This window comes from Cebidichthys violaceus, unplaced genomic scaffold (assembly GCF_023349555.1).
Source record: "Cebidichthys violaceus isolate CVI_PGR_0920_01 unplaced genomic scaffold, fCebVio1.0.p SCAF_9, whole genome shotgun sequence".
Classification (NCBI taxonomy): Eukaryota; Metazoa; Chordata; class Actinopteri; order Perciformes; family Stichaeidae; genus Cebidichthys; species Cebidichthys violaceus.
Genome location: NW_027176975.1, coordinates 14177930 through 14247820, shown reverse-complemented (window position 1 = coordinate 14247820; position 69891 = coordinate 14177930). Strand labels below are relative to the sequence as shown.

The 69891-nt window shown below is 41.1% G+C and overlaps 6 protein-coding genes across 9 annotated transcripts; 2 read left to right on the top strand and 4 right to left on the bottom strand.

Moving 5' to 3' along the window:
• Positions 1-21455: 21455 nt before the first annotated feature.
• Positions 21456-30988, bottom strand: LOC137867176 (TBC1 domain family member 10A-like). The gene is made up of 9 exons (XM_068703631.1): positions 30325-30988; positions 28825-28924; positions 27404-27511; positions 26942-27048; positions 26737-26851; positions 25762-25827; positions 25053-25242; positions 24796-24950; positions 21456-23989 (listed from the first exon to the last, which is right to left on the bottom strand). Exons 1-9 carry the CDS (start codon positions 30504-30506, stop codon positions 23429-23431), a joined length of 1584 nt encoding a protein of 527 aa, XP_068559732.1. The 5' UTR covers positions 30507-30988; the 3' UTR covers positions 21456-23428.
• Positions 30989-31258: 270 nt separating this feature from the next.
• On the bottom strand, positions 31259-36310 carry sf3a1 (splicing factor 3a, subunit 1). Its single transcript, XM_068703660.1, has 16 exons — positions 36210-36310; positions 36003-36085; positions 35285-35394; positions 34991-35195; positions 34646-34897; positions 34478-34552; positions 34236-34386; positions 33952-34148; positions 33663-33780; positions 33261-33568; positions 32919-33161; positions 32631-32835; positions 32338-32492; positions 31895-31996; positions 31728-31799; positions 31259-31630 (listed from the first exon to the last, which is right to left on the bottom strand). The coding sequence occupies exons 2-16, from the start codon at positions 36048-36050 to the stop codon at positions 31529-31531; spliced, it is 2343 nt and encodes a 780-aa protein (XP_068559761.1). The 5' UTR covers positions 36051-36085; positions 36210-36310; the 3' UTR covers positions 31259-31528.
• Positions 36311-36361: 51 nt separating this feature from the next.
• Positions 36362-39745, top strand: ccdc157 (coiled-coil domain containing 157). The gene is made up of 10 exons (XM_068703661.1): positions 36362-36631; positions 36727-36877; positions 36982-37672; positions 37759-37836; positions 37949-38118; positions 38226-38390; positions 38480-38642; positions 38889-39028; positions 39150-39220; positions 39345-39745. Exons 1-10 carry the CDS (start codon positions 36384-36386, stop codon positions 39595-39597), a joined length of 2130 nt encoding a protein of 709 aa, XP_068559762.1. The 5' UTR covers positions 36362-36383; the 3' UTR covers positions 39598-39745.
• A 1248-nt stretch (positions 39746-40993) lies between these two features.
• On the bottom strand, positions 40994-49503 carry slc7a4 (solute carrier family 7 member 4). Of its 2 annotated transcripts, none has more exons than XM_068702932.1 (5): positions 49404-49503; positions 47245-48303; positions 46386-47092; positions 46029-46137; positions 40994-43588 (listed from the first exon to the last, which is right to left on the bottom strand). In XM_068702932.1, the coding sequence occupies exons 2-5, from the start codon at positions 48224-48226 to the stop codon at positions 43380-43382; spliced, it is 2007 nt and encodes a 668-aa protein (XP_068559033.1). In that variant the 5' UTR covers positions 48227-48303; positions 49404-49503; the 3' UTR covers positions 40994-43379. The 2 variants fall into 2 exon arrangements, with proteins under 2 accessions (XP_068559033.1, XP_068559034.1); XM_068702933.1 differs by lacking the exon at positions 49404-49503 and adding an exon at positions 48930-49393.
• Positions 49504-50117: 614 nt separating this feature from the next.
• Positions 50118-52508, bottom strand: dgcr6 (DiGeorge syndrome critical region gene 6). The gene is made up of 5 exons (XM_068702934.1): positions 52168-52508; positions 51877-52037; positions 51556-51656; positions 51337-51477; positions 50118-51172 (listed from the first exon to the last, which is right to left on the bottom strand). Exons 1-5 carry the CDS (start codon positions 52269-52271, stop codon positions 51095-51097), a joined length of 585 nt encoding a protein of 194 aa, XP_068559035.1. The 5' UTR covers positions 52272-52508; the 3' UTR covers positions 50118-51094.
• On the top strand, positions 52065-67383 carry LOC137866791 (rasGAP-activating-like protein 1). Of its 3 annotated transcripts, XM_068702929.1 has the most exons (22): positions 52065-52152; positions 52789-53148; positions 53465-53521; positions 54739-54852; positions 55241-55302; positions 56629-56758; positions 57297-57378; positions 57545-57685; positions 57863-57954; positions 58778-58895; positions 59034-59187; positions 60402-60466; positions 60777-60889; positions 61478-61670; positions 61812-61949; positions 63045-63189; positions 63768-63940; positions 64900-65037; positions 65862-65997; positions 66618-66738; positions 66902-66978; positions 67113-67383. In XM_068702929.1, exons 2-22 carry the CDS (start codon positions 53045-53047, stop codon positions 67259-67261), a joined length of 2502 nt encoding a protein of 833 aa, XP_068559030.1. In that variant the 5' UTR covers positions 52065-52152; positions 52789-53044; the 3' UTR covers positions 67262-67383. The 3 variants fall into 3 exon arrangements, with proteins under 3 accessions (XP_068559030.1, XP_068559031.1, XP_068559032.1); XM_068702930.1 differs by lacking the exon at positions 52065-52152 and having other exon boundaries at positions 52639-53148; positions 66624-66738; XM_068702931.1 differs by lacking the exons at positions 52065-52152; positions 66618-66738; positions 66902-66978; positions 67113-67383 and having other exon boundaries at positions 52639-53148; positions 64900-65045; positions 65862-65950.
• The last annotated feature ends 2508 nt before the right edge of the window (positions 67384-69891 follow it).

Here is a 69891-nt window from a genome sequence, read left to right as displayed (position 1 = left end):
TTTTATTTTGCAGATATTCTTGCAATTCTGTTAAAATTTGCTTTACATTTGAATGGAAACTTGACTTATAATGAAATTCAAAGCAACTAAATTAAGATAATCTTGGGAAATGCAGACAAATGTAATGTGCCATTACCTTGTCATTAACAGTTGTTGCTGTTCAGCAATAGTAATATAGTCTCAAACGGAAAATTGTTTCTCGGAACGACAAGTACATATACATAACTTAAAATGAGGAAGGACAATTGTACCATCATAAAACAAATGTTACGCCTTGAAACTGCATTTGTGCTTGAGTAGATCCCACCACTCAACTTTGTGCCTTCACAGGGACGGGTCTTTTTTGAGGCTGTCTGTGCTCTCAACTGGTCTGCAGCTAGAAGCTACGGCTCCTTTAAAAACTGACAACTGCTTTAAGGAGTCACACAATAAAATCAACTTTAACACTCTGTCGACAACTTTGATGTGCAATCACAAGGCGAGAGGAGGGGAGGGGGGTCAGAGTGGGAGTAAAAACATCCTCCAACTTGCCCTTATTGTTTCAGCATCTGTTTTGCTGTTGCTATCACCCAGACAGGCTGAAAACACTACTGAAAACACACATTACAAGTTTCCACTCCGTCCATTTCCTTTAATCAAGCTGCCCTCAAAGTGACTGATTGCCAGACCAGACCTTAGTCTCGTCTTGCCCGTTTCTCCAGCTCTGCTTACTGTACAACTCATGTTAAACGCTACAAGGCTTTCCCCACAATAATATGTTTCTTTTTCCCTTCAGGAGCAGCTGATAATTACATTAACTCATTACAACTGATGATTATTATCATAGTATGTGACTGAGGGAAGAAAGGTAGGATTGGGCCATTAGGGATAGTTGGTATTTGAGTAAGAGTCCGTGGCCAAGGCGTGCTAATGAAACGAGACCAACTGGCTGTGGAACGTGGCCTTCCCATTATACATGTACTTCAGGTTTCTAAAAGAGGAAGCGGGACCCTGTTAAAACACAAAAGGTCCAGATGTGAGGCCCCTTGAAACACATCTCACTGTCTGCCCTGTGTTGAATGCTGACAAATTGGCCTTTAACGATCCCAAAACAGGCCTAAAGTCAACGTCAAAGACATGTGCCACTCTTCTGAGCCCAGAGTGGGAAGGCTAAGTGCCTCCAAAAAGAAGCCAGGACTCTAAGAAAATATTTGGACAAAGCCCTGGACTATTTAAGCTTTCAAAGTGGGTTGATCCCAATACTCGAAACTCAGCACATGTTGTTGCACTTCATCTTGCTCAAGGATTTAGGGGTTTGAAACACAGCTGAGGGATTTAGGACCTCTTGCATTTAAATTAATAAAGAAGACACTTCTAACTTTAAGAAGACCTTTTTCAACTCTAAAACTATCCATGCTCATAATACAGCATGCAGCCTGATCCTTTGAGCTACCAGGTTGTTCTATGAGCTGGGTGTCAGGGTGGCCATGATGCCAGCATATGTGGTGGCTTATGAAGCCAAATGTTTGCACCCTACACTCATCCAGCTTTGATTTAGCTGAAACAAACAGCTGCAGACCACATCCCTCCCGCCCCAACAGTGTCTCCTCTTTAATCTACTGCTAACCACCAAAAAAAACACTGCACAGCATTTAGTTAAACATCACTCAAATGTGACAACCTTCCATATATTGAGTAGTAGTCCATATACATTATCAAGATGTGATACTGAGCATTAATAAGAAGTGTATAGTACAGTGTAAGGAATAGCTGTGGCTAATGCTGACCTGGATATGAAATATGATTTGATCTCATGCCTCCTTACAAGTCTTTGCAGCTACTTCATCATATGCATGGCTTCCATATGGCAGTAATACTGTGGAGCAATCTGGAAGAATCATCTTGATATATGATCTCTTCTTTCCAACTGAGACAGCCAGGCACATTCACAAAACAGCGGAACAACATTGGCTGAGTTTCAATGTTTTTTCTGCAACTAATTGCATATATTAATGTGCCTCAATGTGGTTAGCACTTGAAGAGTCTAGAACCACGTTAGCAACTCTGACTCTTCCAAGTCTGGTATCCTGACCAGACTTTCCACATCATGCAGCAGTTGGATTAAGTGTGGAGGTGTGACAGTTAGCATCTGAAACGTCTCGCTTAAGTTCTATGAATTCTTTGAGGGAGGGTTATTTTTCAAACGTGTGCACCATTATGGCTAAAAACCAGGACCCTCCCTCTTGTGTTTATCCAGTGTCTTCCTTTATCTGCAACAAGTGTGTGACAATGGCCTACCACAACTGTGTATTCACACCTTTCCATTTCTGATGTCACAATAGCCACATCAGAGCCGTGATTCGAGAGTGTTTACATTGCCCTGTAGACCCCAAGTCTTTGCTCTCAGAGTGAGAATCCCCTGAGAGGGAATACTTAAACCGGAAAAACATACCCATCATACTGCACTGACTCTATACATACGATTGATGCTATGGGTGTAGGGTTCAACGGCTCAGCCCTTCCTCCCATTGTTGGTCTTTGTTTAGGGTGGTACGCTTTCATCAACGAGGGTTGCCCTTGTGGGTGACCCTTGCTCTGCAGGTTACTCCCGAAAGATCACACTTTATGTTGCACTTTAGTTGAAGTTTGAGGTATTTCATTTGTCAATGGAGCCGAACCTGGAGGAACTTATGTACCTGTTTTCATGAGTATCATGGAAACTGAGTGTTTTTTAAACAGATTGTTGAGGTGGGTACAACCCTGAGGGCCTGTAGGATTAGGACTGAGAGGGCAAGCCCAAACCTGCTTTCCTACCTTCCCTTCACTGACTTTACAACACATATATGCAAAAACTGTGGTGGAAATACAAGTGATGTGTGACTGAACAAACCACCTAATTACGAAATTCAGTTATGATGGAAAATGGAAACTTTGTAATTGCGGTCACACGGAAACCACCATGATTAAAGGTAGGGAGTTTCTCCCCCTCACACCTATGCAAGTGTGACTGTATGGGTCCATGCATAGGGCAGAAGGCTGCTTGACAGCAAGATCAAGGTCAGAGAGTTTGAGAAGAAGGAAGAGAGAGGAGGACACCCAGGCTCTTTTCAGGGATAATCTCTGCTACCACAATACGGAGTGACAGGCTTTCACGGGCCCAAAAGGCAAACAGCTCTCAGCATTCCAACATGGCAGACTGATCGGCCTATTCATACGTAAAGCGAATGGCGACTCATCGCCTTGCTCCTCCTGACATGCGGGGGGGGTGGGATTTTGTGGGGATTTGTCTTGCAGGAGAGAAGCCTCACCTGTCAGATGTAAGAAAGCCCTTTGGCCAGGACACAAAGCACATAAAAAAATCCGACAGGTCAGGTGCTTCTTGTAGACAATCATGAAGAGGACGGGCTTAGTGGAAAAGACAGACTTAACCCTTACTTAAAGTTACGTATTGCTCCGGTTATAATTTTGTGACAAGAGCAAGTCAACATGTTATGAATTGAGGCAGGGAACTTCTTGCTATGATATTTATGCACTATTGTACGTATAATAGAGAAACACGCTAAGCCTCTCAGTGATCCTTATCTTGGCTTCAACATCCTCCCTGCATAATGCATAAGCACCTCCTGCTTTGATTAAATGACATTGATAATGGACCTGTTTGGTGCATTACCTCTATCAGATTGAATTGAAAAGAGATTTTGGATAGGCTAGTAAGTATTTGCTTTCTTGCAGAGAGTTGAAGCTACAGCCAGCAGGTTAGCATAAAATGTGGAAACAGGGGAAACAGCTAGTTAGCTCTGTCCAGCGCTAACAAAATCAACCCTCTACCCCCTCTAAAACTCACTAATTGACAGGTTATTGCCGGGCTAACGTTAGCCTTTTACCCCTGTTTCCAGTATCTGTGCTAAGTTAATCTTCATAATTTTTTTACAGACATTACTTGAGTGGTATCAATCTTCTCATCTAATTCTTGGCAAGAAAGCAAATAAGCTCTACCAAAATGTTGAACTATTACATGAACAGTTTTTTCCTGTAACTCTACACAGAATGCAGTGGGAAATCAACAATTCACCTATCTCAAAATAAGTTTCTGGCAATTATTTCCAAGTTAATCAAGCTCTGTGCTGCTGTATTGTTCAAGGGTGCTATTTGGCAGCAGGCCTGTAAATAATATTCTGGTCAGTGAACAGTTGACAATCTGCTAATTTTCCTTAAAGAAAATGAGGGAGAATCCAATTGTTTTTCGGCTCCCTCCCCCTCTCCCTCAGTGGCTTTCAGCAGGTCTCTGGAGAAGTGTTGGTTTCCGTAAACGTGCTGGGGAGATGTTTCCTGTGGCAGGTCTGTCTGCTGCTGATTAGAGTCCATCCATCAGTCAGACCTCCTTGGAGCAGAGAGGAGGGCACTGGTCAAAGCTGTCTCCTAGACCAGACCAGCCTCCCCTAAACGAGACACAAGGTCTCGACAGGTCCACACCCTGCCTCTCCACCCTGGACATCACGGCCAGATACACCCATCAATTGGCACTCACTGATTCAAATTTGGAAGTGCACACAATAAACAATGTTGGAACTCAGCCGAGATGTAATTTGACAGCTCTCCAAGTGACTCTTATCTCAATTTCTTTCATAAAGATCTGCATTTCAACAATCTAATGGGTCAGTTTTGATCAAATAATCTAAATATACACTGAAACTCACCCATGCATGTGTGTTCTGAACATCCCACGTTATATTAACTGTCTTGCGGGAAATGTTTTACAGTGTAGAGCGGCTGCCTCCAGGCTCACAGAGGTCAGAGGGGCTTTCTTTCTCCTTTTGCAGACGTGATCCTTCATCAGCTCCGGTCTGCAGGCGCTGATTGCTCTGTGCAGCAGTGTGCTTGGTTTCTTCCTCTGTAGACCTCTGTAGCACCCTTGGGTAAAGCACCCACAATAGCAGGATGACTCAAGTCTAAAAACAGGCTGCCGCGCATAACCCCTGCTGTGTTGAGGCCTTCTTCTCCTCAGTCCCCATCACTTTCTTTGGCCTCCAGTGTAAAGTGTAAACAGGCAGAGGAAACCACACATGGTCTGGAGATTGAACTTTCTTGTGATCAGCTGGTCAACTGGAAGGCAGCTCTGTAAACTCCTGAGTTATAGCTTGTCTATTGTGTTGGACATTGTTTGTGGATTGATGTCAAAAACAGCCTGACCTTGCATGTGAATGAAACTTTGCTCCTGTGTTGGCATTCTAGAAGTGCCATTGATAAAAGAAAAGGGAGAAACCCTGATGGGAAACAGTTCAAGGCATGGGGACACAAACAGGAAAGATTTAATTTAACAAGTGAGCACCAGAGCAGTAAACATCTCAGCTGGTCGGACTATCACTGCTGCTGTCTCAGGACTGGAGGAACTTCCCTCCCAAAAAGAAATCCCAGAGGTAATAAATTGTGCTTGTGTACATAAGAAAGACCAATGTTTTAATTTTATGCTTATTCTTTCAACACTATCTAAATCAGCAAATATTACTGTTTATAATACAGACATGCTGTAGGTTACTCACAAATTCCTTTGTTGAACAACTCCAACGACTAATAATTGCCCACGTCAGGTGAAATAATTTAGTCAAATTTATGTCACACTTTGACTTAAGACTTTGCTTTTCAGGGCCCCTTCCAGGCATGCGCTTGTGCGGATGTAACATTCCTCAGAGAGCAGTAAGTGACAGAACACCACTGACCGTACTCACCTCAACTTGTCAGGCTATTGAACCTGAGGCTGACGTAGACAATGCCCAGGTCAACAGGTCTGCACTGCAATCACTACAGGCAACAGATTCCATTACTCAGGTTTGACTTCTGACCTTTGAGGGAGTGACAAAACAAGATCAATTAAAATGGTGGGGACAGCGCCAAAACATCAGTCAAAGGACAAATTAGAGAGTGGAAGATAGTCAATAAAAACAAACAAACTATAAACAAGCAATACAGCCATGCTAACAGCTGTGTGAGGCTCTACTTTGAGGCCTTGAGCTAAAGACCAGCGTCAGCATGCTAACACGCACACAATGATAATGCTGACATGCTGATGTTTAGCAGGTATTATGTTGACAATGTTCACCATTGTAGTTTAGCATGTTAGCATGTTTAGCAGTTGACATAAAGTAAAGCTGAGGCTGATGGGAATGTCTTGATTTTTCACAGAACAAGTGAAAACTTTGACTTGCTGGTTGTGCTATGGAAAAAGCAAGGTGATCACTCAAGTCATTAGGATTCTGCCTCTGTGGACCATACATGTCTGTACAAAATTGTATGGCAATCCACCAAATAGTTGTCAAGATATTGCAGTCTGGACCAAAGCGGTGAGCTTACCAACTGACATTGCCAGAGAAACCTCAGTAAAAGGTCCTCTGAGGATGGCAGGATACATTTTCTCAGGCTCCAGCCTTGGGTTAATTGCCTTCTGCATGAGCTAAAATCTCATCATCCTCTTTTACCTTATGGCAGGAATACAGGTGGAATATTGGTCAAAAGTGTGACCCAATATGTTGGAGGAACTTGGCTTCTTGGACTCAGAGTTACTGAGCTGCAGAGGAGGGACAGAGGCCACCATGGCCTTCAGAGGAAACAATTTGCTGGAAAAAGGAAAGAGGAACTTGGCTCTTCCAAGCTGCACTGCTAAAGGGGGAAATGAGAGGCAGGCTTGGAAAGATGTATAGTCTTCATAATAAATTTAGGAGGAAGGATTACCGCATTGCATTGTAAGTATAGTAGAGGAGGAGCAGGCAGCACTTGATCCAGGCGGGGACGGTTCTGTTAATAGCTTGGCCACCGCTGCTGTTATTGTTCAGGAGACGCTACGCCAGGCAGACTCCTCTTTAGATCAGATACAGCAGGTCTCAAAGGCAGACACTGAGATTTCCTTTCTGCCATTCAGCTGCTGTCTGTCATGACTGAGAGCCTCTGAAATTACAGACAGCTGCCCCAGCAGATCAACTCATGCTCACTACAGCCATGTGTACAATTGGATATGAAGCATTAAATTACACACAAATGCAAAAAAAAATGCAATATTTATCAAAGAAATTTCAATGATCCACGTACTGTTTGGAGGAAGTGTGCAAAAACAAATGGATCATAATCACAAATGATCAGAAAATACTGTAAATCAACCCTCAGATATGGTCTCATCTTGCACATTGACTCCTCTCCTTCTCCTTACATCTCCGCCTTGTGTGCATAACTCAAAGAGAGAGTTTCCACATATCTCTCATTCCACTTCAGCGTCTATCTGACCTGGATTGTTCGTGGACAGACCCTCCAAATTCCACAGCTAACAAACTCCATGGGGCAGAAAAGGAGGGAGGCCTGTTGACTTTTCACCAAGGAACATCTTATCAGACAAAATACCACTAGCATGCAATTATCTACCAAGCTAAGTCATTTAAACACAAACTGCTGTTTGTACAAAGTTAATTTTCTGTGATAAAACAACTCATGTTCCTTAGAAATGTTGTACAACTTTGCAGCAACTCCTTTGTCTGGTTCCAGACCTTTTAATCTGCCCACTCCACTGAGTTTGAGTTGACAGTTCTGTCTGATATCAGGCAAACAACTCCAAGATGCTAAATGTAATTTGTAATATTTGCAGTTAAATGGCTCAGAATCACAAAACAAAATATTGAGCTAAAAATATTCCAGATTAAATTAAAGGACCAGACTTATATGGTCCAACAGCACTGTACATGCAGAGAATGCCCTAAGCCTCAGTCTTCCTCTTTTCTTTTGTTGCTCAGGCGTGGGTTGTCAGATCGCATGTACGCTGGCTGTCGTACATTGTGTAAGAGGAGGGCATGCTCAGTAAAAGCTGCAGAAGCCAGCGGTGTGACCTGACGCTGGCCCCTGACCTACACCCAATGGGAGCGAAGCTCAGCAGAAGGATGCAACTGCCGACATGACAGCTCCTGCTGGGAGGGGAACGGGCGAGGCACAGCTCACCTCTAATCCCCACCAGATCGGGCTTCGCCAGGCTGGTTCCCTGCCTGCACATCCCAACAGTGCAGAAGCCCTTGCTAGACCAGAGGAAAGCACCTGTTCAGACTCATACAGGGAATTAATCTACAGTGTGCTAAATGATGTCTAACAAGTGAAAAATGTCCATGTGAGCATGCAGATATTTGCTCACACTTTACATGTGGTTGGTAATACGGTCATGTGTGCAAGGCCCACATGCGGCAGCATGTTTCATGTCACATCCACAAGGCTTGAGATGTTACCTTTGGGGCATAATGCCCAAAGCAAATACTGCAGATCTCTGAGGAGTTGAAGAAACAAGGATAAGGCATTTAGGGGCTCCCTGAAAGCAATTATCCTGGCATGCGTACACACACACACACACACACACACACAAAGGCTACGGTCAGTCATTGGTGAACGGCTTGACTCCTCAGGCTCTGGTTCTCCAAACACACCCTCTTCCTGTTTTCATAAGAAGAAAATGGGAGCAGCAATAGAGAGGAAGAGAGGCGAGACACAGCAGGGTGAAGGAGAAACTGTGGTATCATTACCCAACAGCCAGGACAGAAACCTGTGTTATGCATTACGTCTGTTTTAATTTGAGCAGACAAAATTATTAGATCGATCGAAAATGTATCCATCAGTATTTTATGATCAATTAATTTGTTTCTGTCATTCAGTCAAAAATTCAAAAAGTTATCTGGTTAAAGCTTCTATCATGGGAGGATAGTAAACAGTTTGTTTGTTTTTTTTGGGGGGGGGGGGTTGGACAAAACAAGGCAGAGAGTATAAAGGGGTCACTTTATAAATTTACAGTATAATGAGCCTTTTTCACTATTAATCTGCAGATTGACAAATATTTATTTGTTGTTGTCAACCATCTTTTGCCAATATATGAAAAACAACAAGGTTTCAACAAAGAAAAAGAAAATAAATACAGTGGGTGGTGATGGTTTTTAGATTACTCAAAAATACCTCAAGGATAAGAGGATGTGTAAACCACTATGTGAGTGTACATTTATAGGGTGATACCATTCATGAGCAAAACGCATAACATAATGCATGAGTAATGGTCCCAATACGCTGAAGCCAGAGGTCGGACGTTACAGGCACAAGCTTTTCCCACATGAAAGCAGAAAAAGAAGAAACCACTGGCTTTTATCCACAGGCACGAGGCGTGCAGACAGCGAGTATCAACCAAAACAACTATTTTATAAAGCTGGGGAATTACCGGGGGTTAATTGCGTCAGCATGTATGAGAGGGGATACAGTGTATGGCATCCCAGTGTGGGAGGTGAAAGCAGGGACACTTCAAAAGCTTTTCACGCGAGACGCTGGGTCTCTGTGTTGCCAATCTCTTTGGAAAAAACTCTCCCTCTTTGCCAAAGATTGTTAGCTCCTCTCCTGAAAAACGCCGGATTAGTCCCGGTCTGAATCAGAAGAGCCATAAAGTCTCTTCCAGGACCTTGAGAAAAGTCACTACTATAAACTGAAGCTCCAAACAGAGGAGTAATCAGTAGAACACTGTGAGCGGCTGGACAGGCTGCTCCTGTCGTCACACCGAGTGGATTCCCAGTTCCTATGACTTCCTGAGGGGCCCCAGGATCTGCAGAACAGGGCTGTATTGCATACAGCCAGTCATTATAACACTTTCAGCTGAGAGCACACCACCAGATGCACATAATCAGCTCCTGTATGATGCAATTCATGCAAAGACATAATCTACAGCTCTCTCAAGATATCCTGAGGGAATGTTACAGAATGATTCAGGGGAATGTAGAAACAAAAATATTACAGTTTCATAACCTTAATCATTTTACTTTTCATGAATACTGAATGAATGAATCTGGAAGCAGGGCTGAGAGAAGGAGTCTTTATGCATATCAATTTTTCTCCCCAACTCAATTATCTGCAAACTGTGACATATTCACTTCCACTCAGAACTGAGGAGGGCCTCCCGGTCTGACCACCACAGCCTCTCCCATGACATCAGAGTGATAACTGAAGCAGCAGGCAGGCTAGGGGAGGAGAGAGCTGGAGCTCCAGCTGGACCCCATCCACCTCAGCAGGTCCAGGCCTCATTACAAAGCACTAACACACGTGTGCTGCAGCCGCCGCTGGATTCACCCAACCAACACTGGATTATTCATACTTGAATGAGCTACTGTTTTTTATACATTCTGGCCCGTGTGTGGTAACTGATGAGATTTGGCTTGACAGGTCAGAGTTCATGTTGATGTAACTCTAAGTAGGATTTATAATAGTTAAAGGGCACTTAACTGTGACCAATTTAGTAAATCCCTTCAAGTATCAGATAACATAGCTTAATGTTATTGCTTATTTATCCCTGCAGTTAATCTTTTGCAAGAAGGAACTCAAGTTATTACTACCAACCACAGCTTATACATCTCTGAAAATTGATTGGTCAGCTGACCATTCAATAAACCCAAAACAGAGATTTTCCAATCATAGCTTGGCAACCATGACACTGTCAAGCTTTGGATTTCTCCACATGCAGAAGTTAGTCTGTAGCAAGATACAAAGAGTTTGGAAGGTGTCTTCTTTTAGCTCATCCAAAACATTTGGATTAAACTGTGTTTGTCTGCTCTGACGTAAGCTGCAAATGTTAGCATACACGCCTATTTATCTTTCTTTAGTAATAACCTAAACCACCATTACTTCCAAGGAGCCATTTCATTCTACATTATTTTATGGAGTTACAATTTCCATAACGACTAGTCCCTTCATTATGTAGTATTTCCCAACTCAGTGAAAGCCGGTGAGTGAAGGGTAACGTAACACCTCTGTCAAACTTTTCATTAGATTTGGCAAAGTAGCAAGTACTCCAGCCAAACTCATACAATCTTAATTTGGAAAAAACTGCAACACTAGAACATGCACCATTAACTGGTGAAGATGCTAACTTTTCGCCTGGAACATGCAGCTTAACTTTCAGCATTTTATTGTGTGTGGCCGTCATATTTCTATTCAAGACTGTTTTCACAAGATTCTTGTTTTAAAATGAGTGAGCTTGAAACATAAAGTCAGCCGGAGAGGACGTTTTAAAACGAGGGTAACGTTAATACCCATATTGTTACAAGAATGAATGTAAATTTTGAGCGGTAAATTTGCCACAAATTCATTGTAAACGCAATGATTTGCCATGCAAGAACAGAAAGCCTGATAGGCGTAGCAACAGTAGGCCTATTGATGGATATACCATCCAGCATTAACAGCTTACTTTTGGTTTGGCACCATCAGTTCCATCACATCTAATATTCATCTCATCTCAAAGGACCTTTACTACTAGACTTCTTTCTTCCAGCATATCTTTTCCTGGGTGGCAAATTCTCTGTAAGATATAATTATTCACAGCAGGCCTTAGTTAGATATGGGTCTGTAAGATGTCACCTGTTGTTCACACAGCCCAACATCTATACCAGGCCTGTTGCTCCCCCTACTCTTCCTGTGCTTATGTCTTTGATCGATAATTCTGTGGCCACCAGTCAGCCATCAATATGTGCACCAGAGAGGAGCCCATTGTCATCTAATTACAGGCCTACTACTCTCTGTGACTGAGCCAGTGCCTTGGTGAGTGTGATTAAAAGTCAGCTGGGAGATGCTTTGGTTCCCAGCAGCTCTTTCAACTAGAACCAACAGCTTGGAAACACAGCACCACCGAACAAAGCTTTCTTCAGCACACTCCGGTCGTGGCTGAAATTTTAAAGACTATTGGTGGTGACGTTTCTCTGTGATGGGGGTTCACAGAAGTTAGAAGAAACGTGATTGAGCATCTAATTTAAGATGAAATTGAGAGCACCTGTGACATCTGGAGAGGCCGAAGCTGAATCACAGATGAGTTCATCTTCAGAGCCAAAGGAGCGGAACATCAGGACAATAGCTAATAGCATCAGGAGAGGGACAGCAGCCATCTGAGTTAGTGTTAGGAGCCAAGACCATTGTTTGTCTTGACTGGGGTAAATGATAGCATACACAATAGGATCTGGAGAGCTTATATGTGTATGTGTGCATGTAAGCTTGCATGTTCATCTGTGCATACAGTATGTAATTTGAATGGACTGCAACCCCCTCCCTTCCTGTGATAGCAAAGATCAGTAAAGTTTTATTTGATTTGCAAGCTTACGGTAAATCAGTTCAAGATGGCGACAGAGGATTTAACCCGCATCTAGTCCACCATAAACCCACAGTAGTGGATGGAAGAGGACTTTTCCTGAGGGGACACTCACAGGAAACACCTTCTTCTTTATTATCCTTCCTGCTGTTATCGCTGGCAGCGCCTGTTTGCTCTCTCTTCTCCACTCTAATCTCCATGGCCGGCGCAGCCTGCACGCTATCCCGGCATAACTCCTCTTTCTCAGTACCCCACTCCCTCATGCATCCTTCTTCCAGGGCCAACCTCCTCATATAAGCTTCATCCAAAAGCACAGATCAGATAGCAGAAATTAAGGACTTTGTACATTGAAAAAGTGCAATCACATTTGACCCAGCTCAGCTGCTAATTTATAAAAGCAATGCACTCTATCTACTGGTTAAAGCTCCTTCTAACTGCAGTCAGCACAAACTCAATAAAGCATCTCTGACTCACTCATCTGTTGATGTGTTTCTCAGTGATTAAGAATTAGTGCTTTCCTCTCATCTGCAGCAATCATGTTCTTACATCTATCATGATCTGAGGTCCTTAGCAGATGTAAGACATCACACACATGCAATCATGGCCGCAGCAAGATTTATGATATGGCACAATGAGTTCATATTAATGCATGAACAAAACCTTAGCTGAAGCCCAAACTCCAGATGTGCTCTCATGTGGCTTCATTGACTCCAATATATTTTGACTGTGAAGAGGCTGTTTATTTTAATTTCAGTAAAGTTAAGAAGTCGCCGATGTGGCACATCAGAAATAAATTAAAACTAGGGTGAACCATCACCACCAGTCAGGAATTACTGTATCAAAGAGAAATCAAATATTAACTACATAAAGTTTCACTCATTGGATAATTACTACACATCAGCCTATCAGTCAATCATTAGTTATTTTCTTCCTTCTTCTTTTTATATTTGAATGTATTTTAGTATGATGTAGCCTATTATCTTATGAGGGTACTGCTTCATATGTGCTATGAATATACTATCGATTTACGTCAACGCAAGAGACAGAACAATTAAATAAAAGTGAGGGTGAAGTGAATGATGGTGCACATTTACTCTTAAATCCAACTAATTTATGATTTTTAGTCTCATCCTTCGCTGATCCACCATCTGAACTGATGCTTTTTGTGCTACAATAAGAAACCTATGTTGTCTATTGCGTGCACATGTAAGATGTGTGTATATATTTAGGATTAGAAGTATAAAGAGTAGGAATTGTCCTGCAGCTGAACCCTCTACTAATGCCTTCATGTACATATAGAAAGAGCTGGGGTAACAGAATGTATCAACAAGCAACCCTTGTGAGTCGTAATCCAGCATAAACCAACAATATTTAGCTACCAGATCCAGCCGCTGGCCAAAACTGAAACCTGTGGCCAGTGGTCCATAGCAGCAGTTTTAACAAGTCCCACCACTGTGCCCTGATCCTCCTCAATCATACCCAACCTGGTGATGAAGGGGCTTTGTCCATGCAGCTCTGAAGACACAACACCCTCTGTGCTGATACATGAGCTGCTGTTTCATCCCCACAGCTCATTGTAAATAACAGAAAAGCCAAACTCAAGCTCTTTCCAGGGGAAACAAACCCGCTTTGTGTTCCTCAGTGTGTATCCCAAGTCCTCAAGTGCTTCCTGTCTTCCTCACAGTACTGGACTCCAGGGCCAGTCTTTTAGAGAGGCCCCATCTACATAGCTGAACATCAAAATTATTGGGTTGGTTTATGGTTCATGCTCGGTAGCGCTCAGGTTTCTGCTCATCTGGTCTATATAACACATGAGCTGTGAGGGGATATCCTCGCCTCCAACTTGGGATTCTGTGCTGTCTGATTTAGGAGAAACCAAAGATCTAAGACTTCACAACTATTACAACATGTCTCCACATGTAGCATCAGTCCTTGTTTATTACTGATTATTTCAATCATTGTCACAAGTTCCACCAACAGTAGCATTCAGAGTGACATAAATGTAGATTATTGTTCATTTATTACTGTTTTTATGACAGTTGTAGCAGCATTAAGACACTTATTTACCATCTCCAGGAGTTTTGACCTGTCTGACTAACTTATTTCAGGAAAAAAGGGTTGTTGGAGAAAGAAGATTATTTCACTTAAAATAACATCACACCATCATCACCATCATCTCCAGAAATTCATGTTATCATAATGGACATTACTCTAAATCAGTGATTCCCTATCTTATTGAATACAAAGTTGCAATTGTTGAAATAAAAGAAACAACTGAAACTGTTGACTAAAAGTAACTGTTAAATTTAGTCAGCTAATAAACTGTTTAAATAATTATCTAAATATAATGAATGAATAGCTGAAATCATGAGCTAAAAGTAACTGGTTGAAACAGTTAGCTATCGATAATGAATACAAGTTTTCATGGTCCGGCCTCGCCTTCATTCCTAGTTTGTTTCTGTGTCACCCCTTCTTTGTGTTTCTTGTTTGGTCCCCTGTTTGTCATTTCTGTGTGTGTGTGTGTGTGTGTGTGTGTGTGTGTGTGTGTGTCTGGGCGTGGCACTCAATCTCTCGCCTGCTAATCAACCTGCACACCTGAGACTCATCCACTCATCAAGCTGTATATACTGTATAACCCAGCTCTACACTCCATTCTTCACAAGATTGTTCAGTTTACCTACGAGGTACTAATGCTGCAGCCACAATACCAGTTTGGTTGAACATCTTCCATGTCTGTCTGAACACAGTTAACCTCGTGTTTTCCTATGTCTGAGATCCATCATCCCTTTGTGGTTTTTGTTTGCTGCCCAGCTAGTCTTCCCACTACCAGCTCAAGTTATCTCTGCCTGCACCTGGTCAATCTGTAGCATAACAAAAGTGAAATTGTCAGGTATGTAATGGATAAACAGTTTAAATAATAATTCATGAATAGTTGGACTCACTAGCTGCAATGATAAGTGGAATTTGTTAGCTAAATGCAACAATAAACAGTTCAAATTATTAGCTAAAAGCAATGAAATGTTCAGCTTCTGCCACTCCAATTATTATTTAAACTCAAACGAAGCAACCTAAACAATGCCAATTAATTGTATGAAAAAAATATTGTAACAATACTTACTTTTATAGTGTTACATACAATTTTAATCCATCTAAAGGAACATATTGGACTATGAGTGGTGTCAATGAGGGGAGCACATGAAGCTCATCTGATAGCATTGTGGCGTACGTCAGCAAAAAAAAAAGGTTGGGACTCACTGATGCATCAGCAAGGAGTTTTAATGACATTGCTCCTACAGAAGATTGTGTACACACACACACACACACACACACACACACACACACACACACACACACACACCCTTTAAGCTAAGGATCCCGGCAGCAGGCTTGTCAGCAGCACTGCAGTGTCCTGGTAGAGTTAAATAGTTCATCTGGCTGACAGCTCTGTCGGGAGCAGTTTTCAGCAGCCAGCCAAGAAAACATTTCTCAGCTAAAAGGCTGATAAATTACGACACGAGTGTGTTAGAAATGTTGTCTTTGTTTAGATTTTGATGGGAAGTCAGTGATCATATGATGGTTGATGGGTATGTTCAAATAGAATGTGTCTGGGGCCTTCAATCCTCAAACATATGTATTCATGATACAGTTGGGTGCTTTTGGGGAGAGTATGTAAACCATCAAACAACAGGGTGTTTGTGTAAATCCGCAAGTGTCGAGAGAGAACCATCAGTCCAGCCGAGCGATGACAGTTGGAGTCATCAAAGAGACTCGACTGCCACTGCATCTCACAAAAAACCCAAACAATGGCAGGAAGGGGCTGTGAGACTTCAGGAGATGAGCCACACACAAACATCTTCAAGCAGGATTCATTAGACTGGCGCTGAGGTTTGGGGAAGGGGGGGGGGGGGGGGTCTATCCATTTCCTGTTTTTACCTCCCCAAGCGGTGACAAGGGCCACCATGTGCCAACACCACTAATGACTCAAACTTTGTGTTTGGCTACTAACACGATCATTCAATACTCTATTATGCCCAGAATGGAAGTGGTGCAGAACATGCATCCTTCAGTCCACACGTGTGTATTGGCAATAACATCATCTCATCATTAGTGGTGACCAGAAATGATGCCAGTGACTGTGTCCCACACAATGGTTTGTTGAGAGCCTCCTAACACAGAGGACATCCTCCCCATATGGCTGAGGGAGCCTGGCTCCAATACTAATCTGCTCCCACTGTTTATAAAATAAACAGGCCTCCAACGCTAACCTACAGACTGCCCAGTTTCCCCCCCTCCTGCGCTGTCCACATTGCATCTGGCTGACCTTTGACCGGGACTGTTTGAACTTTTCTTCCTGTCCAATGTAACATGCATATGGCATCATGGCAAAATCTGCACTGTAGGCATTTTTCATGCAGCGGAATCGGGAATTACCAACGCATCCCCATGGTGTTGGCACATGTGGCAGCAGCCATCCCACACATGAGCACATAGAGGGTTACAGCAAAGACCTTTGATTATGATTCATATAAGTCCCAAAGGCTTAGTGGTTGAAAAAAAGAAGGTTCAACACCTAGACGCCATGCTATAAAAGTGCAAATGAGTATACATTTAGATAAGGCTTCATTAAGTGGTGTAAAGTTACTTCTAATTGCAAAACATGTGCCACTTAAAGGCAACGGCATTACCTTTTCAAAACAAGGCTGTTTTCACACAGACATCCCCACCAGACTCCCCCCCCTACACACACACACACACACACACACACACACACCCCCCCGCCCCTTCTCTCTGGGAGCCCCGAGCCTGCTAGGCTCACTGATGGTGGAATGAGACGAGATAAGCCCATGGTAGGCCTCCATCAACACATGAGGCTTGCCAAAGCGAGTAGAGTTACAGACAGGCACTCCTCTGGGGCTCAGTGGGAGTGGGAGAGGGCTGGGACGGGGCTGCTCAGACATGGGAGGCTGCTAATCTGCCCCCAGCCAGCCTGCCTGATGCCCACCATCTGTGTCTGTAACTCATCACCCACTGGCCAGGAGTCTCCGCAGGCACACACACAAGTAAACAATCACCCAGAGAGAGGGAGCCATTTAACAGCTAATTCTCTACCTGGCTCTGTTAATTACTGATTATCAGTGCGACCCAAAAGGCAGAGGACAGGAGCCAGTATGGAGAGGTAAGAAGGGATAATGGGGAGACAGGTGTGGATGGGGGGCCAAGTAACTTCAGGCTGTTTCATTGTTCTCATTATGGAGGGAATTTGTGAAAAATAGCTTCATCAGAACACAAAGATATGAAAACATTTAATTACCACCAGCAGGGAATGGAGATCAGAGTCAAATCAACTGAGTTCACAAGTGTCAGGAAAAATGTAGCTGCTGTTTATGCTTCATTTACTTGACAAGACTTCACAGCCGTGATTGCGCGTGCCTCTGGCAAACTGAGCCAGGGGATGTAGAGGGTTAAGAGGTCAGGAGGATGGGTGCGGGGGGGGGACTGATGGAGATTAAATGAAACGCCTAAAACTCCTCAAGGTGTATGACAGACACGCAGGTGTGCAGCAGTTACCCCAACATAACCCCCACACACCCATCGTTTGGATCTAAAATACCCTGTAGGCGCAGCAGCGGGCAGGTGATTAGCAGACACAATTACTATGCCTCACTTACCTTTTTACCACTCACCCGCATGTTTAGATCTCACCTTGTTGCTTCATGTGATTTGAACCCCTTAAAACCACTAAATGGCTTGTTTCTTAAGTTGTGCTAAGGGACTTTATGAAAAAGGGGAGGGGGAGCTACTCGGAGGATGACCTTACATTTATTTAAGTTTTTCCATGCCCAAGTTTTGGTTTCAAAATAGTTAGAACAACAATCAAGTTTTCTAGCTGTAAGTAGGACCACTATGTCAGTTTTGAGGTGGTGGATGTGGATCTTTTTAGTTAATACTAATTGAAGATTATCTCTCTAGAAGGCACACAGTTTTTTTCCCTTAGTCAACAGTCACCTTCACTTCCCTTTATAATAGAACTATGGTCAAATTGAATATATTGTTACCCTATAGTATAATGCACGATTAACAAAATACTTACTATTGGGTGAAGCAAAAACTTTATAGTGCTGAAGCACTTCAGCCTGTGCCCCTGTAAACAAAATGCACTATTTCATATTTTTCATTATTTGGGCAATTAAATCCACTACTATTGTGTGATTTGGGCTCTATGAAAAATGATTGTTCTATTAACATATTAATTGAACTCATATTACAAATCAGGGGTCAAGTTGAAAAGATAGGTTGGAGGTTGTTGCGTTAAAGGGGAGGGTCAAATCCAAATATTTATAACCCTGAAGAGGGTCAAAGTCAAACATTAAGTTCAGCCCTGAATAACTTTCGTATGGTCTCTGATGAATGAGAACTGTGATGACATAAAATGTATTTTGCTAAATGCACCCATGAGGATTTTTAGTTGTTATTCCATGTTAAATTTACCAGCTAAGTATTAACCATTTATATAAGTAGACCATAAATGGAAGCAAAATCATACGGTGGAAACAGCATAGGTGCCAAAACTCTAGTCCAAGGTACACAGAGCCTTATATATTACATGATGGAATAGCTAAGTCTGGAGGCACAGCTCCAGACTTAAATAATGTTATAAATGCCTGCTAATGTTGAAACAGTAGTTTATGTTTAGGGTGGTCAAACATAGCTGAGAGCAAGAGGATGGAGAATATTTGAATATTTACAAAGCTATGTCTGGAGAGAGAGCTGTCGTAGAAGTGCCAGAGACTTAGGAGGCAAGTAGTATTCATGACAAACATATTACAATGCTGCAGAAATAAAGAGCAGTTATAAATGATTAGCTTTAAAGGTCTGATTCAGAAAAGAACACAGTCATCCATAATGCTACAAGCGGATGATAAAAGTGAGTTTTTTTCCTTTCCTTTGGCAGATGAACAGAAGAGGTGCACACTGAAAGAACAACACAGGGATGATTCAATTATCCACCCTGGCTCTCGCACAGGGACGTCCCCCTCTCTTAATAATGCCACGAAGACTGATGTTTTCCCTCAGTGCAATAAATAACTTTTTATTCCCACTGCCACGGAAAGTTCACCTGCACAGACGATCACAATGTCTGCCCTCATATTTGTTACTGTGCCCTTTTAATTTGACCTGAGCCAACCTGTCATGCTCCATCAAACGTGGGAATCGGATACCTCAGAAACACAGGCGCCTTTGCTTTGCGTTATGCCATCCACCCCCTCTGCGCCTTAACACATTGAGCCCTGGAGCAGAGAGAAAGTCACCCGCATCACATGAATCAAGCACTGTGACAGGGGTCCGTTGGGTCTGGGATCACACGGAGGATCACAAGTCTTTCTTTTTACTGCTCCCTCTCCCATCTCGGTTAGCTGGGGATGAGACGGGCGGGATGGCCCTCTAAAGGCATATATTTCCGTTGATGAAGAGATAAATCAGATCATTTCTGGAGTAAGGAAGGGAGCACAGAGAGAGCCTTCTTGGTTGTCCCCCTTTGAGATGTAAATGGCACGGTGGCACTGAAAGAGGGCCAGGTGTCCGATGCAAAGAGGGAAAGCGTGACGGTGCATGCATTCCTCTGAGACCTAGACCATTAACTGTTGCTGTGCCTCATGTGAGCAAACATCAACAGATCCCATAATGGTCCATAATGGCTTGGTAGAATGACAGAATGGGTAAGTATGATTATTAGTTATTGACAGGTATTGTTTTTCAAGTGAGATATTAATCATATGTACACACACCTGACCTACCTGCAGTTAGACTGATCATATAGAACAAATGGTAATTGTAAAGACAATTATTCCCACATCATGTGCAACTGGCTGCCGTCTCTTGTAATCACTACTCTGAGTCCCTCGTGACCAGAGGTCAACAGCTGCAGCTCACGCCTTGCTGGACGATTAGAAACCAGTTAGCGGGCTTTCTGAGGTCATCAAGGTAGCAATTTGCAATGAACTCTTTCAAGCCTGAGGCAAAAACCTTAAAATATCCCACACCTCAAGGTGGAGAAACGAGGCAGTCGGCAGTTCAAACAGTGAATTAAGAAAATAATAGCAACCTGTTATTAGTCTAAACGAGGACAGATACCAGGAATGACCTCTTTGGGGGGTACATTTTGTAGCTGAAGAAATAGCCTTAGAGTAGAAAGGTCAAATATTTGTGTCATGAAGAGATACACTCCTATAGTGGCTTCACTATCTTTTTTTCATTTGCAATATATACACCAGACCATATACTCCCATTTGATAAGATTTTGTACTATGTAGTACTATCTGAGGTGATAGATTGGACAGTGCAGAATAACAAAGTTGATCACTGCAGAGTCTAAAAACAGTGGTAGAGAAATGTAACTAATCATCATATATTTAGAAAGCTCTGAAATCCCAGGACCCACTTTGGTAACCACCGTTTAAATTTGTTTCAAGGAAAGGTTTCACATCTTTGGGAAATATCTTGAATCATTTATTTTTTTTTAACAAATAACAGTGATGAAGAATGTGACAATATGTGCTCCAGATGACCAGGACAGCACCTTACTTGGTTGCTCGCTGACATTGATGTGTGTGAAAGGATGAATGAGAGGAAAATTGTAAAGTGCTCTACATAAAACACTATATAAATGCAGTCCATTTACTATATGAATTCATATTAAGTTATTCTCAGAAATAAAATAAGCGCTTTTAACCATAAATGTTGCTCTGTGCTGTAAAATATATTCCACCTATTTACATAAAGTATCCTGAGACAATCTTTCCATTGTACTCTGCATCATTGCACTTTTATCTCCATTTCATTGTTTTATGATCATATATATACTTTGTATATATATTTATATTTATATGTGTACATAGCAGTTAAAAAGCTTACCTTTGTTCCATTTTGTTGTCCTTGTATTTTGTTTCTCTATTTCTGTGTATGTACATTGAGAGCAACAGAAAAACCGGAGCCAAATTCCTTATATGTATATGCAAACATGGCCAATAAAACTGATTCTGATACAAACAATGAACAAAAATGTAGTATGCCAATTGTTTAAATGTATTTCTAGAGATTTGTTTGAAGGTAAGGCTGTCACCGACCTTAGCTGTGAACTTACTGCATGTCTTACACAAGTCTTAAAACAGTGATTTATCTTCTTCTCAGGGAACCTTAGGCCCTTCATTATGACGCCCCAGGGTGCAACAGCACCATGCACATAAACCACTGCTTAATTCAAAGTGATAACTCTGGAGCGCCATCTCGTGGTAAAAACCAGAATATTTAACCAATTTATGGTCATCAATTAACACAGGCAGCAAAATTATGATGGCTTTAAACAAAGATTTATTTGTCAAATTTAAACTCATGATGATGACGCATTCTGCCCCATGGTTGTCAAACATCTCTTTAATAATCCTAATGTGAATGATGAAATAATACCAATCCATCTTTAGAGTAACAAAATCATTTTCACTTGCAAAAGTTCCGATTTTTCTAGTGTTACAAAGATATTGTCCTACACTTCAAATTATTTAGAGATGTGTCCTCGGTTTATGTAACTGCTACATAAAATATAGCATTATACATTGAAAAATAGATTTCATTACAAAACAAATTGTTATTTTACATGTATCTACACAATGAGCATTAAATTAAAATATATCGGCGAAATGTGAGGTGTGTAATATAAGCAACTAAAAAACTACTGCATACAGGCACGTGGCTGCTGAAAATGTGTTATCCTTTTAAACCACACTGCTTTTTATAACTGACCCAACATGCATTGTTTAGCAGACTTTTTTATATTAATCATATACAAAAACACATCTTACACATGTGTGCTCAAGCTTGTCAAAACTCCCTTTACTTTGTATCATTATGATGAAAGTTAGAAAACAGACTTGGACCGTCACGAAAAAGGATTGTCCAATATGCTTTTGAAAAAAAAAAAAAAAAAAAGCCTCACAACCCCTGCATGTCTACATATTTCGAAAACAAATGAGCCAGGTTTTCAAAAGAGAAATGCTACAATTATCCCAAAGAAATCTTGAAATCATCTGATCCCTCTTGACTGTACAAACAGAGTACGCCTGGTCACAGGTAGCATTTGTAGGTCATCTCAAAACAACAGTCTTGATCTGCTTTGGAACTTCTAGCATGATATATATATATATATATATATATATATATATATATATTTATATATATATATATAAAAAAAAAAAAACAGACCCAACACGCACAAGATCTTCTTGGCTCTAACTGGATATTTTAGCAAAGCCAAGAGGAAGGTCAGCACAATTAGGTGATTTGCACTCCCTCGTTGTCACAGGAAACACATGCACAAATACACACATTATACAGAATTGCATTTGGCAAGAGACAGCTTTCAGACCGATAAGCTTTTAACAAGGCAGGAATGTGTCATCCAGTGAGGAATGTCCAGTGTGCTCCTCTCTGCTGCCAGAGTAACGGGAGTTACTGCTGCTCTAAAGTGTCTGGAAGTGCCTGGCACAGTGAATATCGGAGTTAAATCACATATATTCTACATACGTGCATGAACACAGTGTCGTGTGACTCGATCTCATGGACCAATTCAAATTTAAGAACAAAAAAACATGAAATGCACAAGTTCCCTTACTGGAAAAAAACACAAAAACAGAAGCTCAATCTCAAAATTGTACCTCCCAAAGTTAGTGAATCCTTAAAAGAATCCCATCCCTGCTGTGACCAACAGGGAATGTAACAGCTGAAACCTTGGCCAGGCTGCCCTCTAGTGAACAAAACGCTGAGTGAAATATAATGGCTTATGAAGTTGAAAAGCATGGAGTTGGACAATTTACATCCACCTCCTGCACAGTATAACTAATGAATTTCATAATGTTGAATTTAAGTGGAAATGTATAGAAAAACTGCATTAGCTGTGACACCTTATTGTTCTTTAAGTCCCATTTTAAACTTGAAACCACACTATGAAGACATGACTTTGCTCCCAATGAGTCAGTAACACATCTCTCTTGCAGACAGAATACTTAAGGTCTGAATAACAGCATCAACAGCAGTTAACATCAGCTTAACATGAAGAAATGGCGAAAGCATCAAAGTAGTTTTACACGTCGCCATGATGCTTTAGTGTATCACAGTAATGTAATAGGCAAAACGGTGTCTAAAATGAATACTAAACAGTCCAACATTAGAATAATAGACCTTGGCAAGGCTGGCTGGTCGTTGGCTGAAGGGTGCTGGTGCTCCGATGACACACACTCTCACATACACACACACACGCTGACTGCTGTAGAGCTACAGGTATGTATCCTGCTCTGTGCTGCTAAGGCTTTGTGTGGATCGCTTAAGAGGAGATTCTTTGGCAGGGGGAAGGTCTGTAGGAGGTGCTTGCTGCTGGTGAGATGGGTCGGTTTCAGTCTCTGGCACAGTTTCCAGCACAGTTTCCGGCACAGTCTGTAGCACAGTCTGTGGCACAGTCTCTGGAGTCTCGTTGCTGACTGGAGGAGGCGCTGGTGGATCTGAAGGGGGTGGTGGAACGTCACTGGGAAGAGAGTAAGGATTAGGGATCTCCACAATAGGCTGGGATTTCTTAATGCTGCCCTTCTTCTTCATGCTTCTCTTTTCCTCTTTTCCCTTCTTCTTGAGCTGCGGGGTGGGCGGAGGCACCTCAAGCACAATGGTGGGGTTCTGCTGCAGGTCCTGGCGTCTTAGCGGCTCGGACAACATGATGATTCGAGCGCCGTGCATCCTCGGGGGGGATTTGAAATTCAGCTCTCCGCGGTTCTTCTTCCAACGCTTCAGCTGGGTATGGTTCTCCCGCTCCACGTCTCTCGCTGTCACCGGCACCTCCAGAATCTGTGACAGGAAAAGACACGTCATTAGGTCATAGCTGGAGTCAAATTCGTGTCAATTTTCAAAAGAACTGTGTGGGGAAAAAAACTGCAGTTTTGCTGGAAAATACAGCAATACAGTTCCTTCCACATTTGGCCATTGTGTTAAAAATGTGAACTTTTTCAGTAAATGCCAAAGGGCCTCAAGGCTGCATGGTCATCCACAGACAAGACAACCCTTCATATAAGAGGTGGTATTGTTAGCCTGGACAGAGACTCACACAAAGCTTGGCACAGGAACCAGATACTGACCAGCCAGCGCTCGGGTCAATTTGTCTCTGTATCACTTCAATTCACGCTCTCAAGAGTCTCTACTGTTTCCATGGCTGCATTTCTGAGCACCCAGTGTTCATGACCAACACACCACTACACAACATCTTTAAATGATTATGGCAGTGTAATACGACTCTGTAGTAGAAGACTTTAACAAAAATGGACAAAATAGAAGGCAAAATATCATCCAAAAACATTGACAAACTAATCGACAACAGCACTTACTGTATTTAGGTTGTTTGTATGAGTGAATAGACCCCCCCCCCCAACAACTGAAAAAAAACAATATGCATGGCCCTGCCTATGGACCAGCCCTTGTGTGACATACTTCTTTCAGTATTTTGATATATTCAACGAATTTAACTCCTCCTGCACCTGGTGGAGATTGAGAATGTAATGCATGGACAATTAAGCAGGGCGAATTTTGCACATATGCATTCTGGGTAAAGACTCGTCTCCGTTGTCAGTGCACCATGTTGCTGCCCCCTCTGCTGTTACCTCTCGAACCAGGAAGCCCTCCTGCATGTATCGAGGCTCTATGGCCCTGAGAAGCTCCATGGTTTCATACTGGCCCTGGCAGGCCTTCAGCTTCTCCCGGGTCCCCAGCATGCACTTCAGAAGCACCAAACCCACACGAAGGATTATCTTCACTCCTGGGAAAGGGAGAAGAGTCAGGCGTTTGAGGACCAGTGTGAAGAAGTTCTACCAACAACATCTGGTATCGCTGCAACTATAGCGCTACAAGCCGCCGTTACCGTCACAGAGGAACATGTCCCAGACACGCAGCACAGAGGCCCAGGGCAGCGTCCTGGAGAAGGCACACATAAACCATTCCGTCATGTAGAGGATGGGGTCAATCTTGTGTTTCTCCAGATGGCGGAAGGCTAGCGGGGAGACGCGTCGCAGCAGAGCGAAAAGGATCTCTCCATCTAACTGTATAGCTTCCTGAAAGAGACACAGGTAGGAAAGCATTAACAGAGAAAACAAAAGCCATTGTACTCTCTATTGTCGGAGCTGAAACCTGATAAGCATGTGGATATTCCTCCATTTAAAGTGAAGCAGTCCAAATGCGTCATGTTGCTGGAAACACAATTAATAAATCTTGTTGCCATTTTAAATTAATTACACAGTAAGAACACAATAATGCTGAACAGTAATCAACAGGAAAAAGTAATTACACAAGATTGTTTACTTGTGTTGTGAAGCAATCATAAATTATGGTCTGACAAGACTGACAACGCCTATTGGTTTCATCAGCGAGTTAAGACACTCACACTGTGACCACCGCAACAACAACATGCGTCACAGTTTTACTGTAATCGTAGCCAAAACCCAGCTAGTTAATCTGGATTATAGTTGTTGTAACAGCAAAGTCAGATGAAGCAATACTGTTTCTCTCTCTCTCTATTCATTTCCAACACCTGGTGATGTCATCCTGCATGCTTGTATGTGTTTCAATCTTACCAGGCCAGGACTGTAGTAGCCAGGAAGGTACTTCTCACAGATTTGGACCAGCCCCCAGAAGGCATCCTGTGGAAACAAATACAGATGACGTCAGGAAATCCAGTAGAACCGTTAGTTTTACAAGACATTTCTGCATGCTCACAAGGAAAGCAGGTTAACACTGGAAATGTTAACTTTGATAATAAAAGCTAAAAAATCTAGCCACTTATAATAAAGCACTTTGGATACGTAGCATAACATACAGGTGAAAGACAAGATAATGTTAACACTTTAAAGACAAGAAGATTACAGTCATTTAGCAGACGCTTTTATCCAAAGCGACTTACAATTCAGTATCTATCTACACATCGTAGGCACAGCTACAGGAGCAATTTTGGGGTTAAGTGTCTTGCTCAAGGGGCTTGAGCAGGAGCCGGGGATCAAACCGCCGACCCTCTGATTGAAAGGCGGCCCTGCTCTCCACTTAGACACAGTCACCCCAGAGAACAATGACGTTAGTACAGACACTACCACTAATGTGGGTCACAAACCTAAACAAATAAACTGGGAATGCCTAAACTAAAATGGCCGGGGTTTGTAGAATTTTAGAGACATTTATCTGAGTTTTATGGCTGTGAATTAGAAAACCTACATCTACAGCCAAAAAGGTCACCATGGCTAGAGTCATGATGTTCTAACTATTATTCAGTCTCTTGAGCAACTCAAAGATTTATCTCCAGATGACATCATCTGTACAGTCCGTCTCTGTGCTGTTCAGATTAAAATAGACTTGTTGAAGGTCATAAATTAAGACAGAGCTGTAAAATGCAATTAAAAAAAAACAACGTGTGATTTCTATTCACGGTTGGATTTTTCTTTCAAAGACCAAAATATTAACAAGCCTTACAACAAATAAACTCCACAGCCAGCAAAGCCTGCCAACATATGGTGACAGTACACAGTAGTTTATATGGTGTCTGTGGTGGAGGGATGTACCTCAGCAGGCATGTGCATAAGCAACACAGCAGCAATGGGGGCCTGAGCCTGGCAGTATCCCTCCTCTGGTCTGTACAGCGTGTAGGCCTTAAGAACACGGAACAGGTCCTGCTGCCTGCGGAGCGTCAAAACACCAACACTCAATCAAACAGGACTGTGGCATCAATCCCAGTTGGTAATGTCACATCATGTTCAGACAGCGTACCCGTGTCCTCCCCGAGACACAAACATCTCATGGAAAGGAAACTGTCGATGGAGGTCTTTCTCAATCACATCTATCCATTTGGGATCCCCAGGCTGGCTGTCCAGCTCCTGACAACACACAGAGGACACAGTGAGATCTCTTTATTACACACTAACGGCATTGAGGGCATTAAACAATTCAGAAAGTTGATATTCTCTAAAAGTCACTAAACACTGAAATACTTCTTGCTTAAAAAGATTTGTATTCCACTATCCTGAAAAAGAATGTAGGCTGTATTATTAGCTATGAACACTTAATTTAACTTTTTGAACTTACTGAACTAAATGTAACCAACACATCAGGGTTCTCAACCAAAGACGTAACCCACAGAGTTTCAGTAGCAATTTCTAAAGTAAAGAAGAGAGCCCAAGTACAGCATAGAAGAAGCTGCACAGATGGAAGTGAAACAGAAATCTCTCTGACCTGAAACTTTCCTTGGTTCTGCTCTTTCTTCACCTTCCCTCCCGACAGGTAGAGCCATGCACGGCCTCGGAGAGCAGGAGGGATTCCTTTCTGGCACCGCAGCCTCACCTGAGCCACAGAGAAACAAGGGATCACCAAATAAAGCAGCATAGAGAAGGAAACTAGTGTGACAATGGCTTGTCACAAGTCCAGAAAGGCTGGTACAGTATGCACAGTCTGTGGGAAAAGCACTGGACCATCACTTGGTATCGGTTCCTTTTCTTGAATACACGTGAACTGCAGTTATCTGTTCAAAACACTGACTAACAGCTCACTGTCTGCTGTGAAAAATGCCTATCGACAATATTTACCAAGATTAACTGGAAAAGATGAAAGTAATTCAATATCCCTTTCTACTCTAACATTTTTTTACCCTTACAGCTGAGGTAAGGTAGGACTTCATACCTACTGTAGCAGTTAGGAGGGAAATGGTTTTGGTCAAACATACCTGGACACTAACTGCGCCATTCATGCACATTGTAATAACAGAAATTCTACCGAGATACTTCCTCGTTTCTTTGCTTGGCATTGTATCTGAGGAGGAATGTAGTGGCCTTAATAGACCCAAACTATGTAACGTACTTACTGTGTACAGTGGTGCACAAATACATTTTTTAAAATACCTCAAGCATAACTTGGGCAGGGTGTCAAAGTAGCAGTGAAGCTATAATCTGTCAGATAGAGTCACAAGCCACCTTTAACGCAATCGATTGGTTGAACGAACACTGGTGTGGGTTTGAGTTGCATTACAATTTCTGGATTCTATTGTTTTTTTTGTATTTATTCTGATATGACGCCGGCACACTTCCCCAAGACGGGTGAGCTGTAACATTATTATGAACGAAGAGAGCACAATAAGGAATCAGACATCCGTTATTTGACAGGGTCTTGCAGCTGAAACACACTGCTTCTTCTTCCTGTCAGGAAAAGCTGCCCCTTGAATTTGAGTACAGCTATATTGTATCCTCACAGCACCTTTATTACATGGTTGTCTGTCTCATAGGAAGTCACCACGGCCCCACCCTGAATCTGAGACTGTCAATTTGTCACATGGTGCGTTAAAAGGGATGGGTTGTGTCCTGCCCAGCTGCTGACTCATGGAAAAAAGGTGAAATAGCAGCTCTGTGCTGAATTTCTCAGTGTTTCACACAGAACCAGCTAGGCAAATGAAGCTGCTAATAATGTGTCATGTATACAAACTAGTCAGGATTCATAGTTTTGCAGCATGGAGACAATGGGTGCAAAGCTGAGATATTGGCTTTCAGTTATAAAACAAAGAGAACAAAAGCACAAATTCAGGTCTGGCCTAACCACATGGCTAGCACCATACGAAACATACAAACGTGACATTTGGTGTTATTGAGTTAATACTTGGTGCTGACCTTATTGAATCTCTTGATCATCCACTTATCCCAGTGGCTGAGCATGTCCAGCCACTTCACCTCCCTTTGCCTGAGCACCTGTGGGGGTAAATCCTGAGCTCTGGGGATGCAATGGAGGAAAGGCAGGGAAGATAAAGTTCATATTTTGTCACATTAATTCAACATTAAACCAAATGAGACTGAACAACAGCTGAGGAAAAAGCCTCTGTAATTTCAAATAAAGGGAAGTCTGAAATAAACATTTTAATTGGCCAAAAATAAATAGGCGGTGTGTTGGGAGGGTGTGACAAAAAACAAACAAAAACATCCCCAGAAAGGCTGTTCATCTTTCTGAGTGTATCATCAGATCTGCATGGGTGGCCATTGCTCGTATGTAGTCAGTAAGCTACGAACATTGTTTTGAGGAGACTATAAAAGACACAAACTCAGATCTAGTCAATTTAATGGCAAAGCCTGTTAGACCTCAAAGATCTGCAGTGAGGATTTGACTGTTTTGTGATGTAATTTAACTTCAAAAAACTTAAAGCGACCACACATAACATTCTCAAGCAGAAAAAGAAAACGTAGGCAAGTCTGACCTACATTATGAATGAGGTCTGATGCTTTACTCGGGTATGTAATTATCTCATCAACACAAGCCTGTAATCGTAGGGTTCAAACATCTTCAAAGACAGCTTTGTCAAACTTGGGAAAGCCCTCTTACAGTTAAAAAAAAAAGTTATGAGTTATGGCTATATGTTGGGGAATACAATAATACGTTATTCTCCAGCATCAGCTTCTAAAGACCTTAAGCAATGATGAGTTACCTTCAAATCACTGCCAAACAGTGCAAGTTAAAGCCTGGATTTGTGACCACCTATAAAACTGTGAGCCAAAAGAGGCCCTCTAGTAACGGGGCACCAGAACTGTGGCTCCAAGTCTGCCAAAACTCCAGAAAACAGGAAGCTCCCAGCCAACCAGTGCTTGGCACAACTTACACTCACTCCTTCCACTGTTTCAGTGCTGTGGGTGTAAGGCCCCCAGTAAAAAGGGAAGAAAGAGGGGCCTTCTTAGGAAAAACGCAAAAAAACACACACTGCAACTTGTCTCAAAGGCAATCAAACAACAAAACAACATTGCTTCTTCAGCTTTTCCTACAATCGAAATGAATAAAAAGCAATATATCTATGAAAAAAAAATGTACATGACGGAATGAAGATTAAAAAAAAAAAAAACATGCTACATGTTGTCTTAATCTGCTTGCCTCCAGTTTTTCTATTTGTCATATTGGGTGAGGCAAACACTGGGCATAAAAGCACATTGTGCCACGCAGCTGGTCGGGAGCTCTGTTGTGCAGAAAACAACGCACTAACATAACTTGTGGGGTGTAATCATGGCTAGATTAACTGCTACATTTTGACCCTGTTCTGCACTTTGGTTGAAGTGGAATACAAAATGATCTAGTTTGCAGCTTTATATAATCCAGATGAGACGAACTGGCAAGAGTTGAGACACACTTACGATTCCTCCGTGTGCTGCTGTGCCCCACCAATGAATCCATATTTATCGGTCTGTCTGTCGCTGGTGAATCCGTTGATCTCCGAGTCGGATCCCAACGAGCTTTCATCGTCCATGCGACTGCTGCTGATAGTCCGGATGCTCCTCGTGTCCACCGATTGACGACCGTTCTCTATTTTGGCCATGGTAGCAAGAGAGAGCTAGCTGGCTAGCCAGGATAGCTAAAGTCAGCGGAGCTATGTTGACAGCCCAAAGTCAGACCTGCTCCTCCGCATATGTTGTCGAGCTCAACCGCATCGACGCCATGATTCTTGGACGCGAGTTAAAACTTCCCAAACTACTGTTCCGTCTATAAATGCTATGCACCGTTACGCTTTTAACCGTCAGGCCACATCAAATATGTTAAGCTAGCGAGGTAAACTTTAACGCTTATTCTGATTTAACATTAGCTAGCTTAATGGTGGGCTGCTAACTTAAAGTTAGCCTTAACAAAACTAGTGCTTAACACAATCCACAACTGTTCTTATGATGATCCTACCTTCAACAAACTAACCCGGTATTGTCAGCTTGTATTTCATAGTTAGACATGAACTAACTAGTTTATCGGGATGTCTTGACTCTCTGTCCTGTCATCCCGAGTGAGCTGGACAGATTTAGTCTCGTCCAAGTCTTCTCTCTCCGGGGTTGGTACGGGTACCCCTAGTGGCTGCCTCAGAAAGTAAATCTAGTGTCTGGAAAAACAATGCGCTACGTAACATGCAATTCATATAATCTCAAATGTTCAAGTAAACCACCATTTTAGTCTAGACTCACCATTCACTGTTGTATTTAGTCTACGTCACTAATCCTGGCTTTGATATGCACACGATCGTGCATCAGAGCACGTGGCCTGCATTAATCACCTAACCTTACACATCATGAAGCAACAAAATGCAAATTATTTTTCGTATTCCTTTATTTAGCATTATGGGTCTCTACACGTTGTTACAAGTTACTATATACTGTATATCATGAAGAAATCAAGAGTTGAACTAATAGTGTGAAGCTGGCCAGTACAGTACAACTCATTTATCATTCTGAGGTGACAATTAAGAAAAAGAACACAACCACATTATAATTTTGAAAATTGTCATAAAACTAAAATGACATGACAAGATTGAGTGGAAAAACACATTCACATGTAAAATATGTCTTCTTGCTGCATGGCTCACTTCTTTCTTCCACCTCTCTCCTTCAGTGCCAGGTGAATGACCGCACCGTTGCTCATGTTGTAATAAGCCAGGGAGTTGGAATCTTTAATGAAAATGCCCTAAAAAATGGAACAAAAAAAAAAAAATACAATGTATTATTCTAGAAGTCAGGTTAAAAAGATTAAAAGGAAAGCCAAGATTAAAATAACAGTTTACCTCAAACTGTAACTTCTGTTTCCCTGCTGGCATGCCCGTAGCTTCATGGATTTTGACTTTAATAACAGACACCTGTGGAGACATGGCATTTGCAGATCCATAAGAATGCAGTAGGTGCACTGGTTTACACTTAAAAACAGGGAAACAATAAGCCACCATTTGCAAACCTGATCTGTGAGCGGGACAGTGAAATTCAGCACTTGGCCATTCAGCTTCCATTCGGTCTTGTCCTGCATGTTGGGTACCTGTACTTTAACTGCCACGGGACCCTGGAGAGGAAAACAAAATATCATGGTTTAAACTAAGACTATCAGTAATTTGGCCATATCTGTTACAGCTATAGCTACTTTTATTACTACAGAGATTGGTTTATTAATGAAATCTAGGAATATTGAACATATACCTCAACCTACTTTACTCATATAAACAAACCAGGAACAATTAATCACTTTGATGTAGTTGTTCCTCTGTAATCTGTTTATTTAAACCCCTGCCTATAAATTTGTAAAAAGTTTGAATCCTGTATTTTGAATTTTGTCTTCATGCAGATTGCAGATTTCACCATTAACTATTGGAAATAAACAAATGACATTTCACTGCTCTAACAAACCTTATTTCTACGAAGGAACTCCTCCTCTGGCATAAGGTTGTCCTCTGTCTTCATCTTCTTGTTGACTGGCTCATCATCACGAGGTGGCGGTGGGTGGGATGGTGGTGCAGGAGCAGAGCTCGGGGGTTGTGGTACTGGAGGGGCAGGGACGAATGCTGAAAGAAAAAAACAGTTATTTCAGTTTAAAATGAAAATGAGGAGGCCTATGTGGGAAAGGGTTCCCTTAATGTCCCAAATATTTGCATATTTATTTTGAATGTCAGGGTATAAGCGTACGGAAACTGCCATCTTACCAGTTGGAACAACCATGGGAGGTGGTCTGGGGGCCATAATGTGAGGTGCTGATGGCGGCATGGGGACCACATTGATGCGGGGAGCAGGAATCATGGGAGGCATTGAGGCTATAACTTGTCCTGAAGCAAGGCGCACCACAGGAGCCATAGGTGGTCTTGGAATCACAGGTACAGCAGACAGGAGAGTGGTGCGCACTGGTGCCACCTGTTAACAATGAACACATTAGTGAGTTATGAGTTTTATAATTTAATTTAATTACAAATTAACTGTTTTTTTAAGTTACTCACAGAGTGGGGTGGGCGAGGCATTGTCATTTGGTGACTGGGTTTAGGCATATTCATTTGGGATTGCATCGGAGGCTGGTGATGAATATCACTCGGCTTGCTTGGGCCAATTTTCTCCTTGGTGTCGTCCTCTCCCACCAGTCCTTTGGCCTTGTGAATGGCTTCGATCTGCTCTTGCAGAGTAATGTTGGCCTGTGCCGCCTGCTGGGTACGAGCCATGCTTCCTGAGTGGCCATCCCAAGTAACCTGGTGACGTGGAAAGAAAAAAACAAAACGTACTGACTCAAAACCTCAGGAATTCCTTTAACCCCTTACTGTGTAATATAAACCCATTACTGTACCCACCTTCTCCTCTGGCTTCTGGATTTCTTCTTCACCAATCTTCTTACCGATGGCTGTCTCTTCCACACCAAAGATATCTGTTCGCCTCTCAGCCAGTTGTTTCAAGCTACTCTCGATATCCAAACCAGGAGCGTAGACTTCATCTTCGGTCTGTCTCTCCCTGATGCTGCGGTCCCTTTGTTCCAGCCAGCGCGGATCCAGCAGACCAATACGCATGTGCTCCTGCATTTTGCTGGCTTGGATCTTCTCACCAGTAATTGGTGAGATGAGGTACTCATCTGGAGTTGTGATTGAGGGTGGAGGCTTGGAAGCTGTAAGGAAAAGATGGCTTGAGATTAACACACTGTACATAGCAACAGCTTGTTATGCGATTGGTATTCCCTCATCTAAGGGAGCATGTGTTACCTTTGGGATCGTAGTCTTTGCGAATGATAACCTGGTCTGGAGTTGGGGGCAATGGGGGTGGCATAGGGTTGTCTGGTGGCAATGGCGCCTTCATGCCATCATCGTCATCATCAGATCCCTTAAGAAAGCAGGAGGGGGTGGATATAATATGTTGTTACCAGCACTTATTTTATTTATTTTCAGGGTCAGAAAACATAAGTATTTAGTTGGATGAAAATGAAATAGGGGCAGCCTGCAATTGGTCAAGGATCAACAGTTTACAAGGATTAATTTCTTCATCATTTCTTACCTCGTCCATGTCCTGCACTTGTGTGTCTTGATCAGGCTGTGAGGGCTGGCCTTCGGCCCGAACCTCCCGTTCATCATCATCATCCTCACTCTCAACCTCCATCTCCACCTCCTCACTCTCTCCATACTTCTCATAGCGCTCTTGGATGAGGATGCGAGCACCAAGCTCCTCTGGTGTGGTAGGTGGGGGGAAGTGGCCTGGGGAAACGCCAGTAAACATAAATTATTCTCGCTATATTTAGGAGGTTACATGTTTGATAATTATAATAATTGTGGATATATTACCTTGTTCGTTGGGCTGGAAATCCACTGTCTCAACCACTACAAAGTCATGCCAGTCAATTTGGGCATACGCCACACGTTCTTTCTCTCTTTCCTCCTCCTCCTTCTTTCTCTCACGCTCCTGGAACTTTGCCCACTCAACACGGTACCTCACCTGGCGGTTGTGCAGAAAGACAGCTGCTTAACATGTGCAACGTGCTATTAAGTGCTTACTCTGAGAAACAGTCACAGTTTAAGGGGATTACCTGGTCCATAACCTCTCTGGGATTCTCAGCCTCCCTCTTCAGCTTGGTCAGAAGGCCTTTGGGGGGGATCAGAATCTACATGTTTTGAGACAAATCAAAAACGGAGTTTAGCATCCCCTCCCAAACATAAAATAACGGTAATATCAGAGGATCAATTTGTGCGGTCACCTTTGTGTACTGCTCAACCAGTTTGGTGAAGTAGTTGAAAAGGCTGTGTTGTGGCCGCAGAAAGTCAAACTGGTAGTTCCTCTGTTCTTTCTGCATAAGCTGAGTAAGAAACTGGCGGCCATTGCGAGCGACAAACTGGGCAGTGAGCTTGACAACATCGAGATCAAAGGCTGAGATTGATGGAGGATCCGCAATGAACTCGTACTCAGGAGGTGGTTCTTTGGGGACAACTGTCTCTTGAATCACCTGTGCCTATTGACAATTACAAAAGGTATATTAGTTTTTGAGCAAATATCTATTAAAAAGGACACAAAAAAACACGCAGATTAAAATGACGTGTCTTACTTTTTGAGAAAGCTGTTGAGCTTGTTGCATGGCCTGCTGCATAACCTTGGGCACGGCTGCAGATGGTTCCTGTGCTTTGCCCTCCTTAAATTCATTGACTTTGTGACGGTAGTAGGCATGGTACGGGTCATTTGGGTTGAGGAAATTAAACTTTGGATTGTTGATTTCATTCTGACGGATTCTTGCTTCAAACTCAGGTCCATTCCTGTTTAAAGACAAGGAATTTGTTAAATCATAGACATAAAATCCAGTCAAGACTGCAGCTGTATAAAAGACACACGTGGAGTTACCAACCTGGCAACAAAGCTAGCTGTCTTGTCAACGATGTTTCGAACCTCAGGAGGTGGATAAATGATACCAACGATGGGTTTGGTGGCTGGGGTTTCTTCTGCTGGAGCTTCATTCTGTTGGCAAAATTAATATTTGTTAAAAAAAATATGATTCCTAATATTAACTATCACTCGACTCACTGCCAACACATTAGCTTCAACCATCTTGCATAACATTAACCTCTCTTACCCCTTGTAACGTCAAGCGATGCATATGGATTTAAGTTTTAATTGCAGATGTTTTGAACTATCTGATGGTCATTATGTCACCACCCCAATAAACAAGAGGACAACAGCCAACAGAATGTCCCTTTTATAAAATAATTTTCGGGTTACTGTAGATAATACAGATGTCGCTGTAAAAGTCTTTACGGTGAACTATTGTCTAAAAGTTTCAGAAGCTAACGTAAAATTATTCAAAAACGTCAAATTGCGTTTCAGTTAACGTTAAAGCTAACGTTAGCGTTGTGCGTGAATTAACCCTGAAAGCTAACTCCACGCTAACAAGAGTTACGCCTTGTGGCGATTATCCGAAACAGACGTCAACGTTACCTACTCTGCAATTCACGTTCATTGAGACATTTCACAGAAAAAACGTAATTGTTCACTAGTTCCCCCAAACAGTATGCTAGCTACATTGCTAGCATGAGCTAACTAGCAGCGACAAAACTAACGTTGGTCACCTTGTTGTTGGGCTCTGGCTGAACGATTTGAACAGGCCCAGGCGGCATGGCGATGTCTTTTTTGGGGGATAACTGGAAGTAACCTGCAAACACCAAACCAACAAAAATAGTTAAGTATTTAACATACACCGATTATACTATATATTTAGCTAGAAACGCAATCTGTAACAACTTAAAGTATAAATTTTCTGTAGTTGGAACACGTACTGCGTCGCGCTTTCGTTGACCCAATAGAGACGTATTACTTCCGGACACACGCCGCAATGCACTGTGGGACTTGCAGTATTTTTTTCCAGGTTGCCGAGGAGATGTGACGCCAACAAGCTACACATACTCGCCCTCATTGCTGTGTCGGACAGAAACTAAGCTATCTTGTCAAATATGAGTCAGTTCTTGGGTCGCCAGGACTGCATCGACAGCCTCCGAAGAGATGTCGTCGACCTGCAAGGTGCGATTCTGGACGTGTTCTCCAGAACTGGACCGGTCCGCTTTTCCTCATGGAAGTTCCCCGATAAACTCTCCTGTCACCTGGACATGGTAACTCTACTGGAGCAATATGACTTTGTGGATGGGAAGGATGCATTCAATCAACACTCCCACATTGTGTTATTGGAGCTGGTGATTGACAGGTAATACAGATATCAAATTCACAAATATTTACAATAGTTATTTATTGAATATTTACTTAAACATAACTTGCCTTTTCTCTCTCCTTTCGCTGAAGACTACTGCTTCTTCTACAAAGCTTCAATGCATATGTTGAGCAGATTAGGTGCAGCCACAGGAGAGAACAAACCCAGCAGAGAGGATTTCTGTCGGTCGGTCTTGTTGTCAGAAACTATTGGAGTAATTTTGTTCAGTTTGCCAACCTAAAGGTAGGGACATTGCTTTATTTAAATGAAGATAAACATGTAAAAAGAATACCAATAGAGAATGGACAGATCTCATTACTTTTTATGCTTTCTTTTTTGTATTTTAGGGGACATACAAAGACATCAAGAAACAAACAAAAGCAAAGCCATTTGACTCTGATGGGACAGAGACAGTGTCATCGGTCTCCCCCCAAATGAGCACAAACAGACATTCCTTATCTGCCTGGTCTTCAACAAGCTCCTTTAAGTTTTTGCCACAGAATCATGTACCTTCCAGTGCTACCCAAAACACCCCGTGTTATCCTAAAGTTTATAGGCACAACGTAAGCTGCCAGACTGTTGAATCATCCCTTGTTCCCTGTAGTGCATGCCACCAAGTGCAATCTACTTTGATAAAAACAGGGCATGCTGTGGTGGAACTGCTTCAGAGTGAGAGCCTGCCCTCATCTCTGCAGCCACTCTTAGCAGCTGTGGAAGACACCCTGGAGCTGGGACATATGACAGCAGGCGATGTCGCCCAGTGTGCCAATGAGCAACTAAGAGACATGCGCCGGCTGGAAAAACATCTTGTAGATGTGCGGGGTACTGTGCAGCCTCTTAAAGATAGACTAGCAGAAGCAGAAGCTGAGCGGGAGAGATTCAGGTCTCAGCTGGAAAGTAAACGGAAGGAGTTCAAGCAAGAGATGGAAAAACACCAAGCGAACATAGTCCAGCTGGAGTTTTCACTGAGGAACGCACAAAGATCCATGAAAGAAACAGAGCAAAGGCTGCAAGAGGAGCAACGACAACTCAAGAGAGGTGCGGAAACGTCAAAAATTAATATGATGGGAACCCATTGCAATCACATATATATATATCGTATATCGTTGATATTTTTTAAACAGAAACATTGTGCTTGGAGGAGAGTAATTCTGGACTGAAAGAGAAAGTAGCAGTGCAGCATGATGCATTACAGGCACTTGGTAAGGACATACTATTCAGGTACAGGTACTACGACAACAAAACACATTTCTCTTACTTACTTAAAATAACCGTATATGCTGTTGTTTGATGGATAATTTTATTATGCGGTAGAACGAGAAACGAATGTGCTGCAGGATAAATTGAGGACCTTGCACATAGAGGAAGAGGCCTGTTGCAAACTACAGCAAAGGATCCATCAGTTAGAGAGTCAAATCTCTGAAACTCAACTTCATCTTGACAAAGAGAATGCCAAGTACAACAGCGCTTGCCGTCAGCAAGAGGTCAGTGACATCACTTACAAAATAATTATTTGTTATTTTTAGCCATGACGGTATTCAAATTGGTTTATACATGCTAGTTCTTTGTGTGTGTTTGTGGATGCGTCTAGTCAATGCAGGCAAAGCAAAAGTCTTTGTTAGAGAGAGTTGATGCTCTTGACGAAGAGTGTGAAGAGCTGGAGAGGCAGTTGGTGGAGAGAGAGGAGAGACAGATTAACCTTCAACAGGCGATAGAGGAGAAGGATCAAATGCAGGCTCAATTTGCTCAGCAGCAGGTATATTGGAGTTCTTGATTGAAGCTTTACATTTTATAATAAAGACTTTTTAACCTAGTGGTTTATGCTGTGATGCTTCTTTCCAACAGGACCTTTGTTTGGAGCTCCAAAAGGAGAAGCAGACCCGGGAAACATACGTATGCGAGCTAAAGAACAGTGTGGCTGAGCTAAAGGAGCATGTGCAAGCTTTAAGGGAGAGCGAGAGGCTGTTGGTGGCTTTCCCAGAGCTCAGCCCTCAGGCCCAACCAAAGAGTATGACAGTGATGCAATATTTGTCTCTACAATATAAACATTTTGTATACTGATTGACATAGCCTTTGAGTGTAAATAAAACTCGCTCAATATTGTTTACACTCCCCTAGAGCACCAGACAGCGACCTTTTCTTTGGAATGCACCCAACCATGTATCCAGTAATTTATTTCCCAACTGCTTCTTTTTGAGTCGTGCAGTCAAGTCATGTTTTAAGTGTTTAAATGTTGTTCATTGTATATTTCAAGGTACAGGAAATGTGCTTTTGGATATGGAGCAACAATTGCAGGCAAATAACTTGCGTATACAAATTCTGGAGCAAGAAAACACTACCCTGTACACCAGCCTTGTGAAACTGAGGCAAAGAGCACAACATATTGCCACCAGGGTAAGTGGATGAATATATGTAAATTAGTGTGTATTACTCATGAATTATCTCTCATTCATCTGCTACATGTTGGTTTTGTGGCTGTTGAAATGTATATTAGACTGTATATTTTTATCAACAGGGAGCCTCACCTCAGCAGGCATCTGTTGAAGAGCAACAAAATCACCTGACACAAATGCAAAAGAGTCCATTGTAAGTTTGATTTGATAAAAATGTTACTTTGGAACACATGTAGCATTATGCATACATTTTTTTGTAAATGATTAATCATCCCGCTGTGTTTTGGGTATGGCCTTATTTCTCCTCTGTACCACAGGCAGAGCAGCAGTGCAACAGGGCTGGAATACGATAACAGAGGGAGGGAAGCAGGACAAGGGGAAAGTGGTCTAGAGTCAGCCGGGTCAGAGGATCGTGTGTCCACTGCCTCCCCCTCGTCCCTGCAACTTCACCATCAAACCATCCACCTCAACATGGATGCCACTGCTGCTAAAAGCCATACAAAAACATGCAATGGTTCTCTTCTCTCGCACTCCAGAAGCTCAAATCAGAGGAAAAAAATGAGACCCTGAATGCATAAATACAGTAAAAAAGAAGACACTCTTCAAGCTGGAGTGAGAAAGGACAACAACTACAAAGCTCATTAAAAATACACATTCCCTACATTAATATGTCATGATGTCTTATTGTACATTATAGCACACTAATTATTTTGTAATTTTCAATTACATTACATTGTACAGTTATGACAATGGATTACCACTGTAGCCACTACATTTGTCATTATGTTAAGTAGAATACATACAATGTATATATAAAACTAATTGTGGATACGGAGCACTGTCATTTTTAATAGGGTATTAATGTCTGTTGAATATTAGGTTTCTGGATATATGATATGCTGGATGTATCTGATAGGGTGGCCTTCACAGCAGATGAGTCACTTGTCTCTGAGTAGATGGGCAGTTTGTACAACCTTGAGTGGGACACAAACAATGACACAGATGTGTTGATGGATTTTTAAGTGCTATCTGATGAGGGTTCAGAGTAGGATGTTTCCATGGAAATGCAAGTGCTTACAGGATTCACACTCTGCTGAATCACTACAGACCTTTATTTCAGTCAGTTAGTGCTCATTAGTGCTCCGAGATCAAGACCACACATACTGTATATGAGGTAACGTTTCTCTCTCGTTGTTTTGGTGTTTGCACCACATGGCATGAGGCTTGCTCTGCAGTGGTAATTTGAGATGCTCTTAGCTCAGTTGTGTAATCTGAGTCTAATACGGAGCCCAAGAGACTTAACGTGAGCTTGTGACAGAGCGGTTAAAGTCAAACATATCCTCTCTTTGTTCTTGTATTAAATAACCCTGACAGATAGTGAAAATTAGTAAGTATTAGTAACTAACTGCAAACACCTGATTAACATTACTAGTCATACCAACATTCTGATTTCTCACCAATATGTTATCACCTGAATGAACACCTGATCTATCATTTCATTCACTTAAAAGACAGCCAATGACCTGAGGGTTAATCCTTGAATGGGGTTAAATATATAGCTGTGTCATCAAGCATGCAATGGAAGTTGACAAAGCGATTAGTTCATATCAACTATGGCATTTAGTCAAGTTAATCCAGAGCAGTCGAATATTTAAAAAAAAGTTCAGTAATGAAGAGAGAATTGTTTTGTTACTGGACTGTTAACATCTTTGTAAACTATATTTGAGCGTTTATCTGCTTTAAAAGAATTGTCCATAAGTTTATGGAAAAAAATTCTCGAATGTATACAATCAAGAATTAATAAATGTTTCTATTTCTTGTTACATGTTTTTTCTAAGTAGCAAGAGGCTTGATTACTAATTGTACAAAATACATTTTTGATAACAATAAAAGAAAGAATTCATGTATCGAACATTTGTAGAAAGCCATGTGTAGAAATGCCTAAATGGTCATGAATCAGACTATTTACAGGTGGTTGAGTGACAGACCTGCTTAGATATAATACTAGATATTCCTGCATGTATGACAGAATGTCTAGTATTACATACACACACACACACACACACACACACACACACACACATATATAATACTAGACATTCTGTCAAAATTCCCAGATATTCTAAATGGGGGAGCCAAAGTTTGGCAGGTCACGACCACCATGCAAATAACTGACTATCCTGTCATTCTAGAAATTCTATGCACAACACGCTGTTTAAGTTATCTGCTAATTATAGTTTATTTTATCCACAATTTATATTTTTGTAGATGCTGTTTCAAAACATTTATTTTGCATTTATAACACAGTCTTTTGCATTTTATACAGACCTACACTATAACAGAAATATTTGAGAAATTGTGTGCAAGTACAGAGTACAATACAATTCTGAAGTAAGAAAAGAATTGGATCATTTATAACTGTGCTCCCTGCACAAAACGGAAAGAGAAAGAAGTGACAGAACGTTTAGCTTAAAAAAGCACCACAGTATCAATATCTGTTACTGGCCCCGACATCCAAAGCATAACTGTGAAACAAAAAATTACCAGACAATAGTTTTCAGTGTGCAAAGTTGTACAAAATTCTAGGAATGCCAAAATGACTCCTACTTTACCTTTTCTTCCATGTTTGTGTTTAGGTTTACTAATTACAAAGCATGAAAGTCCTATGTAAGAGTTGTTTTTGATCTAACAGACAAATTTAACAACTAAATCATAAAGACTGATAACTTTAACTTTGGGAATTAGTCTGCATTGATTACAACACGTTTAAGGCCATCGGTTTCTTATGCAACACATGCAAACAAATTCAAATGAATGAAAACATAAAATTCATTGGGATCTTTTTAAGTACATTTACCTATGTAAAAAACAAAATAAAGCCTTCCCTTATTGACACCGTTGTTTACAAATGTAGACTATGGGAATACTATCTATATAATATGAGCGTTCTCACATGTGTGCCTTTCTCTAATCTAGGTCAAACTGCAGACTGGCGACAGGGATTGATGCAAATCTGCTGGGATTACGGAGGCCTCAGAGAGATGGAACACATTCCAGGTTTAACATAACCAAAGTCTGCCTGCCTGCCAATATTCAACCCTGTGTGAAGATTTTCATTAAGTAGGTTTGTGCTTGCTTTATATATTCAATAATCTAATTATCTCTCAGGTTATCTCAGGAAAACACAATAAAATAAAGGCTCAATAATCTATACATTTTTATAATCTCATACCAACAGGGAGAAAGGGTAAAGGGCAGCTGTTTAAACGTGTGTGGGAAAAGACTGGACAAGTGCAAGATCAGTGACACAGAAAAGCACAGGATCATGGGATGAGATGTATGAGATTAACTAAAGCACTGAAGTGTTATCAGCCACTAAAAAGATGAACACAAATTACTGATGGAGACTAATAGAGGTACATGCAAAACATATAACACAGATACCCTGACATACAAAAAGTACAATGACAACTCAGAAAAAAAATTTAAGCTAATGAGATCTGTATAAAGCAATAATAGAAATTGAAATACATATTTTAGAATATGGGATTAAATAATTTGCCAGAAACCACTTTTCTTGGGGCAGTCTATGAGTACCAAAAGGAGGAGATGGACTAAGAGGATCCAAATTATTAGAGTTTGTAGTTTCTCCTGAGGTTTGCGGAACAATGTGAGAAAAAGGCAAACATGTAAACTCACAAAAGCATACCTCTGCTTGGCTAAAAAACAAAAACATGCAACGTACGATTGCTTAATATGCTCAAAATGATTTTCCAGCTCCAGATCTGTGTTAGCATTCAAAAAAAGAAAATCATAGACTGAGTGTACCTAAAGGTTCTATATACGAAATTCAGAGCATATCTATTGCCTCCTCACAACTCTCAACATGGCGACGGCAGTACTGACAAAGCAAACAAGTGTTTACCTTGAGGGGGCGGTGTATGAGCGGACTACTTTGTTAATGCTCTGAATATCGATTTTAGCACTGTTAACTACACATTTGTCACAAAGAAAGCACCATATATAACCATGTGTATTTTGACAAACTGGCAGGGTTGCAAGAAAAGAGGATATAACAACTTTGATGCTAGGATCTTACAGGACAGTAATAAAGCTCCCTACTGTACATTCGAGTATTACAAGATATACAAATAGGCTTCACAACAAGACAGAGAGCGCGCATCCCATCCTTTGGTGTGCTTACATTTGGAGAGCAACGAGTATAGACTGTGGCAGACCAGTCACACGCTAACAGGAGTGAGATACATAGAGAACACTAGAAATAGTAAAGCACATGAGTGGGAGACAACAGACAATACCAGGCAGTAGTAATGACTATCTTAGGTCACACATCATCTATTTCCTGCGTACTCCTCAGTTGTGGAGGGGTTGATGTGGTGCGCCGAGGTGTCCAATTGTCCATCGGGCTGGACAGACTGCACCGTCTCTACCAGGCTGCCGCTGGGTAGCACCACGTACCGGGCGGCCATGTCACTGGGCTGCAGCTCCCGAATTCCCTCCTTACTGTGCCAGATTCCATAACCAAAATACACAAAGAGACCTGGGAAAGGGACAACATGAAACACATGTAACCATAATGACTCTAAATTAAAGTCAAGAATGCTGCACAGGTGTGTAGTGAGAAAAATGTCTTGACATTGGATACATCAGTTTTGGTTTGTGTTCTCATTTTGTGAAATGTTGATGGCTTTCATTTGATTTTATTTGGGCAAAATCAATATTTGTGTTTTAAAAACCCATAAATGGTTTATAAAAGCTTTGACTTTTTGTTATCTACAGCCATGCTGGCAGCATAGTAGTGCTTCAAGATAAATGCTAGTGTCAGCCTGCTAACATGCTCAAAATGACAACGCTAACATGCTGTAGTTAAGCAGGTATTATCTTTGACATGTTCACAATAATAGTTTAGTGTGCTAGCATTCCAACATTTGCTAATGAGCAGCAAACACAAAAAAAATTACAACTGAGGCTGATGGGAATGCATTTTGACCTGAAGATGATGCTATCAATGTTCAGATCATCACCAATGTTAATAAAGTGAAGGGGACATAAATGTGTGCACAAAATGTCATGGAAATCCATTTAATTGTTGTATAGTAGTTGTTGAGATAGTTCAGTCTGCCCTCAATTAGTCACAAGCTTTGCATTTACTAGTCAATGAAATCCTGTACTTTTATCAATTTCTATTTGTATTTACTCTTTGGTGTACTATTGATTACTTGGATTTAATTCCACCTAAACTCTGATTCAAATGTAGAAATCCCAGTTTTTTTTTTGTCTTTAGTGGCCATTAATGGTGGTAAGTGCCCGTAACTGTTCTGAGAGCCGAGCCTAAAACCCTGTCAAGTGTAAAATTCTATGTGTGTGCTTCTGGTTAACTTGCTGCAGTGTGACAGTGTTCTTAAAATGGCTTACTAGTCAAGAGAAGCCTTAAGCTAATGCAGCTAATCATGTTTCCCCAGTAATTTTACTGACAGGGCATTAATGCGGTTTGACAACCATCTACATTCTCTGAGGGTTGTTGATGAAAGTAAAAACTTTCTCTATTCCCTTTAGGCCTTTACACACCTTGGGCTTGACAAATAGACAACACGAAAAAGCAAAATACTCACCTTCGGATATTTTGCAACAAAACTACTCATACAGACAGTGATGCAAATTTCCAACACTTTTTCATTAAAAGGTTTGAATAGATTTTCGCAGGCAGATTACCAACCACTGGAATCCTACTGACCCAGCCTCTGGCAGCCTGTCCGAGGTTAGAGGTTCTTATATAGCCTAAGCTATTTTATTGAGTAGCAAAATGCTCTGAGTGAGTTTGAGTTCCCTCTGGTAAGCAGGGTATATGTCTCAGGCTTTTTTTGTGAAAGTTAAAAACGGAAGGAGTAGATCTGGTTTGCGCTGACTTTGTTATGGTTGAAAGCAGTAATGAAGTTACATAGCCTCTGTGTTGTTGTACACTATAGTGTACATTTTAAATAAGTCTATTGCAAATAACGTGATTGGTTGATGCATTCCTTCGCTGTGTGAAAACTCAGAAGAATCAATGTTGTTTCAAAGTTGTCCCTTTTTCACCATGTAGTATTTGCATTCTGAATGAAAGTATTTATTAAAAAAAACAAACTGTTTGAAACAATATGATGACGTGCAAACTAATTACACAAAAAAATGCCCCCGGTGTGAAAGGCCTTTGGTGGGCAGAAAATATTTGTTTATTCTGAAGATGTAATGGTGATGCACATTAAGTTCACAAGGCAGATGTTTTATGATCATAGTAGACTGTTAAGAAATGGACGTAGTCACTGTGACATCACCCATTTATTTGTGGACTACCGGTTTAAAAGGCCTCAAGTTTTTTGCCATATCCATCTAGTTTTTTTGGCCATCGCCATCTTGACTTTTTGCAACCACAAGTGACACAAGAGGGTGGAGCCAAGAACAACTAAACACATCAGAATAAGACATTTTTAGGCGACCGAAAAGGTTACAATTAACCTTCATGAACTGAAAACACAATGTGAAAGAGTTAAAGTTGTAAGACAAAAACACGGACAACTACTTGACCGGACAACGCCGTGGTAGCTACCTGTCATCACAAAGTGGCCATGCCCTAAAGCATATCCTGCTTTATCATAATACACTATATGAACATGTTGTATTTATACTTGAAACTAGCAATTGAGAGCATAAACTCTCAATTGTTTACTGAAGAGTCGCCCCCTGCTATTAGACAGAATGCAAGTTTAAGGCAATTCAGCATTGGCTTCACTTTTCAGACCTAAAAGGTGGCTGCCTGTTGATTACTTTGCATACAAACTACCTACTCAGATAATATTCATTTCAGGTCATGTGTGCGCCGTTGATTACGCTGCCTTTAAGTAACCAAAATCAGATTAACAAAATGCAAAGCACTGTTTGTTTAGAGGGAGTGTTGTATACCCACTGCCAGTATGTTTTCTGTCAAGGTTCTGGTGCCTTACCTACAGCGATCCATACGGTGAAACGAATCCAGGTTAGATAGCTGAGCTTCATCATGAGGAATATATTAATGAGAATACTGGCAGCTGGAGTCAATGGAACCAATGGTACCTATACAACAATGACACATCAATTATACTCCAATCATAGTTGGTGTAGTTTTCATGACAATAACAATTGACTTTAAATAAATGTCTCAATTTAGTTGAGATTAACTGTTGAGCATAATTTAAATGGGTGTTGCTGCCAAGACAGTGAATGCAGTGGAGCAAACACAAGTTTATCTGAGGAATCCAACAAAGTGAAAGAGAGCAGTATTTTACAAGTGTAATAGTTGCAAAAACCATAAAGAAGCTCACCTGGAATGTTTTGCTGCTGGTTTGTGGCTCATGTAACCATATGAGTGCCAGGCTGAGAACATAAGCTAAGCTGAAAATCACCAGCAGCATTGTGAAGCTCCAGATAGGCAAATGCAGCTGTTTGGTTCCAAATTCTACCACAGCACAGACGGAGACTGAGCTCACTATTAAAGTCAGCACGCAGTAACCCACCACCTCGCCCGGCTCACAGTCCCCCAGCAGCTTCCCCAGGTACGGTTCCCAGTAGGCCTTCAGCTGTCCCACCCCACGCCGCTCTGTTGACGCCTGTCTCTCTACCAACTGGAGTTTGTCAGAGAAAGACTCGTACTGCTTCAGCTCCCCGCAGTCCTCGTTTATTGTCTGAGACTCTGAGGGGGCATCAGAAGGCTCAGTATTAGGGTTGGGAGATGTGGAAGCGGTTCCCTTGGAGCTGGTTTTGTGTGGCTGGAAACGCAGCACAATAACACTCGCTGCCACAAAGGTGTATGCCAGGAGAGTGCCGATGGACAAGAACTGAACCAATGCCTCCAGGTCAAAGACGAGAGCCATGGTGGCCATGAGGATCCCAAACACCAATATGGCATTGACAGGGACTTTGGTGATGGGATTGACTCGTGCGAAAATGGAGAAAAACAACCCATCCTCTGCCATGGCGTACACAATCCGAGGGAGGGAGAAGAGATTACACAGCAGCACAGTGTTCATGGCTAGAAATGGGAACAGAGAGTCAATATCAGAATATAGCATTGTGCAGTGAGGACAACTGCGAACCATTATTGTATTATTATGCATTATACCATAATATTCTTAGTCTAAAAGACATTTAAATTGAACTTCTCAATTGAAAATAGACACTCACCACAGATGGAACCTATTGCCACAATAACTCCAGCCCAACTGTAACCCCGGCGGAAGAAAGCATCTGCCAGAGCTGAGTTGGGGTCCAGCGTATGCCAGGGTACCATTAGTGTGAGCACCGTGGAGACCAGGATGTATGCTGCAGCTGCCAATCCAAGGGAGATCGCAGTGGCAATGGGAACAGATTTCTGTGGATTCTTTGCTTCCTCACTTGAAGATGCAATTACATCAAAGCCCACAAATGCGTAGAAGCATGTGGCTGAGCCCGCCAGTATTCCAGATAGCCCGAAAGGTGCAAAACCACCTTCTTTCTGGCTCCAATTGGCTGGTTCAGCCAGAATAAAGCCAAATACCAGGATGAAAATGATGACACACATGCTAATAGTGGAGAAGATGTGATTGAGGTAAGAGGACACTTGAACTCCAAAGGAAATGAAGAATGAGGCAACTATTAGAATCCCTGCTGCAAGGAGGTCAGGGTAATGGGCAAGGAAGGGCACATTCCACTGCATAATGTGTGTCTCTGTGAAGTTCTGGATGGCGTGGTTAAAAATGGAGTCCAGATAGCCACTCCAGGCACGTGCCACAGCAGCGCCACCGATCATATTCTCCAGAATCACATTCCAACCAATGAGAAAGGCCCAGACCTCTCCCACAGATACATAGGTAAACATGTAGGCAGATCCTGTTTTGGGAATGCGTGCCCCAAACTCTGCATAACAAAACGCGGCCAGCAGAGAGGCAAGACCTGCAATAATGAAGGATATGATGACAGCAGGCCCAACTATGTCTTTAGCCACTGTTCCTGTCAGGACATAAAGCCCAGAGCCCACCATGCCACCGACTCCCAACAGAGTCAGGTCCAGGGTGGAGAGGCAGCGTTTCAGCGACGTGGCCATCATGTCATCATCCAGTGTCTTGAGTCGGTTCAGTTTCTGACAAAAGCGCACCGCTGGGGTGCAGCCTCTGGGACAAGTTTCCATAGCTACAGAGTTGGACAGCTGGACAGGATGTTGTTGAAATAATCACACTGGATCCATCGCTTGTTTATCAAGCTGACCTGCAAGACAGAGCACAAGCAGACAAACATTGACATAAGGAAAAACTGCTGCAGGTTACGTGGTTTAAAGATTTAAACCTATTGCATAACCAAGAAACACAGAATGATGGTTTAACTTTGCACATTATGTTTATATTTGAGATGGACAAAGGCTACTGTTTGAAGCATGTACAGCATGAAGAAATATGTACAAAATAATATATTTTGTATATTGTTAGTGATTGTCATTATAATGGAAATAATAGGTTAGTTGAATAGGAACTCCCGAAATCTTTTATGCATTAGAGCCAAATGTTAAAATTCTGCAGCAGCATATTAGTAACATTTTGCTTTATAATTAAATAGTGAAAAAAGCTTATTTACTTATAGAGCAAATAATAAAAAAAGAAAGAAAAATAATGCCATATGTAGTCTATCGGGCAGTTCACCAATTTGAGATAATCTATTCTATCTAGACCGCGCAATGAGGCCTGCATGTGTTACACTGGGCACTCATCACTCAGTAGCCTACAAGGCAAGTCCACGTCATCCGATGCGCGGATAAAAGCTTAAAATAATGTGACGACGTGAGATGGAGAAAGAGCATTTTTTGTTTATTTGACTGCAAACAATGTGTTCAGACTTGCCATCTGTGAGATCCAGTATTCATCCTCCTGGTCTGGGCGGTGCAACATCCGATTCCTGCCCTCGACGGGCATATGGCGACAACAGGACGCCTCCGCTATAATTACGTAACGCTTTATTCCCTTCTAGAAATAACCCCCCGGCGCCAAAAACTACAAGATTCGTTTACACTACATAGACTATTCATCTTCAGAAGGCTATATATCTATGACCACATACTGTACCGTGGAGGGAACAGACGACGGGAATGAACGTTGTTTTAATGCCAAATTAATAATTTAAAACAAAATGGAAACGGACGCAAAAAGAAGATCGTTAGTCTATTAGACTTCCTCTATTACTGCATGTTTTGAACATGCAGAGCGACATCGCAATCATTCGTGCGTGAGCAGGTGTGATTATTTCACGTGATTCCGTTTGTAACCGCATAGACAGAGACGTCCGTAATAACGTAATAAATACAAGTATTGCTTTACCGTTGTTGTTCAGGGTCTGACATGTGCTGCAGGTCCGGCGTTGACATAAGTTACCGAGGTGCATCGTCTGGTGATGGAGCCGAAGGTGCGCCGAGGAATAAAAAACCTGCATGCGCCGCCTGGACTGCTTCTTAAAGGCACAGTCACCTTTAATTCGGAGGGCTTCCCCAGTGCGCCCCACCCATATTACAGCAGAATGAGAGATTACACGGAGCCGGTGCTCAATATGAATTTAAACAAGAATTTTATTAAAAATAATCAGCTTAAGTAAATAAACATGATTTAAAGTAAAATCGTACTTCCATAGTTCAAGTGACTAAAATAAGAGCAATACTCGAAAATCAAACAAATATGACACAAACCAGGTCAACCTGAACAGGTGTGTCTTCAGTGTCAACACGCAAAAGAACGCATGGTTCATCCCCTTTAGTGTTCCTCAATAGGTGAACAGGCACATGTTTTAATTGGCTCGTCATTGAGTGATGAGCAGTGGCAGCCTCCTAGTGAAATAATTTGGTAGCCAGTGTAGCGGACCCCAGAATATTTTCCCCAACACTTTTCGTCTGCACCGTCAATTATCTTTTTATCCAAATCCAAAGTCAAGCTACTATACTCTGACGAGAGTTGGATCTGCTTCCGGTTTCGCCAGAAGGACTTCAAAATAAAAGGACCCAAAACTTAGAAAGGGCACTTACAAAATAAAAGCTAGCAGGAAGTGATTAACTTAGGTAACAAAGAAAAGGGTTTGTTGGAAATATTCACCGTACACAAACAGAACCTCTTAAGAGTCCTTTACAGCCAGTGCTACACAACAATGACTGTACTGAAAAACATTACTGTAAAATAATTAACTGAAGACATTTTGAGAGACTTAAATTGTTTTATGAAAACAAGTATTCATGCAATGGAAAGTCAACACATACAAATATGCAATACTGCCATTCAAACTGGTTTTGTTATTATGTATATCATATCTTTAATTCAATTGTTCATTGTTGGTTATTTATGTGGGCAGTAAATTTAAACCAACACTGACATTTAAAAAAACAATATCAATGTAAATGTGAAGGTGTTAGCTCAAGATCTAGTTAACATCCCTAGTGCCCACACAACTAAAGCAAACTTAACAGATAAAAAAAACATTATACACAGTAAAGCAAAAGTAGCACAAATATGGGTAAAAAAGTTAGAAAATGTATTATAATACTGTTCATATAAATAAGCAATGAAGTGCCAGCACACTGGACCTGACACTTCAGTCAAAAGGTATCAGGAGGCCTTTCATGAAGTAGTCCCAGTTACAGCAGTCTGTGTCCGTAAGCAACATACTGATCCTCTACAATTTAATTTCTGACAGAGCCCGCTCCCTCAATGCTCTTTAAATATGTATACAATGTATCTGTAAAGGTTTTGCAACATATGAACTTCCTAGTTTCACAACATGTCAGTTAAGTGCTTTACAATCTATGTTGTCACAACCTGCTTCTGTTCTCTATACGACTGCAGACGTCTTACTTGTACAGTCGAGAACCAGCCTTCTCCTACGGTTTTTGATGGTGAATATTACAACAAGTGATGAACACGTTGTTAAAGCAATCAATGTCACATGTTGACCGACACTTGTTGAATCTCACAATTACTGGAATGGGAGCATATGTAGTCAGTGGCTATTGCAGAATTGGGCCTCCTTCTCAAAGGAGTCCAGATTGTGACTCCTTCTGTTGAAGCTTGAGGATCAATTCGAGTAGATTCATCTGCATCGTCAGCTCCTGAAATAGCACATAATAGTTGAGGAGAAATTAAGTTAGGACATACATTGCCATATGCTGGGCATTTGTCTGTACCACAAAGAGCATGTTTTCTATGGTAGCCCACCACTTGTGGTGTTAGTATGCATTTTAATTACAGTGAGTAGACGGGTGTAGGCTTTAACCTGAGGATTAGTGGTGATAAAAAATCCAGGGACTCCTGCTTTCTCCAAGGTGTTCTGCTGGTCTATCACTTTTTGATCCATTTCCGCTACAATCTTCTTATCCATCATTCTTTGTTCCTCTCGCACACGGATTTCCAGAGACTGACAACACAACACACAACTATTAGTAAACCAAAAAAGAATATAGCAATAATCATAGCCCAGATTTCAATGCCTTACCTCTAGCTCTGCTTGTTGGTTGGATTTGAGAAGCGCAAGGTTGTGAGACTTGCATGACTGTATGGCATCTTTGTGTTTCCGTACAAGATCTTGTTTGAGTGCTGCACACAAAAGTAACAACGAATCAAGCATCACACTGGGATGCTAACACAACCTTACACTTAAGGCCCGTTCCAAGAAGCAGGTTTGATACTTCATATTGTTCTTGATTTTGAAGGAACTCCTGGTTTGAATCAGCAATCATCCAGGTTAAAAGGCCACAAGCTTGCTTCTTGGAACAGGCCCCATTAGTCACGAAAAGAAAGAGAGCAGAGCACCAACCTTGGTGTTCACAGTGCAGCTTTTGTCTCTGGTTATACAGATTTTTCTCTGTGAGATGCTGAATATCCAGGAGTCCTTGCACAATCTCATACACCGTCCCGTCTATGAGTGCTAGGGCCAGGTCACCCAGCGTGCTGTAGGACAGCCGTTGCTGGAAGGAGCTATAACCATGGAGGAAAACAAAATACAACAAATATTCATCAAGATCTAGCTTTATTTCCCGGTACGGCTGATAAGCATTCCTTTGAATTCCGTGAAGGAAGTCTCGCCTGTAAGGTAAGGCACCATTACCTTGGTAAATCTTTGACTAGTGTTTGCAGTTCAGATAACAGGTAGTAATGTCTTTCTTGATGTTTAGTGGAGTCGCCGTCAGTGACTCCGGGGTAATCATCCATCTCCTTAACTGCAGAGATGACCACAGCAGCGGGACGATGGTTAATACATTCAGTTAAGCTAGCTACAAGTAGCAGGCTCGGCTAATTTACTTGTTGTATGTTTAAACGTTTTCAGAAACCCGATATGTAAGTTATATTGAAGACTAGCCTGTATCTATAATAGATAACGGCAGTTAAAGTTCCTAAACCAATTTAGCTGGAGGAAAGTGATTGTTTTGTTAGCTGTGGGTTAAGGACCCCAAGTTGCTGGCTGTCAATATGCCTGTCCGTAATGGCGCGTGCAGTAGCGTAATGCGTTCGCCAGGTGGCGCATTGAATCACAGAAGGGAGGCTCCTGAGAACCTACTTACCAGGATATCGCCACACGTTTACGGGCATTATAAATTAGCACGAAAGAGTAAAACAAAAAAATACGATAACGTCAATTACAAACAGATACTGAGCAATGTCAGATTATGACAACAAATAATGTCTTGTGCTGTTGTGACTGCAGTTTATTCGATCATGTTTATTTCAGAGTGGACATTTTATGACGGGTTCATCCATTTGGCTCGTTCAAAAGAAGAGCAGATATAAGACTGACGCATCGCCTGAACACAGTTCATCTGCCCACACTGAGTGACCAACTGTGCTCGACCTGCTGGACTGACTGGGGCTGCATGCACGCCTCTGTCGCGCGCTACTGGTGGGCTGTGCGGCGTCACGCGCCCAAAGGTGCCATGAAATGAAGAAAACTCACTTGCAGAGGGGAAGAGCACTATTTATAAGAGCGAATGGGAACAGAAATTGGATTATTAGCGTCCTCGACTAAAATGGCCAAAAATACATCTCTTTATTTCCGAATTGTCGAGGGCAGGAACCTCCCGGCCAAAGACGTGTAAGTAATATCTGAATGGCATGTGTTTCTGTCAAGTCTTATGTCTTATAATGTATATAGTCTCAACACGGTTTAATAGCTATGTATCAGGTTTATTAGATCAGAGTAAACTCAGCTTAGATTTGAAACGCCAATTTCTGGTATACGTTGTCTCCTGTGAATTATGTTAATTAAAGGAATTAGAGGTGCAGGTCTGTCTGCTCGAATTGACCTCAGCATAAGTAAACTTAAATTAAATCAGATTAAGTTTACCAACCGGCAAATTTACCATTCTAATATGTCTCATGTTGTCATGTCTTATTATTGTCATTTTAAGCTCCGGAACCAGTGATCCATACTGCATTGTAAAAGTTGACAATGAAGTTGTGGCCAGGTGAGTTCTCTCTGATTATAAATGAGTATCTGCAAAATATGTGCATGGAAAGTATATCGTTTTATATATATAGCTGCAGCTAGAAAGTGTCTAATGCCTACAGTCAAAGTGCTCATCTGTCATCACAGTTGGAATATTTGCAGTTCCAACAACTCTCTGCACATGTAAGCCCAAGTACAGAGTGTATGATCAAGGTGGTGGTGCCCACAGCGTGGCTCATCCAATGCAGAGAACCTGATACTGGTCCGGCCTTTAAAACACCCGCAGGTAACCATGGAGAGGGTGCATCAATTATTGCAGTGAGCTCCTGGTGTAACCAAGGAGAATGCTGGAAGCTGGTTCAGAGGTGTTCTCAGTTTGAGTGAGAAAACTACAGATGTAGTACAGTGTGGTATTTCCAAGTGATGCAATTTGACAGCAATCCAGATTTATTTTAGAAAAAAAAAAGTCTGACGTGTGAAAGAATGAACATGGGATGAATGCAATGGCTTTTGTTCCATCTGGCATGTTACAGCAAACAGCGCAATGATTCACTGCCGACACTCACTAATTATGTGATAGTGTTACTGGCCAATTGACTCCTACAGTGAGATGTTCATGGATGATGTGGCTGGTAGATTGTGGTGGGAAATAATGGGTACAATACACTCTTAGAAACAGAAAGGTTGATACTGATAAAATGTTTTCCCTTGATAGGGTATTCTTTGAAATCCTTTGAACCTATTAACAATATGATGTATGTTTGGTATATACTGACATATTGATTTTTGTCAATTCCTTTCTTTAAATAATATACATCTGTTTTTCTTTAAAACCCTTTTTTATTTAGATGGTCTAATTTTGGCAAAATAATAATCTAAATAGTACTTCAATAATAATATCTGACCAGACATTCAGTGCCAACTTTTGGTACTTAGTGTTAAATGATAAAAGATAAAAGTCAGAAAAGGCACACATGTTTTTTTTTTTCTTTTATCCTCTTCCATAAATCATCCTGTGGTCCAAAACCCCAGTATTTCTTTTAAATTTTACTGGAAAAAGCATGTGATCTGTCTACCCTCCGGTACGGTACGGTAGTGAGGGCTCATGCCGCTGGCACATTTACAACGAATTCTGACTCCTGCCGTTACTCTACTGGTCTCTATCGTTGTATACATTCAGGTGATGTGTTTCTGCGTAAGGTCTAATAAGCACCCATGTGAAACCTCTGTTTTCAGGACTGCCACAGTGTGGAAGAACCTCAGTCCTTTCTGGGGTGAAGAGTACACGCTGCACCTCCCGATGGGGTTCCATTCCCTCTCCTTTCATGTCATGGACGAAGACACAATTGGGTAACACTGTCATGCAAAGCTGTATCAAAATGATTCTACATCCAACCACTGCTCTTGACTGTTTGCACATGATTTGTAGTCCTTCAAGCCATGATTGTTTGCTTAACTTGCCTCATGATTGGGCCAACATGGACCTCATATAGTTTAAATGTTTTGGGAAAAAGACTCCGAGCTTTGAATAAACAAACATCATCAGGCAGATGGTCGCCCAGATTGAGTGATTAAAGGTTTTCTTTCCTCCTCTTCTCGTGACCACTAGGAGTACTCTAATCAGTCTTCAAATTCACCTCATTTACCTCGACCAAGATCAAACAACTTTGATAGCATTTTCAATAGATTCTATTTGATAATCTCTCTTTTTTTTTTAAATCTTTCCTTCTTTCTACAGCCATGATGATGTCATCGGAAAGATAACTCTGAGCAAAGAAGCCATTGGATCTCAAGCTAAAGGTATGACTGAACAAATCTGTAACAGGATGGGTGCAAGCTCATAGGTTAAACACACACGGCTTCCCATGACCCAAGGTGAGGAGACATGCCTTTTTTAGACGGAGTCTCTGGGAATGTTTCTCAGTGCTCTCTCGCACATTTCTTGTGATTTGCTTACATTTATTTTAAGAGTTGAGTTGAACTGTGTAATTCACAGGCTATAAAATTATCATTCACATTGATGCATGTGTTATTATGACGACTATCCTGGTGCTTGTCTGCATAAACTGGGTTTATTTTTCATTGTGCATCACAAACCCTCCTTTTGTGATGAAGCCTGCAGCGCTGTGAAATGAGGAGAACAACCAAAGCATTTCAAACGGCTTCAAACCATTCAACGTCTGGCTCTCTCATAGAGGCTTTCACATTCAAGAAATAAGTCACACTGTTTACCTCCACATCCACCCAAGCACTTTCTGCACTGTCCTGGCCCGACATACGGCATTTAAAATATCGTATGTCGTGATGAAGTTGCAGTTTTATTAGATTGCTCAAAGTGTTTACCGGGTAATGTTTGCTGCATATTGATGAGTCTCTCCTCAAAGCCACCTGGCATGGCCTTCACTCGCGTGATTCATTTCTACATGGCGATACACTGAGTCAGGAATATTCTCCCAGTCTGTCCTTGATGTTGTGTCCTCGCTTAAGTGTGATATTTCTGAAATAATAAGACAGAATGCAGTGAATTTGACATGACTGACAAAACAATATCACATAATTCATGTGCATGCCTTCACCTTGTGTAGCCTACTCGCCGGCATTATAGACAATTTTGCAAAACATATGTTATTACTCAAAAACATAAAGATTAGCAATTAGTTAATTAATTAGACTATACAATGTCAGAAAGTAGTAAAAATGCCCAAGATGATATCATCAAATTGCTTGTTTTCCCCCCATTGACAATCTAAATCCTAAAAAATACTTAAAGTTTAACATTGAATAAAACAAAGATAAGATAAAGTTAATCTTAATTGAGAAGCTGGAACAAGGGAATGTTCGGCATTGTTTGCTCGAAACTTTTAAATTATCAAAATTGTTTCATATTATTTTTTTGGTGATCAATTAAGTGATTAATTGACTGAACGTTTCAGCTCTACACTCATTTCTGCCATAAGAGATCTCAATTCTTTCCTTGTTCAACTCTCAATTAAGTTAAGAACTAACTTATTTGACATTAGTGCTGAAGCAAAAATATGATTTGCATACTTAGTTTTTCTGTTTTTTTTATCCTCTCATAATGTTTGATGCTTGAGAGTAGTGTTGTTTTAATGTCTCTATGGTCAGGACTAGACAGCTGGATGAACCTGACGAGGGTCGACCCTGATGAAGAAGTCCAGGGAGAAATCCACCTGAGCCTGGAGCTACTGAAAGACACAGAGAAGATCAGCCTGCGATGTCAAGTCATTGAAGCCAGGTAACATCATTGTGTGCTTTAAACCCTGCCTCTAGTGTGAGGGAAAATTATTTGTCATTTAGAGATAACAATAGACAGCCATGGCCTAAACATTCACATGCAAGTGGTGAATCTGTCACATATCTATGTAGTTTAAAAATGATTAAACTGTTAATTAGTCAGAAGTTACATTACTGTTGCTGAAAACCTGGCAATGCCATCAGTGTTTCAGTGCTGAAATCTAATCAGCATCGACCCGCAGGCCTCCACACTCTCCTCCTGAGTCATACTGTCACTATCCTCATCTGTGCGTTCCAGGCTACAATCTCTTCCTCCCAGGCAAGGCACTAATGAGCATGTCAATCAGAGCTTGACACTATGTTATTCAAACATGCTCAGATGAATGTGAATCAAGTTTGAAGGAATAAGGTTAAGTGGAAAGTTTTAGCTGTATTTCTTTGCTTACTAATTCAATTTGCAGAACAGGTATTAGGAGTTTGTTGAGCTTTTCAAATGCATTGATCAGTTCTGTTGTCTTTTGTTTTGGTGATGCCCGCAGAGACTTGGCTCCAAGAGATATTTCTGGAACCTCTGATCCTTTTACAAGAGTTATTTTCAACAACCACAGTGCAGAGACCTCGGTGAGCTCTATGTGCATGCATATGCAGTATTGGTTTCAGACGAGCCAGAGATACATGTTCTGTGATTGTAATTGATGGTTGTTTGGTTGTCTGTCATTTTATTTGATATTAGTGTACACATGTAAGGTTTCAGGAACTCCTAACACCCCGACCCTCTGGGCTTTAGATTATCAAGAAGACCCGTTTCCCTCACTGGGGAGAAACCCTGGAGCTGGATTTAGATCCAGAGGAGCTGAGTGAGGAGGGAACTGTCACTGTGGAGGTCTGGGACTGGGACATGGTGGGCAAAAATGACTTTCTGGGAAAGGTGAGGATGCAATAATTATGTAGTATGGCATCTTTTTTTTTTATAGATTTCATGTTGTGATCACTACAAATTGTGCTTCACCTGGAAGCACAGTATTTTCCCACCAAAATATGCATGAAGTTTAAAGTTGTTTTTCCCGTCTGATATTGTATCCTTGTTTATTCTTTCTTTTCACAGGTGGAAATCCCTTTTGCCTGTTTGCACAAGACACCTTCGTTAGAGAGCTGGTTTCGTTTGCTTCCCTTGGGAAACAATGAGGTTGATGCTGGGTGAGGATTATGGGTGTGCTTGTTTGTCCAGTGTGGTGACTTTGTGTGTTTGCATAACTAAGACAAGCATTTAGGAAATCTTTAAGATGCAAATTGAACAGCAATCAGTGCTTTAAAATGCACTCAAGAAAGGTATTTGTTCCCCTCCGTGCTTTCTTCTATGCATTTAAATGAACTAGCACAGGTGTATAACCAGATCTCTGTTCTTTGAGATCATTTTAGAACAAAGAAAGCTGAGTGAACTGCCAAAAGATATAGTATCAAAGAGGTTCAATAGGAAATGACTCAGAGTCAAAGGGTAATATAAGGAGAATGAACTGCGGAGTAGAAGCTGGTTAGAGATCTTCTTTCACCAAGTAAAAAAAAAAAGAGCAGTAATGTCATTGCAAAAAATGTTATAATATTGTATCAGACATTTAACAAACCCTCAGTGTCACTGTTTACTATTGATTGATATTATCGGTGTTACACCTTACAAGAATAAAGACATTTTTTAAGATCGTTTAGGAATTATATACAATTATACGTAAATAGTTGAATCAGTTTTTATGGATTTCACACACTTCTTACATACAAAGTAATATGCAAAAACAGTGCAAATGGCAGTGCAAGAGGTTGTCCTCACTCACAGAACAAGTAGTCTAGGAGTTCATGGTTGTTTGAAAAAATGATCTTTTCCAGATAATATTCTGGTTGCTGTCAAAGACACGTTTCCCTTTCTTTTCCATGATCTTATTTAATGGGAGCTTACCTCATGATAAGATCAAGGTGTGCTGAAAATCTCTATATTTTTTGGTTCTGTGGTATTTTCCTCTGTTGCCAGTGGCAAGCTGGGAGCGCTGCGTCTGAAGGTGCGTTTGGTGGAGGATCGGATCTTGCCGTCTGTGTACTATCAGCCCCTCATTCATCTTCTGGTGGAGTCAGTCATCTCCCCTACAGAGGTCAGGATCACTATTTTTGTTTAGTAGTGTATTGCATTTGACTGCACCACAATTCACTAAATCTGTGTTGGATTTCAGGCAGAAAAACTCCTTGTACATGTTAGTAGTGGTTCATGACCTGAGTTCTCTTCTCCACAGGTGGAGGATAGCAGTGCTCTGACCATGCTGGAGGAGGTGAACACGGTTGAGAGCCGACAGGATGTGGCGATGACCCTGGTGAAGATCTACCTGGGCCAGGGCCTGGTGGTGCCCTTCCTGGATTACCTCAACACGCGGGAGGTTAACCACACCAGTAAGATTAAAGGAACAACATCAAAACTGTTTATAATGTTAGATCACTATCAGTCCGAACCTTTACCAACGATATGCAGAGATATTAGTTAAAAACATTTTGCATGTAACAACTGTGATTACATAATAAACACACATACACAAGTTCATCCCTATTAGTCAGTGTTTGTTTTAGTCAGAGAAACCTTCTGAGGGATGCTTCTATTTAAACTCTGAATTGACATCAAGGTCTCTGAACATTTGTTATCTGTGTGGGCAGCTCAAGTCTAACAGCACTATATTTTCTACCCTGATGCCAATTATTTACTCACCCAACATTCTTTTCATGGCTTCTCTGTTATCTGTATTAGTCATGTGTTTGCCTCCGCACCAAATCCCCATTGCAAATTCACACAGAGTTGTGCTCTGGTCTGTGGGTTCGGTTTAGTTGGTGTAGTTTGAGATAATAAGCATAGTGCCTATGTTACCATAGCAACTCCACATGATCCGAACTGTAACTGCTTGGTCAAGAATAGATGTCGCAAGCAGCCAGACATTAAAATTGGGCTCTATGTTAAAGAAAGGGAACATGTACTGTTCACCCACTGGACTGCATTCAAAAACCCACATTTCTCCACACGTTCTGATCTTTAAAACCAAAATCTCTTACCTGGCAACCCAGTCCTGTCACTGTGGATATTTACGTATCGCCACATTGAAGGACTTAAGTAATGATGCAGCAAGGTCTGCCTTCCCTCTGTTGTGACACTGGGCTCTGCGTTTCTAAAGAAAATCAATTCTTAGCCGATAAACAGAAAAAAAAGCATGACCATGTGAGACCAAAAGCCTGAATTGAGGGCAGAAACAGACAAAGGATCCACACACTGTATTAATAGCTTTCAGTTAAATTTAATAAAGCACTCTCAGAGATTTACATCAAGTTGATCATGTGCCTGATGAGGGTCTCTGGAAAAGCTTTAATGTTGCTTTATTACACACATTGGGAGCTTTTAATACAGTGGACAGACAACAGTAAAGAGTTGACTGGAAATGAGGGGATAGATGGAGAATGACGTTCAACTAATGTCCCTGCCAGATGTAAACCAGGGACATCATGGTTCATGGTCAGCAGTGTTGTTTTTTTTATTATTTTTATCAAAAGCTATGGGGACATGTTAAATTATACTATTATTTTCCAAAAACCTAATCAATCTCTCTTCTGTTTTGCTCTCATAGCTGATCCAAACACTTTATTTCGCTCCAACTCCCTTGCCTCCAAGGCCATGGAACAGTTCATGAAGGTGCATTGATGTATCTGTTGTTTTATTTATTCAGGAATTGTAAGTGATTGATTTTTCTGTTGCTACTTTGAGTGAAAGCATGATCTTATTTCTAATCTTTTGGCGAATCTTTGCTATTTTCTTCCTTAACATTTCCTATCTCTATTAAATTAATCTACTGGGTTGGTTACATGTCTTATGGTCCCCTTGCTGCATCATACTGTACCTTGTTTACTCTTTGTATTATGCAGATTTACACATTTAGAAAACAATCCCTGTATCACAGATGCAAATGAGATGTATTCAACATATGGTATTGTTTTGCTGTCAGGCTGTTGGCATGCTGTATCTCCATGAGGTGCTGAAGCCCATCATCAACCGCATCTTTGAAGAGAAGAAGTATATTGAGCTGGACCCATGTAAGATTGATCTGAACCGCACAAGGTAACACCATGATTTTTTTTATTCTGACCTAAAAACAGTCCAGATCTGCTTTAGATGCTTGTCTTTAGCCACACATGATGAGTGGGGGTTGTATGTTCGTGTACTTCACAATCTGTGTTAAAATGGTTTAAATGGAAAAGCTGCCACAGGAGACTGCCCACTTCCTTTACACTTCACCCCAGAGAGGAAGACATCAATGTGAGAAAATGGAAAAAAAGGAATGTAAAAAGGGGGGAGTCTGTTGCTTGGCAACTGCTATGAGCCCCCTGAGATGTCTATCGAGGATCTAATGTGCTGTCTGTCTGCAGTAGATTTACCTGCCATCACCTTGTTTGTTGTTTCCACTCACTGTCTACTGTCTACTGTTTCTTCCGACATCTTCAATTTAGCTGTCAATCGCATAGCATGCTATCACATGTAATGACATAATCAGGAACAGAGGGGTTATCAGTTATATTATAAGAGGCATTGTAAACTTGACTATATTTTAAAGAAATCTATACACAAAACGGCTGGTGCTGTGTCTTAGGCTTGTGTATTTTTTTCTGAGACGGATTCAGTCATTTACGCTATCTGTCCTCTGTGAAGACGAATTTCATTTAAAGGTGCAGTGTCAGAGGCAGAGGTGCGGGACAGCAGTGTGGAGATGCTGCAGAGCTACTTAACCAGCATCATCGAATCAATCGTGGCCTCAGTCGATCAGTGTCCTCCTGTCATGAGAGTGGCCTTCAAACAGCTACACAAGAGAGTAGAGGAGCAATTTGCTCAACCTGAGAATGAGGTCAGTCTGGAGCAAAACACAGAAGAAGAAAAGCTGGAAACACCTCTTCAAGGCATTTTTATAACTCTGTGGTGCTTGTTTGTTTGACATTCAATAATTTATTCATTATTACCATTACAGCTGTTAATATCATTTTTACAGGATGTGAAGTATCTGGCCATCAGTGGATTCTTTTTCCTCCGTTTTTTTGCTCCTGCAATCCTCACACCTAAACTGTTCCAGCTGAGGGATCAGCACGCCGATACACGTACAAGCAGAACGCTGCTACTGCTGGCCAAGGTACAATTCACAATGCAGACACACGTACACTCACTGTTATGGCTAAATTATTCCAGACATCACACTTGTCTGAAAAAACAAACAGTAAACAGGATGCGAGGACACATGCTGTCTTGCAACGTTGAGGAATTTTAATTTGCAAGTGTTAAACAAATAAATATGAAGCAGGAATGCAACGTGCAATGTTTATACTATATGTGCAGGCAGCAGTGCTTTTGTGTGGAATGATGATGAGCCATTCCTTGCTTTTCACCTTGTGAGGTAATTACATAATGCCGTTAAGTCAGCAATGTCTGCCCAAAGTAACTTTTAGTTTTATGTCAATAAAAAATGGAAATTTTATTGATAGCCTATAAATATAGGTTTCCTTCTTGTATAACACGGTTTTTATGTCCCAGAGGCTAGAATCCTTTCATTTTGTAGAAGCAGAAATTTGTGACAGCTCAAGATTCTACACAGCACATCTCACAGTGGATTGCTTTACCAACTACACCAAGTATGCAGTAGTGCCATGCCATTGTTTGCCATACATTTTATACAGTATACCCACTCAGACATCGTGTTTTATGTGGAAATAGATCAAATTAAACCAAAAGAAAAATATTTTTTGACTGGCAAGAAAGGCATCTATTTGGTGACAGAACTCCCCATGATTTTGAAAGAAATTAACCCCTGATTGTTGCTATCATAAACACCCTTGATATCATTATAAACCGGGGTGTCATTTTAGAAGAAAAGTGAAAACTTGTTGTTCTCCCACGTGTGGGTTCTGTGGTTGCTGTCCATGGTGCTGAAGTGCTGTTGCCATGGGTCCTCTACAGAGAAAGAGAACATGCTATTTTTACCTCTGTGTGTGCCACGACCAGACTGCGGTTCAAAGCCGAGCATCAGAGAGAGGTGTAGAGAGGGACTTCCTCCTCGCCCTAGGACAGGTGTGGGCTGGACAAAGGGCCTCTCAGCATGCTTGGCCTCAGGGACCCTTTTGATCTCCGACTTTGAGATATGCAGTCACTCGCACTGAGTTCTGTCAGTTACTGGGGATTTGATGTAGAAGATGTGAATGTTGAGTGGAAATTGTGTCCTTATGGTCACCAGGCATTGCAAAGCGTCGGGAACTTGGGCCTTCAGCTGGGTCACGGAAAGGAGCAGTGGATGGCGCCTCTTCATCCCATCATCCTACGCAGTGTGGCTTCTGTCAAAGACTTCCTGGACAAGTTGATTGACATAGATCATGACATTGGTAAGGATGATAATAGTAAACACACACCGCTAAACTTAAAAGGAAAGCAGGTCATGCTGTTGAGATAATCAGCCACAGGCCAGCTGCTAGTGAGCACCTCCCAGCTGATATCAGGATTAAGCTAAACAATACTGTAGTGGTGAAATATTCATAACTAGCTGGAAGACTAGAAAATAAATGACATAATTAATGAGCTGGCGGGGAGCTGGAGTGAGAAGGCGTTTGTACACGCCACTGGTTACCCAACATGTTCTGGCCTGCTTTCTTACTGTCGTGTGTCAGCGAGGCTGTTGTTGTGAAACTTCTTCCCCCTCTGATATATCATGTTTCAGCCGCCTCCTGCACACCACACCTACTCTTTTCTCTTAAAGGCCAGTTTGACATTTAATGCTCTTCAGGTGGATTTGTTGGACAGAAAATAGAGGCTTGTTATGCCTCTTTGAAGCTGTCCTTTATGTGGTGATGAAGGAGGCTGAGGTACCAACAATGACAAATGAAAGAAAATTAAGACTTGAACACACTAAAACATGTGCTTCTTTACAGTCTCTGTTTAAAACTATTTCAACTTCATTCTGCAGTGTCTGAGGTGCCACAGAGGGCTGTATTCATGCCCTCAGTCACAGTTAAAGAGGGGTACCTCCACAAACACAAGGCAGAGGGACCACAACTGCTATCCCGCTTTGCCTTTAAGAAACGTTACTTCTGGTTGACTAGTGAGACACTGTCCTACGCCAAGACGGCTGATTGGCAGGTTAGTACTAAACCAGTAGTTTATAGCTCTATATTGTTTATATTTACATATGTTTATCTACTTTACTAACCATTTTGGCAACCAGCCATTGTTTCAAGTTTTCATCTTTTTGCTATGTAGCTTAGTACTGTTCTTAAATCTGTCTTCTACTGTGACATCTGGACCAAAACACAAGTGATGTCTGCCAGATAGATGCCTATTTATTCCCCTTGTCTTGTATAAAAGCCAAAAATAGATGAGTATACTTTAAATCAAAGTTATGTGAAAGTGAATCATCCTATATAAGAAGCTGATATGCCCTCTGAGGATGAATTAATCACTGTGTCTACCCTTTTAAGGACGTTTATCAACTTGGCTCATAAAAAGAGGAAACATTTCAGTCATCCCCAGCTCACTTTATGGTATTCATGTTGATCTCCTTGTGAGAACATCATTAGTAATATTACCATGTGGTGCCTAACCTTGTGATAATGATCTCCTCTCATTCACCAGCCATAGACACAGAGAGAGAGGGAGAAGGAGAGGGGAGCAGGCTCTCTCTAGTCCAGTAAAAAGCTCTCTCTTTGAGCCAGTCTCGGCTTTGTGTGACTGGAATAAAGGCGTGGGGTAATTGAAGGCTGTGGATATTCATGCTAACATTGCAAATCAGATTGTAGACAATGTCCTGGCCCCTTTACTCAATGTTGGAGCACTCCAATCTAGGTGAAGCGAGCTCCCACTGGAAGTGGCTGATTTACACTTTAAAGTGGCCTTTCCTGCGATGCTGATTTCATCTTCACTTCCTCCTTGTCTCAAATGGTTCATCCTAATCTAAAATCTAAGCCTAATGTGTGCAAAGGATCTCAGTATAAGACACCAATAATTTACTCTGTGATCAAATGTTATCTCACTTAAACCTGAGGCAAAAGCATGCATACTTCTGTTTATTGGTGTTGTGGTTTGTGGCTAAAATGTTGCAGGTGCGCTCCTCAATCCCTATTCTTTGTGTGTGTGCCGTGGAGAGGGTGGATGAAAATGCCTTTCAGCAGCAGAATGTAATGCAGGTCATCACCCAGGACCACGACGGACAGCTGCACACCATGTACATCCAGTGCAAGGTGCTTTGGTACTGACACCAGTCAGTCATCAACAAAGTTCTTGACCTTTTTCAGTTTGCCATGGAAATGCTTTTTCTTGGAGTGGTGCAGATAAAACTATTTTATGTATCCATCACTTTCTTGACATATGGCTGTTGTATAGAAAAGTTTAGATCAAATACAATTAAGCTGACAATGGTATAGCATTCTTAATAACTCTGGCATGTTGACAGCTTTTATATATATATATATATGTATATATATATATATATATATATATATATATATATATATATATATATACATATATATATATATATATATATGTATATATATATATATGTATATATATATATATATATATATATATATATGTATATATATATATATATGTATATATATATATATATATATATATATATATATATATATGTATATATATATATATGTATATATATATATATATATATATATATATATGTATATATATATATATGTATATATATATATATATATATATATATGTATATATATATATATGTATATATATATATATATGTATATACATATATGTATATATATATATATATGTATATATATATATATATATATATATATATATATATATATGTGTATATATATATATATATATATATATATATATATATATATATATATATATTATAAACACAAAACATGTAATTTAATTTACCATTTACTGTAATAGTTCAAGGATTATTAGTTGATTACTTTTGCATAGCAAACTTTTCCTGCTTTGATTTCAGAATGACTTTAATAGACCACCAAATAGTCTAATGGTTCATGGTATATTTGTGTCTATGTAGAATGTCAATGAGCTGAACCAGTGGCTGTCGGCAATCAGGAAAGTCAGCATCTACAATGAGCGCATGCTGCCCTCTTTCCACCCAGGGGCTCATCGTAGCGGCAAGTGGACCTGCTGCCTGCAGGCGGACCGTGCTGGTAATCCTGCTTTCATTACTTCTTATAGCTGCACAAACTTTTAAATCCTTCTATTGGGACTCAGGATGTAATGTACCTGTAAACTACTTTTGAATTACAACTACGACTCCCCCAGAAAGATCATCAGGAAATTAACATAATCTCAGCATTGTTGACCGTCAACATATATTATTTCACTCCTGGTCAATTTACTTGTAGATGACTTCAAAGAGCAAATGAGCTCCTGCTGATCCGTATTTAATGACTAAACCCTCAATTTGTAGCTGCCATGTTTTTGTTGCATCAGTGGAGAACAAGCACTGAGAATCGTAATGCAATTTTCTCTGACCAATTCCATTTAGTCACTGTCTGAAAGCTACATCTGATTAAATTTTTTGTGTGGGTTTTCACAGTGCTGAGCAACAGAAATGTTTCATCAGTTATTGTTTACACAACATGTGTTCCCTGGGTAATATTGTGTGCTGGGGTTTGAGTGCCACCGGGACTATTAGCATTAAAAATGTACAAACTTGTATTACCATGAGATCTCCGTCAAATTGGCAAGTTGAATGATATGTAATGTTTACCTGTGTGAGGTTCAGATGAAGAGCACCACTGTTCAATAAAAGGCTGGCTCTCAGTTATAGGCTGCAGTAGAACCCACTCAGCTGTGACACTGGGTGACTGGAGTGACCCGCTGGATCCTGATGTAGAGACACAGACCATATTCAAGCAGCTTCTCCAGGGCAGAGACAAACTCAGGTCGGTGGAGAAAACGGTCCGTAAACATTCCCAGCATGCAGTTAATTTACTGCACACTAGAGGTCAATGTTGCAACACAGGAATGCACTGCCCTGCAAAAACAAAACTGCTTTTGGACAATAGTCAGTGATCATAAGATTCATATTTCTGATTCATATTTCAGGAAAAAATATGTAGAGATGCCAGACGCTGATCAGACATCCAGCAATAGAGAACCGATCAACTCTGACATTCACGCAGGTGAGGCTGCAGCTGCATCTAAACTGTACATTTTCTGCCATGGTGGAAGGACTTTTATTAATGTCGATGGCCTTGTGTTGTCATCATGATTATCTATTTCTGTTGGATAGCATTGTACACTTTCTGCCTCACAGATGGTGCAGAATGCAATGTTCAGCTGATGAAGCCAGGTCAGAGCATTGCTGCCCGGCTGTTGGTGGTGATAGAGGATCTGGAGCAGGCTCATGCCATCTTCCAGTGCAGAGAAAGACAGGACGGCACCAGTGTTATTCTGAATCCCTAGACTCGACACAGACTTGGATCCTACTACTAATGCCTGTAAAAAGGGAATTCTGCCACTTTGAATCTTTTGTATTCTCTGAGTGCCACTGACTTCAACAGCGCCGGGGAGAGATTATGATACCTGACGACAAAGGGGGGGGGGGGGGGGGGGGGGGGCGAGGGTCTTTGAAGCATGATTTGACAATCTCTTGCATGGCCTACATACACTTGTTGTGAAATGTGAAAAGAAGCTTTTATATTTTGAGATACTGTACAGGACCTCAGTCAGGGTCACACATTTTTATGCAAAAAGCTTGTTGTAGTGTAATCTACAGTACCTGAAGGTGTTTTGATATTGCTTTCGTCAACGTTTTGTATTTTATTGAGGCAATGTATCACCATGGTCGCAATGTAGCAGTCACATTAACGTTATAGGTCATAGCACCATGAGTTTTTGAAATACTGGTGCACATGCCACAGTATAATGCTGCCTGTACAATGAGCAGAACTAATATTAATGTAATTGTTGCTTTGGTCCCTTTATACAAAACAATGTGCTTTTGTTCGGTGCTATGGCCAGTCAACTTAAATGTTTGGTTCTGATGTAATTTTCATATTTAAAAAGTCCTAACATTTGATGTAGCCATTCCTAAAGTCAGAAGGGTAATATCTACATGTTAACAATTGTATTACTATATATATCATTGAGACGAGTATCAATAGAAGTAACAATCATGTGAGATGTTCCCATTTGATACGTTTACAGTTTCTTTTGATTTTGGTGCCACAATATTTGGCTCACAGGTGTCAGGATATGTTTGAGAGGCCAAATTTGTTTTTAAAATGCTTATTGAAGCACTCAAATCACACAATTTTCTCTACATATCTGTGAGACACACAAACTGTACACAGACATGTTGTAAGGCCATTTCCCATAGAGCAGTAGAGTTCAGTGTCTTTCCGTTAAACAGAGACGGTAAGTGAGTGTAACAGAGATCAAATCTGTGATCTCCCAGACAGCCTCAATAGGCTGTCCTGCCTGTGGAGCTGTTTCCATTATATTCTGGCCCAGCTACTGTAGTGTCTGTCTTTCTTTTAGAGGAAGAACTGTGGATATTTATGAGTGGTGTAAACACTCTTACTGTCTTTAGATGTAACACTTAGTACACATGCCAGACATGACAATCAATTTTCTACATTCTTCAGCTAGAGTAAACTTCAGATGTCACTTAAGAACTTGATACTCCCTGAATGAGGGCTTTTATTCTTAAAAAAAAAAAAGAGAAAACACTACTGCCAGTACTTTATTTTGCAAATACACCATGATGGTTTGTTCCAAGTGGATTTTTAATGTGAAGTAAATGCAACTGCATTGTTCAGTAAACTATTATGTCAGATAATGTCTGGTGGCATTTTTCCCCCTGAAAAACAAAAATGACACCTTATTACGTTAACTTGGGTAGAATTAAGGTCAAGGCGGTAGCAATAATTATAACGCACATTTTTGACAATATGACCCCACCGCCCCATTCCCCGCTCAGTCGAGTCAAACGCTGATGTTTGCAACTTTGGAGGAGAGGATGAAGTGGAACTAAAGATAAAAACAACCCTGATCGTGAATTGCGGGATTAACAAGCAGGTAAACTTGTTTTCTTTACTCTCCAAGTTTTTTACTGCAAATACCAGTAGCTAATGTTAAGTCGATGCACGAGCGTGCAGTGTACACTGTGAAAAAATACTCTGTTACCAAGGTCCTGACTTGGAAAAAAAAGTACTCAATGCAGAAAAATGTCCCATATGACTACTACTATTATATTAATAGACTAGTATTACTTGCACTAATGCTAAAACAGGATTTTACTTTTGGTGTTTTTATTTTAATACTATTTTGTATACGACTGCAACTAACGACAACCTGATGGATCCTGTTGAGACTAGAGTGAATGAGCATTTGATTGTACATAGTCTTGTCTATCTTGCTAACCTAGCTGGCTGCGCAGTGCATCGCTTGGTGTCTTGCGTGCTTGTCAGCCACTTTCGAGTTGTGTTCTGCGACTTTATGCCTGACAAAGAGCGTGAAATCACAGACTGTATATGAAATACAACAATTTTGTACGATGGTTACGCGAACAGTGTAAAAACTGCTGCTTGGTTAAGAGAACCGCATTGTCTGTGAACATGAGTGCATCTGCGGAGCAAATGCAAGATGAAAAACAACGGGTGACATTGACTTGATCAAATTCGGGCTGGGCGATGGCCAATGTCCAAGATTTTCTATCATGACATAGCATGTTTTCTGGTGGTTTAATACATAAATGATCTACATGAAATAACGACATGTAGCTATACATATAGTATATATTTTGTGTAAATGAAATAGTTGACAAATATTATTTTTTTCTGATTTAATTGAGAACTTAAGTGCAAAATTATCATTTTAAACAACAGTTTTAAGTGAAATCATAGAGAAACAATAAATGAATATTTCCAGCTATACACTGTGTTTACATGCATGCACACAAATAGAGTAATCAGATCAAGACAATAGTTTGATTTAGTTTGAACAGATTTTCTGAGAAATTAAAAGGACTTTTTTTTTTTATAAACAGAACTTGAAACTAAGCCACTATGCTTCCTTCTCATATCTGTTCA

What these genes read in the sequence shown, in the direction of transcription:
- LOC137866791 (XM_068702929.1), top strand. Translation starts at nt 53,045, where the DNA reads ATGGGAACAGAAATTGGATTATTAGCGTCCTCGACTAAAATGGCCAAA. An exon ending in CATTGGATCTCAAGCTAAAG is followed by an intron (nt 55,303 to 56,628) that starts GTATGACTGAAC and finishes CTCTATGGTCAG; the next exon opens with GACTAGACAGCTGGATGAAC. An exon ending in TGACATAGATCATGACATTG is followed by an intron (nt 63,190 to 63,767) that starts GTAAGGATGATA and finishes TTCATTCTGCAG; the next exon opens with TGTCTGAGGTGCCACAGAGG.
- ccdc157 (XM_068703661.1), top strand. Translation starts at nt 36,384, where the DNA reads ATGAGTCAGTTCTTGGGTCGCCAGGACTGCATCGACAGCCTCCGAAGA. An exon ending in CTCAATTTGCTCAGCAGCAG is followed by an intron (nt 38,391 to 38,479) that starts GTATATTGGAGT and finishes TCTTTCCAACAG; the next exon opens with GACCTTTGTTTGGAGCTCCA. An exon ending in CCCTCAGGCCCAACCAAAGA is followed by an intron (nt 38,643 to 38,888) that starts GTATGACAGTGA and finishes GTATATTTCAAG; the next exon opens with GTACAGGAAATGTGCTTTTG.
- LOC137867176 (XM_068703631.1), bottom strand. Translation starts at nt 30,506, where the DNA reads ATGGCCAAAATAGAGAACGGTCGTCAATCGGTGGACACGAGGAGCATC. An exon ending in GTGTCTCGGGGAGGACACGG is followed by an intron (nt 26,852 to 26,941) that starts GTACGCTGTCTG and finishes GACGCTCCGCAG; the next exon opens with GCAGCAGGACCTGTTCCGTG. An exon ending in TTATGCACATGCCTGCTGAG is followed by an intron (nt 25,828 to 26,736) that starts GTACATCCCTCC and finishes TTGTTTCCACAG; the next exon opens with GATGCCTTCTGGGGGCTGGT.
- dgcr6 (XM_068702934.1), bottom strand. Translation starts at nt 52,271, where the DNA reads ATGGATGATTACCCCGGAGTCACTGACGGCGACTCCACTAAACATCAA. An exon ending in ACCAACAAGCAGAGCTAGAG is followed by an intron (nt 51,478 to 51,555) that starts GTAAGGCATTGA and finishes TTGTGTTGTCAG; the next exon opens with TCTCTGGAAATCCGTGTGCG. An exon ending in TTATCACCACTAATCCTCAG is followed by an intron (nt 51,173 to 51,336) that starts GTTAAAGCCTAC and finishes GTGCTATTTCAG; the next exon opens with GAGCTGACGATGCAGATGAA.
- slc7a4 (XM_068702932.1), bottom strand. Translation starts at nt 48,226, where the DNA reads ATGGAAACTTGTCCCAGAGGCTGCACCCCAGCGGTGCGCTTTTGTCAG. An exon ending in GGCAATAGGTTCCATCTGTG is followed by an intron (nt 47,093 to 47,244) that starts GTGAGTGTCTAT and finishes TCCCATTTCTAG; the next exon opens with CCATGAACACTGTGCTGCTG. An exon ending in CACCGTATGGATCGCTGTAG is followed by an intron (nt 43,589 to 46,028) that starts GTAAGGCACCAG and finishes TCCCTTTCCCAG; the next exon opens with GTCTCTTTGTGTATTTTGGT.
- sf3a1 (XM_068703660.1), bottom strand. Translation starts at nt 36,050, where the DNA reads ATGCCGCCTGGGCCTGTTCAAATCGTTCAGCCAGAGCCCAACAACAAG. An exon ending in TCCAGAAGCCAGAGGAGAAG is followed by an intron (nt 33,162 to 33,260) that starts GTGGGTACAGTA and finishes CCACGTCACCAG; the next exon opens with GTTACTTGGGATGGCCACTC. An exon ending in CTGTCCCGCTCACAGATCAG is followed by an intron (nt 31,800 to 31,894) that starts GTTTGCAAATGG and finishes ATGTCTCCACAG; the next exon opens with GTGTCTGTTATTAAAGTCAA.